This window comes from Nicotiana tabacum, chromosome 10, assembly GCF_000715075.1.
Source record: "Nicotiana tabacum cultivar K326 chromosome 10, ASM71507v2, whole genome shotgun sequence".
Taxonomy (NCBI): domain Eukaryota; kingdom Viridiplantae; phylum Streptophyta; class Magnoliopsida; order Solanales; family Solanaceae; genus Nicotiana; species Nicotiana tabacum.
Genome location: NC_134089.1, coordinates 158,024,573 through 158,096,661, shown reverse-complemented (window position 1 = coordinate 158,096,661; position 72,089 = coordinate 158,024,573).

Sequence of the window (72,089 nt, the reverse complement as noted above, 5' to 3'; positions counted from 1 at the left end):
GTAATTAATAAAGAATAGCTAATAATTAGATAAAATAAAATTAAAGCTAAATAGGTGAAACTAAGGTAATTAACTAATGTTAAAAAATGTAAAATGACTGATTATTGAATTAAAATAGCATAAAGTGTACAACTAGGCTATAATTGCAAAATTATTGTAATTATAGCCAAACAATGCCAAATTGGCTAATTTGTGAAATAATTGAATCCTATAGGATAAAATGATATATTGAGCTAAGAGATACTTTGAAATTACTTGTAATGTAATATATGAATAATTATTGTATATAAAATACTAAATAAATTAGAAAATAAATATGGAAAAATATCAATTATTATAAAAAGTGATTTTGAAGGTATTTATGAAAATTTGAAAATAGTTTGAGAAACAATTGGGCATCAACAGCTACCCCCCTTTTCATTATCCATCCCCAGTATCTGTTTACAATAAATTATTACAGACCAATATTGCATGAATTACATAAGTAGATAAAAAAATAAGAAATTACTTTATAGGGAGCCTGAAAGTAGGCCCAGATTTCCAGGGTTTCCACTGCCAGATTGCCTCACAGCCTTTCATATAATCCGGGTGTGTCAAGTTCCCTAAGGACCTCAAGAGATCCCGGGCAGTGCTCACACCCAGATTTCATAATCATAGTTGAGTAAGTGTAGTGTGGAAGGGCCAACTCTAATGTATCAGAGTTTAGAGGGATCTCATAGGGATCCCTAAGCAGTCATACATTAGAGGGGCAGAACTTAAATGTCTAAGAGTAGAGTAAGAGTGCTTGACATAGTTTTGAAAGGGTTTTAGTAAGAAAATAGTGTTAAAAGAGACTTGTTTGAAATAGTTTTGTAAGAACAACATAGGGAGTTATTCAATAAGACAGTTCTAAAAAGGGTAAGGTGATCAACAAACAACAAACCAAACACAGAACCAGAAGAGGTTCATCAGCCCCCAAGACATAGAATCAAACAGGTACAAACATTCGCTCAGGAGTAACGGGGGATTTTGGGCAAGTATAGAGCACAAATTAGGCGAAGATGCACATAGGTACAGAATCAGAGAAGTCCTAAAAGGGGTTCAAGGGATTAAGGTACAATATGAGCTTAAGAATTAATACAGAATCAGACAAACTTAGGATAGCCAACTACTTTGCACAGGAAGGTTCATGCCAGAAATCAGAGAAACATAAGTAATGAAGAGTCACATTGGGCTATACTAGAAAGGGGTTCATGAGCAGGCTAATCCTAAGGGGTTGGACATATTCAGAAGCATGCAATAAAGAGGACAGTGAAGTAGACATGTTATTTGCAGGTTGAATAACAAAACCATAGATAGAAACATATTAGAAACATGACAATATGAAGTAGTAGAAGAAGCATATTGTTTTTGAAACTTGAATCGAAATCAACACATACCGGTGAAGAAGACAGCAAGCACAAAGTGAAGGAAAACACAATAATTAGCATTAGCTTGCAGCCGACTAACTTAGAACAGTAGTAAGTAACACAGAAAGAGGGCAAAAAGTTTTGAGTATGAGAGAGAGCTTTGAACCAATGTGTTTGTTTGTTTTTGTGTGTTAATGAGAGAGCATATATATAGTTTGAAACTAGGTAGAATAATAAGATAAGAATAAAAGTCATGCAGTAATTATGGAACTATGTATCAATTAATATAAAATCAGTATAAGTACTCTCTTAATTAAGGGAGTTAATTTCAAACGGTGGAGACAAATAACAAATAAGGAAAGAATCAATGTGAGACTGAACATGACACATAAGGAAATAAGCATTGTACATAGCAGAGGCTAGGTTCGAAAAATTCTAATTAAGGAAAGTGTCTAAGAATCAATTTGACAGCATAATCAACCACAAAATAAGGCAAGAAAATATTTAGAGATTGAAATCAGTGGGGAATAGAGTATACCAATCACAGGGAATCAGGGATTCAATTAGAAGGTAACACTGACCAAAGGAAAGTATCACAACTGAATGAAGCAAACATAACACAAACAAGAATAGGGTAAAAGAATCACAAAAATCCGGGATTCAAAGTAAATGATGGTACTGATGAGAGTAAATAACCACAAATTTTCTGGGAATAAACACATAATAGGCAGGAATAGTCGAAATCAAAAACCTAACAAGCAAACATAGGGTAAAGATCACAGAATCACGGAATGTTCATGAGAAACATAAAGATTAGTTGAACTTATTATAAAAAACAAACTCAGAAACCCAGGATTAGAACTAGGAAATTAGGGTTTTCAACATAATGAATCAGATAAAAGGAAATAAATAAATAAAACATTTAAACATAGTAGAAATCATAGAATAATACTGAAAATCAGAGGAGAAGTCATTTTGAAAAGGGGTTAAGAAACTCTAGTTTTGAAGACGAAGAGGCGTTTTTGAAAAGTCGGAAAGATCATCAAGAAAATAGTGAAGATAACTCAAAATATACTCAGATCTATTATAGATCTAAGAAATCAAGAGCTAGTAGTTTCATAGAGACAACCCAGAGAGAAAGAGAACCGGCCTAGAAACCACAAGTTCTAACCGGAGATGGTAGAATCTTACTCGGATGGCCATGGACGGCCTGAGAATGACATAGAAACCATGGGAGGTGAGTGAACCGCCTTCTGGTTCCTTTTAGGACCTCAGGGCAGCAACAAACGGCATAGGAAGAGAGCCATGGGGTAGGGGATGTTGGTGAGACCACCATGGTTACCGGCGAACCAACGGCCGGTGAGAGGAGCCATGGTTTAGCAGAGAGAGCCTTGAGAGAGATGAGAGATGTAATGGCAGAGAGTGATGAGAGAATGAGGGTTTTGGGGGGGGGGAGGGGTAGACTATTAGGTTAATTATGGTAAGAGTGAATCTGGGTCGTTGATCAAAATTGATCGACGACCAAGATTAAATCAGGTCTGGGCCGGGTAGACTTAGGGATTGGGTCGGGTAATTTTGATGGATTGGGCCTGGAGTTTTGGCTATTTTAATTGGGTTGGGATCTTATTCAATTAGGCTAGAATTGAAATGGAATTGGCTATTTGTTAAGTACCTAATTAAATTAAATAAACAATTCATAAAAAATAGCTGATAATTGTACAAAAATGAATTTTATGCATGGAAATGGTTAAAAATGATTACTTAGTATTTTAAAATACAAATGATTAATTTCTGCTAAAAAATAATATAAAATCATGTGATTGGGCTATAATTGCAAAGTTATTGCAATTGTAGCCAACAATGCCAATTTGGCTAATTATGAAATAATTTGGTTTAAATAGGACCATAAATAATAAATTAAATCATGAAATGCTTTTGAAATCACTTGTGATGCAATTTTGTAATTATTTATTGAAAATTAAATGTTGGATAAATTAATAAAAATATAGGAAAATTGTGGAAAAATACCAATTGCTATTAGTGCATAATTTTAAAGGTATATATATATATATATAATTTTAAAATATTTTGGGAAAAAATCGGGCAACAACAGCTGCCCCTCTTTTTCCGGAAAGGATGAAAGAGTTTTCGGGTAAAGAAATGATGGCTAATTTTGACCGAGCAAAACAGTTCGAGAGATTAGGCCGCACCCTGGCTTCTGAGCTGCCTACATATCCCTGATTATACAAGAATCGGGCCGTATGTAGTTTCGGATTCGTCGGCGAAGTATACCGATGAAGTCATTCAATAATGGACGCAACATCTAGGGCTGGGTGAGTGAACGGTTTACGGGAATAGTTAGGTTTGATATGGCTGAGAGAACTGGAGCGGGATTGCTCCTGCTGGGATAACCATTGCTCGCCGGGTTACCTGCAAATAGAAGCAATACAAGTGTATAATGTGCATAAATATAAACATGATGCAGGTTCCCGTTGGACTATGAAAGTTTTTCTTCAGACGGTTAGGGATGACGTCCTCAGACCATGATGTCCTAGGCCATGAATTGTTTGATAAGAAATTCACAGGTCATGAAATGGTGTTCTCGGGCCATGACAAATGGTTCCTCCGAACCATGACGCCTTTGAATAATGATATGCAAATTTGAGGGATCCTCAGGCCATGACATGATGTCTTCCGGCTAAGAAGATGATGCCTTTTAGACTATGATTCCTTTGGATAGATTGGCGATATTTCAGCCCATGACATGCAATAATATGATGTTAACAAGACAAGGCTTAGTCTTGTGAAATGGAGGGCACAACTTAGCCCGATTGAAAAGCAAATAGATAATGCTAGAAATAGAGCAATATTTGTGCAAAAAGGGACAATGCTCAGTCCCATGCGAGTGTGGAGGCAAGGATTATGCTCATGCAGTTATGGAGGTAAGGATTAGCCTCATGAAAATAGGGAGGCAAAGATTAGCCTCATGTAGTTGTGGAGGCAAGGATTAGCCTCAGGCAAATAGGGAGGCACATATTAGCCTCATGCAGATATGGAGGTAGGGATTAGCCTCATGCAAATAGGGAGGCAGGGATTAGCCTCATGCAAACAGGGAGGAAAGGATTAGCCTCATGTAAATATGGAGGCAGGGATTAGCCTCATGCAAATAGGGAGGCAGGGATTAGCCTCATGCAAACAGGGAGGCAAGGATTAGCCTCATGCAAATAGGGAGGTAGAGATTAGCCTCATGCAAACAGGGAGGCAAGGATAGCCTCATGCAGTTATGGAGGCAGGGATTAACCTTATGCAGATAGGGAGGCATGGATTAGCCTAATGCAAATAGGGAGGCAAGGATTAGCCTCATGTAAATAGGGAGGCAGGGATTAGCCTCATGTAGTTATGAAGGCAAGGATTAGCCTCAGGCAGATAGGGAGGCATGGATTAGCTTCATGCAAACAGGGAGGCAAGGATTAGCCTTATGTAAATAGGGAGGCAGGGATTGGCCTCATGCATTTATGGAGGCATAGATTAGCCTCATGCAGATATGGAGGCAGGGATTAGCCTCATGCAGATATTTAGGCAGGGATTAGCCTCATGCAAATATGCGGGACAAAGCTTAGTCCCATGAAAAGAACGAGTAGCAAATAAGAGTAGTATATTTCTTAGATGGAGATATTTTCGGTGTCTGATGGCCTGATTGATAGTAATCTTGCTACGTGCATATATCTGCGGATGTTACCATTACGTCAGATGTGCCTGCGTTCAAAGAAAAATTGTAAGTTCTATGAGGGGGAGGTTGGTTCGTGCTTCGTCTGCTGGCCTCGCTATGCTCCATTCTGAAAGCCCTTTCGAGTTCCCCTAGGTAACACTTGACTATTATGGAAATAGAGTTTTCGAAAATATGCAATTATTGATAAAAATAGAGTCATTTCAGAAAATATTAATACATTTAGATGAACTAGTAATTGTAACGCATCTCAAAGGCATTGCATCTCTCTTATATTGGAATTTTGAGGGTCCTCCTCAAAATTCTGCCCTAGTTTGGTATATGATCTTTTGACTGTTTGCAGATAATAGGCCTTGCTGAATCTTCTTTGGAGTTTTGAGAATCCTTCTCAAAATTCTACCCCAGTTTCTTAACCAATTTCTGATTTTCTAGCATGCGCTGGCGTCAGCTAGACTTGCTCCGGAATTTTGAGGGTCCTCCTGAAAATTCTACCCTAGTTTCTGATCTTGGGGGGAAATGGAAATTTTATTATGATATGACCGAACCCATAAGGCTGCCTACTTATTCCCTCTTAAATGGGAATCAGGTCAAGCATAGTTCAATTACATCAGATAAGAAATGTAAAATAATCTAGGCATAGTATCTCTTGACTGCGTCTGAATTGATTAGTTTTGGCCAGACTTCTCCGTCCATTTCTGCAAGTATGAGTGCTCCTCCTGTCAGGACCCTGTGAACCATGTACAGACCTTGCCAGTTGGGATAGAATTTTCCTTTGTCTTCATCTTGATGTGGGAAGATTCTCTTTAATACCAGCTGCGGGTGCGAACTGTCTTGGTTTGACCCTTTTGTTGAAAGCTTTAGACATTCTGTTCTGGTAAAGTTGGCCGTGACATACTGCGTTCATCCTCTTTCCATCGATAAGAGCCAATTGTTCATAGCGACTCCTTATCCACTCCGCATCGCTGAGTTCAGCTTCCTGTATGATTCTTAAAGAAGGAATCTCCACCTCGGCTAGGATGACAGCCTCGGTACCATAAACCAGCATGTAGGGAGTTGCCCTAGTTGATGTGCAAACCATGGTGCGGTATCCCAATAAAGCAAAAGGTAACTTCTCATGCCATTGTTTGTGGTTCTCTACCATTTTCCTCAGTATCTTCTTGATGTTTTTGTTGGCGGCTTCTACGGCTCCATTCATCTGAGGTCTATAGGTTGTGGAATTCTTGTGTTTGATTTTGAAAATTTCACACATGGCCTTCATTAAATCACTATTGAGATTGGCAGCATTATAAGTAACAATGGAATCAGGAACTCCAAATCGGCAAACAATACGATCCTTGACAAAATCTGCAACGACCTTCTTGGTTACAACTCTGTAAGATGCAGCCTCTACCCATTTTGTGAAGTAATCAATGGCTACCAGAATAAACTTGTGTCCGTTTGAAGCAGTGCTCTCAATCGTACCAATAACATCCATTCCCCTGGCGGCGAATGGCCAAGGTGAGCTTGTTGCATTGAGCTCATTCGACGACACTTTTATCATATCGGCATGCACTTGACATTGAAAGCATTTACAGACATAGTGAATGCAATCCGTCTCCATGGTCATCCAAAAGTAACCTGCTCTGAGTATCTTCTTAGCCAAGATGAAACCATTCATCTGCGGGCCACAGGTCCCAGCATGCACATCCTTAAGTAGCTTAGAAGCTTCCTTTTCGTCGACACACCTTAGTAAACCCAAATCAGGAGTTCTTCTGTACAAGTTCCCTGCGCTGTGGAAGAAGTGATTGGACAATCTCCGGAGTGTGCGTTTCTGATGTGGTTTGCATGCTCCGGATATTCTCCCTTTGACAAATACTCCTTGATGTCATGGAACCAAGGCTTTCCATCTGTTTCTTCTTCAACATGAGCACAATATGCTGGCTAATTATGGATCTTCACTAGAATGGGATCAATGTAATTCTTATCTGAATGTTGTAGCATAGATGACAAAGTGGCCAATGCGTCGACAAACTCATTTTGAATTCTGAGCACATGTCGGAATTCTATCTTTGTAAACCTCTTTCTCAATTCCTACACATGGTGAAGATATGGTAATATCTTGGAATTCTTGGTAGCCCACTCTCCTTGTACCTGGTGCACGAGCAAATCTGAATCACAGATCACCAGTACCTCCTAAATGTTCATGTCGATTGCAATGTTGAGTCCTAGTATGCATGCCTCATACTCTGCCATATTGTTGGTGCAGGGAAATCTGAGTTTAGCAGATACTAGATCTGATACCAAAACTGCTCTAATGCCTACTCCTTTGAAATTTGCAGCTCCATCAAAGAACATCCTCCAACCATCATATGCTTCGGTAATGTCTTCCCCTACGAATGACACTTCTTCATCAGGAAAATATGTTTTCAAAGGATCGTATGCTCCTCCCACCGGATTTTTAGCAAGGTGATCTGCCAATGCTTGTCCTTTGACCGCCTTTTGAGTTACATAGACGATATCGAACCCACTTAATAATATATGCCATTTAGCCAACTTCCCAGTAGGCATGGGTTTCTGAAATATGTACTTTAGAGGGTCCATCCTGGATATGAGGTATGTAGTGTAGGCACAGAAGTAATGCCTCAATTTCTGAGTTGTCTAGGTCAAAGCACAACAAGTGCGTTCAAGCAGAGAATACCGTGCTTCATAAGGTGTGAACTTCTTACTCAAGTAATATATAGCTTGCTCCTTTCTTCCTGCCTCATCATGTTGTCCCAAAACACATCCAAAGGCTCCATCTAGTACAGATAGATAGAGTAGCAAAGGTCGTCCTGGTTCTGGTGGGACCAGAACTGGTGGTGTGGACAAATACTCCTTGATCTTGTCAAAAGCTTTCTGACAATCCTCTGTCCAGCTTGTTTCAGCATCTTTCCTCAGCATCTTGAAGATGGGTTCACATATGACTGTGGATTGTGCTATGAAGTGACTGATATAGTTGAGACGTCTTTGGAAACTCATCACGTCCTTTTTTCTCTTAGGTGGTGATAACTCCTGAATAGCCTTGACTTTAGACGAATCCAGCTCGATCTCTCGACGATTGATGATAAATCCCAATAATTTTCCTATGGGAACCCGAATGCACACTTTGCAGGGTTCAGTTTCAAATTGTACCTCCTTAGCCTATCAAAGAACTTTATCAGGTCCTCTATGTGATCTGCGACCTTCTTGGATTTGGTAATGACGTCGTCCACATACACGTCTATTTCTTTGTTTATCATATCATGGAATATGGTTGTCATGGCTCTCATGTAAGTGGCCCCAACATTCTTCAGACCGAATGGCATCATCTTGTAACAGTATACACCCGATGGTGTGATGAAAGCTGTCTTCTCTGCATCTTCTTCATCCATCCAAATCTGGTGATAACCCACGAAGCAATCTACAAAGGATTGGAGTTCATGCTTGGCGCAATTATCGATCAGGATGTGTATATTTGGCAGTGGAAAGTCATCCTTGGGACTTGCTATATTTAAATCCCGATAGTTAACATATACTCAGACCTTCCCATCCTTCTTCGGAACCGGCAAAATGTTAGCTAACCAAGGTGGGTACTCAACCACCCTGAGAACTTTAGATTTGATCTGCTTGGTAACTTCCTCCTTGATTTTTAGGTTCATGTCTGGTTTGAACTTTCAGAGTTTCTACTTGACTGGCAGGCACATGGGATTGGTAGGCAACTTGTGAGCCACTATATATGTGCTCAAGCCGGTCATATAATCATATGACCATGCAAATGAAGCGAATGTACTCTTCCTTTTCTGGTGGTGACAAGTGAATGCTGATGCAAGTCTCCTTGACGGTCTTGGCGTCTCCCAAATTTACTGCTTCGGTCTCGTCCAGATTGGACTTAGGCTTATTCTCAAAGTTTTTAACCTCCCAGACAATTTCCTCAGGTGTCTCATCTTCTTCATCTGAATCACTATTCTCATGTTGTGTTGCCTTATTACATGTCACAGTCACTGGTTCATCAGGAAAAGTAATAATAATGTTGTAGAAAGGAAAAGTGTAAAGATAGTAGTGAATAATAAAGAGCAAATGCATTTGATTAAAACTTAAAAAATCGTCCAGACAATGTACGGCTCGATGAATCGAGCATTTATTTTGAAATAAGTAAATCTTAAAACAAAATTACGGGAAATCTTAAATGTCTAGAATGGCTATAGAAGTAAATTCTGACAAGCTACGTAGGGACTCGGCGGGCTCGGGATGGTGTGGCGGTCCAGTTCTTGAGAACAACTCCCTTCTTCACAGTCTGCATAGTGAGGCCTTCTTCCTCCTCCTACTCAATTATGGCACAACAATCCATGTATTTATCCTCCAAGAACAAATTCTTCAACCCAGCTAGTGCTTCTTCTTCTGCAGTCCCTCATATTGTATCAGCCTGGTGAAAAGCTTGTTCGAAACGTGGCACTAGCTGCTCAAAAGGGTAATATGGTCTATGCCATGGAGGCGACCAATTCCTGTACTCTTGCCATATGTACTGTATCCGAGCCCAAAGGTGGTAGTTGGTACCATGATTTTTCACCTGTATTGGTTTAGTGATACCTTGAAGGTTCATTCCTAACCCTTTGACAGGTTCATATCCAGACCAGGCCAATATGCTTTCTATTTTACCACTCTACCATTTATCTTTCTCGATGGTGTTGACCCATTCAATATCCGGGATGTAGTGTGGGATGGTTTGACTAATGTAAATGGGGTTACTTCCATCCCCGTGAATGATTACCTTCTAACAGTTCCATTCAAACTTCACGGCTTGATGTAGTGTGGAAGGCACGGCTCCAACGACATGTATCCATGGTCGGCCCAACATAAGGTTATATGAGGCTGGTATGTCGAGTACCTGAAATTTGACGTCGAACCAAGTTGGCCCCATTTATAAGCAAAGGTTGATTTCCCTAATCGTGGCCCTCTGGGACCCATCAAAAGCTTTCACATTCATGCTTCCTACCCATATTTCATGGAAACCTTTGTCCAACCTTTTCAAAGTGCCCAATGGACAAATATTTAGGCTTGAACCTCCATTAACCAAGACCCTGACAATGAACTTGTCTTCAAATTGCACCGTAATATGCAATGCTCGATTGTGATTCAGCCCCTCAGGTGGTAGCTCATCTTCATGGAAGATGATCTTATGACTTTCTAGTACTTGCCCAACCATGTTGGCCATTTCTTCGCCAGTGATATTATTGGGTACACAAGCCTCGCTCAGCACTTTCATTAGAGCGTTCTTGTGTGCCTCTGAATTCTACAACAATGACAAGATAGATATCTGAGTAGGGATTTGGTTTAGATGGTCAATAACAAAATACTCCTTTGCATGTACTTTCCTCCACAGGTCATCTAGCCCGGTCTCAATGATACGTTGCCTAGTAGTGGCATCCTTACTTAATCCTCCCAAATGTTCCAGTATATAGACCCTTCCAGTTCTAGTCATTCCTTGTGCGGCGTTAGATTCCTCTACCTTGGCCTTCCCTTTTCGCCGAGCCTCAGCAACATAATCCTACAGTATTGCTTTTGAGTTTAATGGGGGTGTGGTTGATACTGTCACAGTGAAAGGTGTGACCACTTCTACTTCAAATGGAGTGGGGGTGGATGCAGACAGAGCCACCTCTACCTCGAATGGAACTGATGTAGTTACCCCAACCTCGATTGGTGACTGAGTCTGTACCATAATAGGAGTAAGTGTGACTGCAACTTTAAAGTCACCGCCCTCTCGAATAAGCCAAATCGACCCCCCAAGGTCCCATTCTTCATTTGTTTCTATCACATGTACACCATTACCTCTATGATCAGGGAGGGGATTGTTGCGTCCATTAGGTGCGACTTCCTTCTCCTGTATGACCTTGTTGTCAATTAGCGTCTGGATCTTATCCTTCATTGTTTGACACTCAGTAGTGGTGTGCCCCTTCATACCAGAATGGTACGCACAAGTTTTGTTCGGATTGACCCATTGGGATGAATTTTCTAATGCTACAGCGGGAATAAGAGTGATATAACCCGCGACTTTCAACCTTTCATACATCTGGTCGATGGGCTCAGCAATGGCAGTGTATTGTCTGGGTGGCTTGCGGTCAAAATTGGGTCTTGGTCTTGGATAATTTTGGCGAGCTGGTAGTGATTGGAAGTGGAATAGTTGGGAGTTATAGGTGTGACGGACAGTGGCTGATTGGGAATATATGGGAGATGAAGGTTGATTTGTAGGCGGTGATGCTTGGTATGTGGGTAGAGGTGTTTGATATATGGGTGGAGGTGTTTGATATGTGGGTGGAGAGGCTTGATAGATAAGTGGAGATTTTAGGCCCTGACCCACCATTACTGTTCCAACATCTTTCCTCTTTGATATGCCACCTGACTGTAATGCCTTATTTGTGGCTTGTAGTGCCTCGAAGTTAGTTACCATCCCACTCTTGATTCCTTCTTCGATTCTTTTTCCAAGTTTGATAATGTTATAGAATTTGTGATTTTCGATAACCATCAACCTTTCATAATATTGTGGATCATGTGCTCTGACGAAGAATTTATTAATCTGTTCTTCGTCCAAAGATGGCCTGATCTTGGCCGCTTCTGACCTCCAACGAGTAGCATACTCACTAGAAAGTATCAGTAGGTTTATTCTTAAGTTTCTGAATGTAGAAAACATCCGGTGCGTTCTCTGTGTTTAACCCGAACCGGTCCATGAAATCTGATGCCATACTTACCCATTGGACCATTTCTTGGGATCTTGGCTGATATACCAAGACAAAGCATCCCAGTAAGACTCCTTATTAAGAGCTTTATCCGGATCTTTTCATCTTTCCCGACCCCAACAAGCTTGTCACAATAGGTCCTTATATGAGCCCTGGGATCACTTGTGCCATCGAATATCTCGAACTTGGGAGGTTTGTACCCTTCAGGCAGTTCTACATCTGGCTTGTATGCACAAGTCTTCATAGTTTAAACCTTCTATTCCTCTGTCGCCTTTAACACCTTGATTTCGACTTGTTAACTTCTTGAGTTCTTCATCCATGTTTTTAATGAGCAGGTCCTTTTCGGAGGATTCCGGTGTTAGGAGATTAGTTGGGTAGAGTGAGAGTACAGTTTCCACATATATAGGGTTGCTTTGATGGGTGCTAGAGATTGGTTGTGTTTGGTAGTAGATTGAGATTTTGGGGTGGAGTTGTGTATTGATTTGGCGTGAGAGGATTTTGGTTTGTGTGTTCTGAGGAGGTGGTGGGTTCTTTGTGTTTGTTGGTGGATGTCGGGGACATTTAAGGTGAGTGACAGGTTTGCCAAGTTGCGAACCTGCTCAAGTTCTCCTTGCTGTTCCAATATCTTTTGTTCCAATCTCAAGACTAGATCATTTGGGGCCGGAGTACTATGGCCATCTGAGGTTTCTGCGTTCTCAATATTCTCCTTTCGGATACCACTTAAGTCGTCCATTTTTGTTTTGCCTCTGCCCTTGGTGTTTCTTGGAGGAGGAGGAGGTTGAGGGCCTCTAGATATGGTATGATATGCTGATGAGGCCAGTATGAGTGAACCTACCTAAGGGGATGAAAATAATAAAATAAGGAAAAACAAAAAAGTAACAAGTCAATGAGGATCTTGAAATGTTTGTGGTATTTAAACATATATTGCGAAAATTTAAATTCGTGTCCTACTTTGGGAACCTCATTGTGCTCGAGGTAGGCCTAGCGACAAATAAATTTGGATAACTTTTAATGCCAATAAATGCTTCATTTCGTAATATAAAAATAGACGAATCCCAAAACAACACTAAGACAATAAAAATAAGTCACTACTGGCACTTGACCTTATTACATTTTTAGGAAAAAGCAAATAAACCTAGCCTATTTGGTCCCAGAAGGACCTTCCCCAGATTCGATCTTCCGGACTCCATCATATAGATCCACCAGCTCGAGCAGACCAACAACAAGTAGGCTCTGTCCAGATGTCCTCCTTCAGCTCCTTCAGTGTTCTAGTAATTTTCAATCCTTTTTATGACTTTACCTTCCAGCTCCACTATTCCTCGCTCCAAATATTCCAATTTTCTATTGGAAGTGACTGTGATTTCTTTCCATTCCTCGATCAACCTCACATTCCTCTCATGTATTTCTCGGTGCTCATTCTCAGAGTCATGGACCCTCTTGCGCAACCTGTTGTATTTGACTTGAGCTTCAGCTTTTTCATCTATGATTCTATTCCCTCGATCGGCCCCTGGTGTCACCATTCCTTTCAGATTGTCCTCTAACCATGCCGGGTAGAGAGGCTCGCACCCTACATGATACCTATCTGGCTCAACGATGTTCTTCTCCACAATGATTTTACAGTGCCATATGTGCTGAGCTTGGCACTTGTAAGGGACATCGTCATCTTGAAAGTCTGCCTTGAAATGACTCATCTTGAGAACCCTTGGTACAACTTATTTCCTACCTGCTTGCCTCATAACTCAGATAGGAACATAGGGGTATATCCCTCTCAACCCGATCAGCACCAAGTGCGGAGCATCCCTGGATCTGATGATGAATTCGTATGTTGGGAACCATTCAAACATCCATTGCACTTGTTCCTCGGTCAGATTGTCGAAGAACCCTACACATTCTTTAGCAGTTTCCGGCTGAGCAAACCTATCTGGAATGTAAGTCATCCTCTTGGGGTGATGGAAGACAATATGGTCGTTCCAAGCCCGTCGTGGAAATTCTTGGCGATAGTGACCCTTTTGGAAATGCTCCAACAACCACAACTGCAACAACAAGTTACAACCCTCAAAATGCTTGACCCCTCTTTGACAGCGCTCCAGAGCCCTGTAGATGTCAGCTAAGATTATGGGAACTACTATTAATATTAATTACTTACTATTAGTGCATGATTTTGAAGGTATATATGCAATTCTAAAATAATTTGGGGAAAAATTGGGTATCAACATCCCCATGATCATAGCTGACATCTACAGGGCTCTGAAGTGCTATCAAAGAGGGGTCCAGCATTTCGAGGGTTGTTACCTGTTGCTGCATTTGTGGTTATTAGAACATCTTCAAAAGGGCCAGTATTACCAAGAATTTCCGCGAAGGGCTTGGAATGACCATATTGCCTTCTATCACCCCAAACAGATGACCTACATTCTAGACAGGTTTGCTCAGCCGGAAAATTCCAAAGAGTGGGTGGAGTTCTTCGACAATCTGACCGAGGAGCAAGTGCAATGGATGTTTGAATGGTTCTCGACAGACGAATTCATCATCAGATCCAGGGACACCCCACACCTGATGCTGATTGGGTTGAGAGATATATACCCTTATGTCCCTATCCGAGTTATGAGGCAAGCAGGAAGGACACAGGTTGTACCAAGGGTTGCCAAGATGAGTCATTTCAGAGCAGACTTTCAAGATGACGACGTCCCTTACAAGTGCCAAGATCAGCGCATGTGGCACTGCAAGATCATTGTTGAAAAGAACACCATCGAACACGACAGGAATCATGCAGGGTGCAAACCTCTCTACTCGGCGTGGTTAGAAGACAATCTAAAAGGAATGGTGATGCCAAGAGCCTGTCGAGGGAATAGAATCATAGACATAGAAACTGAAGCTCAATTCAAATACAACAGGCCGCGCAAGAGGGTCTATGACTTTGAGAATGAGCACCAGAAAATACATGAGAGGAATGCGAGGTTGATTGAATAATGGAAAGAAATGGAAGTCACTTCCAACAGGAAGTTGGAATATCTGGAGCGAGGAATAGTGGAGCTGGAAGGTAAAGTTATAAAGAGGATCGAGGATTGCCATAATGCTGAAGGAACTGAAGGAGGACATCTGGCTAGAGCATACTTGCTGTTGGGTCTGTGTGAGCTGGGGGACTTGTATGATGGAGTTAGGAAGATCGAATCTAGGGAAGGTCCTTCTGGGACCAAATAGGCTAGATTTATTTGCTTTCCTGAAATGTAATAAGGCCAAGTGTCAGTAGTGACTTATTTTTCTATTATCTTATTGTCATTTGGGATTCGTCTATTTTTCATGATTGAAATGAAACATTTATTGGCATCTAAGGTTCTCCAAATCTAATTTTTTCTAGTCCTTCCTCGGGCACAACGAGGCTCCCAAATTAGGAAGCAAATTTACATTCCCGCAATATGTGTTTAAATACTGCAAACATTTCGGAGTCCTCACTGACTTGTCTACCTTTTGTTTTTTCTTTATCCTTTATTCCCATCCCCCAAGGTTAGTTCGCTTATATTGGCCTCATCAGCATATCACACCAGATCTAGAGGCCCTCCACCTCCTCCTCCTCCAAGCAATACAAAAGGTAGAGGAAAAGAAAAAATGGATGACTGAAGTGGTATCAGAAAGGAGAATATTGAGAACGTAGAAACTTTAGATGGACGGATTACTCCGGCACCAAATGATCTAGTCTTGAGATTGGAACAAAAGATATTAGAATTACAAGGAGAACTTGAGCAGGTTCGCAACCTGGCAAACTTGTCACTCACCCTGAATATCCTCGATATCAACCAACAAAACACAAAGAACCCCACACCTCCCCAGAAAACACAAAACCAACATCCACAAAATCCTCCCGCACCAAATCAATATGCAACTCCACCCCAAAATCTCAATCCATTACCAATACCAACTCCGCCACAACATCACCACTAACCAATTCAATACCCACAACCCAATTACGATCCTCAAAACTCAACCAATGACCATCATTATATCCAAGTCCCTGGCACCCATCAAAGCAACCCTATATACGTAAAAATCGTACCTCACTCTACCCAACCAATCCCATATACACCGAAATCCTCTGAAAAGGACATGTTCATTAAAAACATGGCTGAAGAACTCAAGAAGTTGACGAGTCGAGTTCAGGGTGTCGAAGGCGACAAAGGAATAGAAGGGTTGAAATATGAAGACTTATGCATACAACCATATGTAAAACTGCCAGAGGGATACAAACCTCCCAAGTTTGAGATGTTTGACGGCACAAATGATCCCAGGGTTCACCTGAGGACATATTGCGACAAGCTTTTCGAGGTCGGGAAAGACGAAAAGATCCGAGTGAAACTCTTTATGAGAAGTCTTATTGGAGGTGCTTTGTCCTGGTACATCAGTTAGGATCCCAAGAAATGGTCTAATTGGGTAAGTTTGGCATCGGATTTCATGGACCAATTCAGGTTCAATCAGAGAATGCACCAGATGTTTTCTACATCCAGAATCTTAAGAAGAAACCTACCGAGACTTTCCGCGAGTATGCTACTCATTGGAGGTCGGAAGCGGCCAAGGTCAGGCCATCTTTGGATGAGGAACAGATGAATAAGTTCTTAGTCAGAGCACAGGATCCACAATATTATGAAAGGTTGATGGTTATCGAAAATCATAAATTCTCTGATATCATCAAACTTGTAGAAAGAATTGTAGAAGGAATCAGGAGCTGGATGGTAACGAATTTTGAGGCATTACAAGGCAAAATAAGGCATTACAATCAGGCGGCATATCAAAGAAGAGAGATGTTGGGGGTAGTAATGGTGGCTCAGGGCCCGAAATCTCCACTTACATATCAAACACCTCCACCCACATATCATACATCTCCACCCACATATCAAACACCTCCACCCACATACCAAGCACCACCACCTATATATCAACCCTCATCTCCTAGATATTCCCAACCAGCCACTGTCCATCACACCTACAACTCTCAACCGTCTCATTTCCAATCACCCCCAACTCGTCAAAATTATCCAAAACCACGACCCAATTTTGACCGCAAGCCACATAGACAATACACCGCCATTGCTGAACCCATCGACCAACTATATGAAAGGTTGAAAGCAGCTGGTTATGTCACCCCCATTCCTGCTGTGGCATTAGAGAATCCATCCCAATGCGTCAATCCAAACAAAACTTATGCGTACCACTCCGGTATGAAGGGGCATACCACTGATGAGTACCGAATATTGAAGGATAAGATCCAGACGTTAATTGACAACAAGGTCATATAGGCAAAGGAAGCCGCATCCAATGTCTGCAACAACCCCCTCTCTGATCATAGAGGTGGTGGGGTATATGTAATAGAGACGAACGAAGAATGGGACCCTGAGGGGTAGATTGGGCTTATTCGAGAAGACGATGACTTTAAAGTTACAGTCACACTTACTCCTATTGTGGTACAGACTCAGTCACCAATCGAGGTCGAGGTAGCCTCACCAGTCCCATTTGAGGTAGAGGTAGCTCCACCCCTGCTCCATTTGAAGTAGAAGTGGTCACACCTTTCATATTGACAGTATCAACCACACCCCCTTTAGACTCAAAAGCAATACCTTGGGATTACGTTGCCGAAGTTCGGCAAAAGGGAAAGGCAAAAATAGAGGAATTCGATGCTGCACAAGGAATGACTAGGCCTGGAAGAGTCTATACACCTGAACATTTGGGAGGACCAAGCAAGGATGCCACTACCAGGCAGCCTGTCATTGAAACAGGGCCAGATGACCTGTGGAGGAAAGTACAAGCAAAGGAATATTCCGTCGTTGACCATCTGAACAAAACCTCAGCTCAGATATCCATCCTGTCACTGTTACAAAACTCAGAGGCACATAAGAATGCATTAATGAAAGTACTGCGTGAAGCTTATGTACCCAATAACATCACCGGCGGAGAAATGACCAATATGGTAGGGCAAGTACTGGAAATCCATAAGATCATCTTCCACGAAAATGAGCTACTACCTGAGGGGTTGAATCACAATTGAGTATTTCATATCATAGTGCAATTTGAAGACAAATTCATTGACAGGGTCTTGGTTGAAGGAGGTTCAAGCCTCAATATTTTTCTGTTAGACACTCTGAAAAGGTTGGACAAAGCTTTTCATGAAATACGAGTAGGAAACATGAACGTGAAAGATTTTGATGGGTCTCAAAGGGCCGCGATCGAGGAAATTAATCTTTGCTTGCAGATGGGGCCAACTTGGTTTGACGTCGAGTTTCAGGTGCTCGACATACCGACCTCATATAATCTTCTATTAGGACAACCATGGATCCATGCGACTGGGGCCGTGCCTTCCACACTACATCAAACCGTGAAGTTTGAATGTAATCGTCAGGAGGTGATCATTCATGGAGATGGGAGTAACCTCATTTACACTAGTCAAACCATCCCGGCTATTGGACATAGACGAAGGCTAGGAGGGGAAACCTATCATCACATTGAACGTGTCAATGCCGTCGAGAAATACAAATGGTGGAGCAGTAAAATAGAAAGCATATTGGTATGGTCTCGATATGAGCCCAGCAAAGGGTAGGGAAGAATCTCCAAGGTATCACAAAATCAATACGGCTGAAGGGTCATGACACTACCTTTGGGCTCGGATATCAGTACACATGGCAAGAATACAATGATTGGTCACCTCCATAGCATGGACCGTATTACCCTCTCAAGCAACCCGTGCCACGTTTAGATCAAGCTTTTCACCAAACTGATACAATATGGGGGACTGCAGAAAAGGAAGCATTAGCTGGGTTGAAGAATCTGTTCTTGGAGGATGAAGACATGGACTGCAGTTCCATAATTGAGGAGGAGGAGGAGGAAGAAGGCCTCACTATTCAGACTATGAAGAAGGGAGTTGTTCTCAGGAACTGGACCGCCACACTATCCCGGGCCTGCCGAGTCCCTAGGTAGCTTGGCAGATTTTACTTCAATAGCCATTCTAGGCATTTAAGATTTCAAGTAATTTTGCTTTAAGATTTACTTGTTTCAAAATAAATGCTCAAGTCATCGAGCCATACTTGTCTGGGTTGTTTTTCAGTTTTAATCAAATGTATTTGCTCTTTATTATTCACTTTTTCTTTCTACAACATTATTATTACTTTTCCTGATGAACCGGTGATTGTGACATGTAATGAGGCAACAAAACATGAGAATAGCGATTTAGTTGAAGAGGATAAAATACCCAAGGAAATTGTTAGGGAGGTTGAAAACTTTGAGAATAAGCCTAAGTCTAATCTAGACGAAACAGAAGCAGTAAATTTGGGGGACACCGAGACCATCAAGGAGACTCGCATCGGCATTCACTTGTCACCAACAGAGAAAGAAGAATACATCCGTTTTCTAAAGGAATATGAGGACATTTTTGCATGGTTATATGATGACGTGACCAGCTTGAGCACGTCTATAGTGGCTCACAAGTTGCCTACTAATCCCATGTGTCCGCCAGTAAAGCAAAAACTCCAAAAGTTCAAACTAGATATGAGCCTGAAAATCAAGGAGGAAGTTACCAAGTAGATCAAAGCCAAAGTTCTCATGGTGGTTGAGTACCCAACTTAGTTAGCTAACATCATGCCGGTTCCGAAGAAAGATGTGAAAGTCAGAGTTTGTGTTGACTATCGGGACCTAAACAGAGCAAGTCCTAAGGATGACTTTCCACTACCAAACATACACATTTTGATAGACAACTGCGCCAAACATGAACTCCAATCCTTTGTAGATTGCTTCCAGGTTATCACCAAATCTGGATGGACGAAGAAGACGCGGAGAAAATAAACTTTATTACATCTTGGGGGGTATACTATTACAAGATAATGCCATTCGGTATGAAGAACGCTGGGGCTACTTACATGAGAGCCGTGACAACCATCTTTCATGATATGATACACAAGGAGATAGAGGTGTATGTGGACAACGTCATTATCAAATCCAAGAGGGTCGCAGATCATATAGCGGACTTGAGAAAGTTCTTTGACAGGCTAAGGAGGTACAACTTAAAGCTGAACCACGCAAAATATGCATTCAGGGTTCCTGCAGGAAAGTTATTGGGATTCATTGTTAGTCGTCAAGGGATCGAACTAGATCCGTCCAAAGTCAAGGCTATTCACGAGTTACCGCCACCTAGGAGCAAAAAGGATGTGATGAGCTTCCTAGGATATCTCAACTATATCAGTTGCTTCATAGCACAGTCCAAAGTCATATGTGAACCCATCTTCAAGATGCTGAAGAAAGATGCCGAGACAAGTTTGACCAAGGATTGTCAGAAAGCTTTTGACAAGATCAAGGAGTACCTGTCCACACCACTAGTTCTGATCCCGCCAGAACCAGGATGACCTTTGCTATTTTATCCATCCGTATTGGATGGAGCTTTCAGATGTGTTTTGGGACAACATTACGAGACAGGAAGAAAGGAGCAAGCCATATTTACTTGAGTAAGAAGTTCACACCTCACGAAGCACGGTACTCTCTGCTAGAACGCACTTGCTGTGCTTTGACCTGGACAACTCAGAAATTGAGGAATTACTTCTGTGCCTACACCACCTACCTTATATCTAGGATGGATCCTCTAAAGTACATATTCCAGAAGCCCGTGACGACTGGGATATTAGCCAAGTGGAAGATACTGTTGAGAGATATCAACATCGTCTATATAACTCAAAAGGCAGTCAAAGGAAAGGCATTGGCAGATCTTCTTGCTGAAAACCCGGTGGGAGGACAATACGAACCCTTGAAAACGTATTTTCCTGATGAAAAAGTATCATTCGTAGGAGAAGACATTATCGAAGCGTACGATGGTTGGAGGATGTTCTTTGACGGAGCTGCAAATTTCAAAGGAGTGGGCATTGGAGCAGTTTTGGTATCAGAAATGGGTCAGAATTATCCAGTATCTGCTAAAATCAGATTTCCCTACACCAACAACATGGCGGAGTATGAAGCCTGCATACTAGGGCATAACATGGCAATCAACATGAACATTCAGGAGCTGTTGGTGATTGGTGATTCAGACTTGTTGTACATTAGGTACACGGAGAGTGGGCTACCAAGAATTCCAAGATATTGCCATATCTGCACCATGTGCAGGAATTGAGAAAGAGGTTCACGAAGATAGAATTACGACATGTGCCCAGAATTCAGAATGCGTTTACCGATGTATTGGCCACAGTGTCATCTATGATACAACATCCAGATAAGAATTATATTGATCCCATTCTGGTGAGGATCCATAATCAGCCGACATATTGTGCTCATGTTGAAGAAGAAACTATCACGACCCAAAACCTAGACCCGATCGTGATGACGCCTCTCGTGAAGACAAGGCCAGTCGACACAACACCCAATTCATTTTAAACAATTAGAATAACACGATTTAAGTCATTGACATGCTAATAATCCCAAAATAAAAGTGAACTAGTACAATTTGCGGAAACCAACACAGCCCGACATTGGGGTGTCACCAGTCATGAGCATCTAAACATGTCTCTCAGAGTCAGAAAGAGTTCATACAGTCTGTTACAGAACTAGAAACAAAAAGTAAGATGGGAGGGAGAAATACTGGGCTGCGAACGCCGAGCAACTACCTAGTGGACACTGAATAGCCTGCTGGGAGCAATCAACCCTCACTAGCGGGACCTGAAGCTCTTGAATCTGCACACAGGATGTAGGGAGTAAAGTAAATACACCAACTCAGTGAGTAATAACAATAAATGAAGACTAAGTGATAAGAAATCACGTAAAACATAAGAACATGCTATAAAGAGGCAGAGTAAAAACAATAAAATGCAATAAAACAATGAAATCTTATAAAAACACCTTAGTTCAGTATAAGCTTCTTTAAAACACCTTTTTAACAGTTAAACAAGTAAATGAAAAGCAGCGAGAAAAGATAAACATATAAAATACAACCCTCGAGCACAATGTCAATAGAATCAGCCCCTCGGGCAATAACATGTAACAACACCAGCCCCTCGGGCTATATCACATATCACATTGGGTACCCGCGCTCACTAGGGGTGTACAAACTCTGGGATGGGCCCCTTACAGCCCAAGCGCAATACCAAGTCATCTTGTGGCATAATCAAATAGGCTCTCGGCCTCATATCAAGCCACCTTGTGGCATACAACTCAGGCCCTTGGCCTCATAATCATAATCAGTACAACATTGCTGCGGCGTGCGGCTCGATCCCATAATAACCTCACAACACAGGCCCTCGGCCCTACTCAGTCAGAAATCTCTAAAAGCCACTCGGGCACAGTAAAATATGATGCTCAGCCCAAATTATCATTTAAAGTGTTAAAACAGAGTAAACATGGCTGAGTTATGAAACAGTATAACATAGCATGACTGAGTATAGATATAAAATCAAAATAGTGAGAAAATAGTAGTAAAATTCCCCTAAAGGTCCAAATAGTTGGCACGAGGCCCAAATATGGCATTCAACCTAAAGTATGATGATAGCAAATAGTTTTCAATCAAATACATGGTAAAACAGTCATTCGGGATGGACTAAGTCACAATCCCCAACGGTACACGATCCTACGCTCGTCATCTAGCATATGCGTCACCTTAACATAGCACAACGATGTGAAATTCGGGGTTTCATACCCTCATGACAACATTTACAATCATTACACACCTCAATCCGGTCCAAACTCTAGCCCGCGATGCCTTTGCCTCTCAAATCGGCCTCTAGATGCTCCAAATCTAACCAAAATCAGTGCAAAACCATCAAAATATGCTAAGGGAACAAGGCCCACTCGAAAGAAATCATATTACAACACAAATCCCGAAATTGGCCAAACCCGACCCCCGTGCCCACATCTTGGATTATGATAAAAATTACATCAATAGACTCCTTATCACTTCCCAAGTGCATTCACATCAAAATAACCAAAATCCAACCACAAATGATCTCTCAAATCCCTAATTTTTCGTCTCCAATTACAAGTCCTAGCTCTTCAATATTTAGGCTTAAATTCAACAATTTCCATGATTAATTAGGTAGAAATCACATTAGGATCGAGTATTACGTCCATAAAATCTTACCTTAAAGTGTTCCCCCTTGATTCCCTCTTCAATCCCCTTCAAAAAGCTTTAAAATCACCCAAAAATGGAGGAACTTAGAACCAAAATCTCGGAAATGGGTCTTTTAAACATTCTGCCCAATCATTTCAGATCCTTCTTCGCGAACGCGGTCAACGCCTTGCATTCGCGAAGCACAAACTTGAGTTGACCAAAATCCCTCTTACGCGAACGCGAAGACCCTCTCACGTACGCGATGCCTCCCCAGCTCAAATCATCGCGAAAGCGTCTGCTCTCTTGCAAACGCGATGCTTCCTGACTCCAACCCTTCGCGAACGTGGGACCTCCCTCGCGAATGTGAATACCAAATCTCCAGCCTCACATCTCAACCCTTCGCGAATGCGAGGCCCACTCGCGAACGCGAAGGCCAACAGTCTACAACACTCACAGCAGATTTCTGCAAATTTTCCCAACTTGAAATGGTCCTTTCTCACCCGAGGCCCTCGAAACCTCAACCAAACATGCCAACATATCCCATAACATCATTCAAACTTTGTCCAACCTTTGGAACACTCAAAACGACATCAAAACACCAAATTTGCATCGGATTCAAGCCTAAGAATTCTAAAAACTTCCAAATTCCGCTTTCGATCAAAAAGTCTACCAAACCACGTCCGAATGACCTGAAATTTTGCACACACATCCCAAATGACACAACGGACCTACTTCAACTTCCGGAATTCCATTCCGACCCCTATATCAAAATCTCACCTATCACCCGGAAAACGCCAAAATTCCAATTTCGTCAATTCAAGCCTAAATCTTCTTCGTACCTCCAAAACACATTCCGATTACGCTACTAAGTCCCAAATCACCTCCCAAAGCTATCCGAACCATCAGAACTCACATTCGATCCCTTTGACACATAAGTCAACATCCAGTTGACTTTTCCAACTTAAGCTTACTCAAAAGAGACTAAGTGTCTCAAACCTTACCAAAACCTCTCCGAACCCGAGCTAACCAACCCGATAACACATAACACAGTTGAACAAAGCAATAATAAGCAGAAATGGGGGAAACAAAGCATTAACTCATGAAACAACCTGCCGGGTCGTTACATCCTCCCCCTCTAAAACAAACAGTCGTCCTCGAATGAGTCGAGAAACATACCTGAAGTCTCAAACAGGTGAGGATATCTGCTCCGCATCTCCTGCTCGGTCTCCTAGATAGCCTCCTATACGGGCCGACCTCTCCATTGCACCTTTACTGAAGCTATATCCTTTTACCTCAACTTTCGAACCTGACGCCCCAGAATAGCTATTGGCTCCACATCATAAGTCAAATCATCATCTAACTAAACCTTGTTGAAATCCAGAACATGAGACGGATCGCCAATATACTTCCGAAGCATAGAAACATGAAATATCGGATGCACACTCGACAAGCTGGGTGGCAAGGCAAGCTCATAAGCAACCTCCCCAATCCTCCGAAACACCTCAAAAGGCCCACTGAACCGAGGACTCAATTTACCCTTCTTCCCAAATCTCATAACACCCTTCATGGGTGAAACCTTGAATAGAACCTTCTTACCAACCATGTAGTATACATCCCGAACCTTCATGTCAACATAACTCTTTTACCTCGACTGCACTGTACGAAGCCTCTCCTGAATTACCTTCACCTTTTCTACAGCATCCTGCACCAAGTCTATCCCCAATAGCCTAGCCTCACCCAACTCAAACCAACGAACTGGAGATCTACAATGCCTCCCATACAAAGCCTCATATGGAGCCATCTGAATACTCAACTTGTAGCTGTTGTTATAAGCAAACTCTGTGAGCAGTAGAAATTGATCCCATGACCCTCCGAAGTCAATGACATAAGCACGCAACATGTCCTCCAATATCTGAATAGTGCGCTCAGACTGCCCGTACGTCTGAGGGTGAAAAGCTATGCTCAACGCAACCTGAGTACCCAACTCTCGTTGCACAGACCTCCAAAACTGTGAAGTAAACTGAGTGCCCCTATCTGATATGATGGAAACTGGGACACCATGCAAGCGAACAATCTCCTGAATATAGATCTCTGCCAACCGCTCTGAAGAATAGGTAGTACGCATAGGAATGAAGTGCGCAGACTTGGTTAGCCGCTCCATAATCAACCAAATAGCATCGAACTTCTTCAAAGTCCGTGGGAGCCCAAATACAAAGTCCATGGTGATCCGCTCCCACTTCCACTTTGGAATATCCAGTTGCTAAAACAAGCCACCCGGTCTCTGATGCTCATATTTCACCTGTTGACAATTGAGACACCGAGCCACAAATCCCACAATGTCCTTCTTCATTATCCTCCACCAATAATGTTTTCTCAGATCCTAATACATCTTTGTGGCACCCGGATGAATGGAATACCGCGAGCTATGGGCCTCCTCCAGAATCAACGCCCGAAGCCTATCTACATTGGGCACACATATCCGGCCATGCATCCTCAACATCCTATCATCACCAATAGTCACAACTCTGGCATCATCGTGCTGAACTCTGTCCTTAAGGACAAGCAAATGAGGATCATCATACTGGCGCTCTCTGATATGATTATATAAGGAAGACCGAAAAATCACACAAGCCAATACCCGACTAGGCTCCGAAATATCTAACCTCACGAACCGATTGGCCAAGGCCTGGACATCAACTGCAAGAGGTCTCTCCCCAACTGGAATATATGCCAAGCTCCCCATACTCACCGCCTTCCTACTCAAGGCATCGGCTACCACGTTGGCCTTTCCCGAATGGTTCAAATAGTAATGTCATAATCCTTTAGCAACTCCAACCATCTCCGCTGCCTCAAATTGAGATCCTTCTACTTGAACAAGTGTTGGAGGCTACGATGATCAGTAAACACCTCACAAGAAACACCATACAAGTAATACCTCCAAATCTTCAGTGTGTGAACAATGGCAGCCAACTACAAATCATGAACAAGGTAGTTCTTCTCATGGGGCTTCAACTAACGAGAAGCATAAGCGATAACTCTACCCTCCTACATCAATACACACCCAATACCAACTCTCGAAGCATCACAATACACGGTATATGAACCTGAAGCTAATGGAAAACTAACAATGGAGTTGTGGTCAAGTCAGTCTTGAGATTTTGAAAGCTCTTCTCACACTCATCCGACCACCTGAATAGAGCACCCTTTTGAGTCAACTTGGTCAAGGGTGATGCGATAGATAAGAATCCATGCACAAACCGGTGGTAATAACCCGCCAAACCAAGAAAGCTATGAATCTCTATGGCTGAGGACGGTCTGGTCCAACTCTGAACCGCCTCTATCTTCTTCGGATCAACCTGAATACCCTCACTGGACACCACGTGCCCCAAGAAAGCCACTAAAATGAGCCAAAGCTCACACTTGGAGAACTTTGCATAAAGCTTCTCCTCCCTTAATCTCTGCAACACAACTCTCAAATACTCTACGTTCTCCTCCTAACTACGCGAATACACCAGAATATGATCAATGAAAACTATGATAAACGAGTCGAGATAAGGCCGGAACACGCTGTTCATCAAATGCATGAACGCTGCTGGGGCATTGGTCAGCCTAAAAGACATCACCAAGAACTCGAATGACCATATCGGGTATTGAAAGCCATCTTAAGAATATCTGAGTTCCTAATCTTCAACTAGTGATAACCTGAATGAAGATCAATCTTGGATAACACCCTCGCTCCTTGAAGCTGGTCAAACTAATCATCGATGCGAGGCAAAGGATACTTGTTCTTAATTGTTACTTTGTTAAACTACCTATAATCAATGCACATCCTCATAGTGCCATCCTTCTTCTTCACAAATAGAACCGGCGCACCTCAAAGCGACACACTAGGCTGAATGAACCCCTTATCAAGGAGTTCCTGAAACTGCTTCTTTATCTCCTTCAACTCCGCTGGTGCCATACGATACGGTGGAATAGAGATGGGCTGAGTTCCCGGCACCAGGTCATACAAAAATCAATATCCCTATCCGGTGGCATGCCCGACAGGTTTGCAGGAAACACATCGGGAAAATCCCTCACAATAGGAACAGAATCAATGCTAGGAGTCTCTCCACCGACATCCCTTACAAAGGCTAAGTAAGAAAGACAACCCTTCCCAACCATACACTGGGCCTTCAAGAATGAAATCACCCTACTGGGAACATAATCAATTGAACCTCGCCACTCAATCCGTGGCACACCCAGCATAGCCAATGTCACTATCTTAGCATGACAGTCCAATATAGTACGATACGGAGATAGCCAATCCATGCCCAATATAATGTCAAAGTATACCATACATAACAACAACAGATCCACTCGGGTCTCCAGACCCCCAATAGTTACCACACATGATCGGTACACACGGTCTACAACAACAGTATCGCCCACTAGAGTAGATACATGAACATATGAAACAAGAAACTCACGGGGCGTATCCAAATAATGAGCAAAGTATGATGACACATAAGAATAAGTGGAATCGGGATCAAATAATACAAAGGCATCTCTGTGGCAGACTGAGACAATACCTGTGATCACAGCATCTGAAGCAATAGCATCGGGTCTAGCTGGAAGTGCATAGAAATGGGCCTGATCGCCACCTTATCGACCTTCCCCCCTCTAGGGCGACCCCTAGCTGACTAACCTCCACCCCTAGCTGGGTGGGTGGGTGGTGGTGAAGTAACTGGCACTGAAGCCTATGGCTGACTCCTCTGCTAAGATGAACCCCCAAGATGATGAGGGCACTACCTCCATATATGACCCATCTCTCCACATTCATAGCAGCTCTCGGGTGTTGGAGATAGGGACTGAAGGGAACCCATAGCATCAGAATAACTAGCAAATGCACCTTGCATAGAAGAGCCCTGAACCGATAGAGCACATGGCGAACTCTGAGCTGGAAGGGCACTGAGTGATGAATGGCCCTGATGAGAACTATGAGAACCTTGACCCGATGACGACCCACGATAACCTGGGCGAGCTGGCAGAGCATGCCTGAATGGACAGCCTCTGCCGTGCTGAAACTGACCTCTCGAAGGAGCACCACCATAACTACCAGATCCCCGAGGCCTCTTGGCCTCCCTCTCATCTCGCTCTGACTCAATCTCACGAGCAATGTCTATAACCTCCTCAAAAGTAGCACCAGACACCCTCTCCCTAGTCATGAGAATACGAAGCTGATATGTAAGGCCATCAACAAACCTCATAATCCTCTCTCTATCTATCGGAACCAACCAAATAGCATGATGAGCTAACTCTGAGAACCACATGTCATACTGCATCACAGTCATCTCTCCCTGACGCAACCACTCGAACTGCCTACGCAGCTCCTCTCTGCGAAACTGTAGCACATACTTCTCCAAAAAGAGAACGGAGAACTGCTGCCATGTAAAGGGTGCTGCACCAACAAACCTACGCCTCTCATAAGCCTCCCACCAAGTGAAGGCAGCTCCAAAAAACTGAAAAGTAGTGAAAGCAACCCCGCTGGTCTCCAGAATACCCGTTGTATGAAGAATCCTCTGACACTTGTCCAAGAAACCCTAGGCGTCCTTGCCCTCTGCACCACTGAAAGTCGGAGGCTGAAGTCTACCAAACCTCTCCAACCTACACTGCTCGTCCTCTAGCATGGTAGGAGCTATATAGTCCTGAGCAGTTGCAACCGGCTAGGCTGGATATGCCCCCGGTGTCTAAAGTCCCTGCACGACCTGCTCAGGTGTGCGAGCGGCGGGAGTCTGAGTGCCTCGCCCGGCCTGAGAAGTAGATACGGCTGTAATAACTGAAACCGCCTGAGCTAGGCTAGTGCATACTGATAGAATCTGAGTGAGGGCCTCCTGAAGACCCAGAATCACAATGGGCACAACTGGTGCCTGAGCTGGTACTACTAGAGCGTCCACAACTGGGACCTGATCCTAAACTGGCCGACTGGTGGATCTGCAGGTGATGCCCTAGCTACTGTGCACGCCACATCCCTGCCCCTACCGTGACCACGACCACGTCCTCGTCCTCTAGTGGCCACAACTGGTGATATTGGTGGTCGTCTATCCTGACTAATAGCACGTGTCCTCACCATCTGTAAGAGAATATCATAACAGAAGTTTTAGTAATTGGATGAATAGATTCGCATGATAAGAATTTCAAGTTTTTCCTAAAGGTTCTACAGCCTCTCGAGGATAAATACACTCGTCTCTGTACTGATCCGCGAGACTCTACTAAACTTGCACATGACTCGTGAGACCTATATAACCTAGGCTCTGATACCAACTTGTCACGGCACAAAACCCAGAACCGGTCATGATGGCGCCTCTCGTGAAGACAAGGCCAGTCGACACAACACCCAATTCATTTTAAACAATTAGAATAACACAATTTAAGTCATTAATATGCTAATAATCCCAAAATAAAAGTGAACAAGTACAATTTGTGGAAACCAACATAGCCCGACATCGGGGTATCACCAGTCATGAGCATCTAAACATGTGTCTAAGAGTCTGAAAGAGTTTATACATTCTATTACAGAACTAGAAATAAAAAGAAGGATGGGAGGGAGAAACACTGGCCGCAAACGCCGAGCAGCTACCTAGTGGACTCCGTATAGCCTGCTGGGAGCAATCAACCCTCACTGGCGGGACCTGAAGCTCCTGAATCTGCACACATGGTGCAGGGAGTAAAGTGAGTACTCCAACTCAGTGAGTAATAACAATAAATGAAGACCGAGCGATAAGAAATCACGTAAAACACAACAACATGCTATGAAGAGGCAGAGTAAAACCAATAAAATGCAATAAAATAGTGAAATCTTATAAAAACACCTTAGTTCAGTATAAACTTCTTTAAAACACCTTTTAAACAGTTAAACAAGTAAATAAAAAGCAGCGAGAAAAGATAAACACATAAAATTCACCCCTTGGGCACAATGTCAACAGAATCAACCCCTCGGGCAATAACATGGAAAAACACCAGCCCCTTGGGCTATATCACATATCACACTAGGTACTCGTACTCACTAGGGGTGTACAAACTCTAGGAGGGGCCCCTTACGGCCCAAGCGCAATATCAAGCCATCTCGTGGCATAATCAAATAGGCTCTTGGCCTCATATCAAGCCACCTTCTGGCGTACAACTCAGGCCCTCGGCCTCAGAACCATAATCACTAAAACACTGCTGTGCCATGCAGCCCGATCCCATAATGACCTCACAACATAGGTCCTCGGCCCTACTCAGTCAGAAATCTCTAAAAGCCACTCGGGTAGAGTAAAATATGATGCCCAACGGTGCACGACCCCACACTCGTCATCTAGCATGTGCGTCACCTCAACATAGCACAACGATGTGAAATTCGGGGTTTCATACCCTCAGACAACATTTACAATCATCACTCACCTCAATCCGGTCCAAACTCTAGCCCGCGATGCCTTTGCCTCTCGAATCGGCCTCCAGATGCTCCAAATCTAACAAAAATCAGTGCAAAACCATCAAAATATGCTAAGGGAACAAAGCCCACTCGAAATAAATCAAATTACAACACAAATCCTGAAATTAGCCAAACCCGACCCCCGAGCCCACGTCTCGGATTCCGATAAAAATTACATCAATAGACTCCTTATCACTCCCCCAGTTCATTCATATCAAAATTACCAAAATCCAACCACAAATGATCCTCAAATCCTTAATTTTATGTCTCCAATTACAAGCCCTAGTTCTTCTATATTTAAGCTTAAATTAAACAATTTCCATGATTAATTAGGTAGAAATTACATTAGGATCGAGTATTAAGTCCATAAATATTACCTCCAAGTGTTCCCCCTTGATTCCTTCTTCAATCCCCTTCAAAAACTTCAAAATTGCCCCAAATGGCGGAACTTAGACCCAAAATCGTGGAAATGGGTCTTTTAAACATTCTGCCCAGTCATTTCAGATCCTTCTTCGCAAAAGCGGTCAATGCCTCGCATTCGCAAAGCAAAAACTTAAGTCATTTCAGATCCTTCTTCTGCAGCTCAAACCATCGTCTGCTCTCTCGTAATTGCGATGCTTCCTGACTCCAACCCTTCGCGAACGCGAAGACCAAATCTCCAGCCTCACATCTCAACCCTTCGCGAACGCAAGGCTCACTCGCGAACGCGAAGGCCAACAGTCTGCAACACTCACAACCGATTTCTGCAACTTTTCCCAACTTGAAATGGTCTGTTTAACCGCCCGAAACTCACCCGAGGCCCTCGGGACCACAACCAAACATGCCAACATATCCCATAACATCATACAAACTTGTTCCAACCTTCAGAACGCTCAAAAGAACATCAAATTTGCATCGGATTCAAACCTAAGAATTCTAAAAACTTCCAAATTCCTCTTTCGATCAAAAAGTCTACCAAACCACGTCCGAATGACCTGAAATTTTGCACACACATCCCAAATGACACAAATGACCTACTGCAACTTTCGAAATTCCATTCCGACCCCTATTCAAAATCTCACCTATCAACCAGAAAATTCCAAAATTCCAATTTCGCCAATTCAAGCCTAGATCTACTCCGTACCTCCAAAATACATTCCAATCATGCTCCTAAATCCCAAATCATCTCCCGAAGCTATCCGAACCATCGGAACTCACATACGAGACCTTTAACACATAAGTCAACATCCAATTGACTTTTCCAACTTAAGCTTACTCAAAAGAGACTATGTGTCTCAAACCTTACCAAAACCTCTCCGAACCCAAGCCAACCAACCCGATAACACATAACACAGTTGAATAAGGCAATAATAAGAAGAAATGGGAGAAACGGAGTGGTAACTCATGAAACAACCGGCCAGGTCATTACAGAAACAAATGGAAAGCCTTGGTTCAATGATATCAAGGAGTATTTGTCGAAGGGAGAATACCCGGAGCATGCAAATAACGCTCAGAAATACACACTCCGTAGATTGTCCAATCACTTCTTCCACAGTGGAGGAAATCTGTATAGAAGAACTCTCGATTTGGGATTTCTAAGATGTGTCGACGTAAAAGAAGCTTCTAAACTGCCGGAGGATGTGCATGTCGGAACCTGTGGCCCGCACATGAATGGTTTTGTCTTGGCTAAAAAGATACTTAAGGCTGGTTACTTTTGGATGATTATGGAGACAGATTGCATCCAGTATGTCCGCAAATGCTTTCAATCTAGGTGCATGGCGATATGATAAAAGTGACACCAAACGAGCTCAATGCAACAAGCTCACCTTGGCCATTCGCCCCCTGGGGAATGGATGGTATTGGTCCGATTGAGCCCATTGCTTCAAACAAACACATGTTTATTCTGGTAGCCATTGATTACTTCACAAAATGGGCAGAGGTTGCATCTTATAAAGCTGTGACCAAGAAAGTCGTCGCAGATTTTGTCAAAGATCGTATGTTTGCCGATTCAGAGTTCCCAAGTTCATTGTTACTGATAACATTGCCAATCTCAACCGTGATCTGATGAAAGCTATGTGTGAAACTTTCAAAATCAAGCACAAGAATTCTACAGCCTACAACCTCAGATGAATGGAGCCGTAGAAGCCTCCAACAAAAACATTAAGAAGATACTAAGGAAGATGATAGAAAACTACAAACAATGGCATGAGAAGCTACCTTTCGCTTTATTGGGATACCGGGCCACATTTCGCACATCAACCGGGGCAACTCCCTACATGCTGGTTTATGGTACTGAGGCTGTCATCCCAACCGAGGTAGAGATTCCATCTTTAAGAATCATACAAGAAGCTAAACTCAGTGATGTGGAATGTATAAGGAGCCGCTATGAACAATTGGCCCTTATAGATGGAAAAAGGATGAACGTAGTGTGTCACGTACAACTTTATTAGAGCAGAATGCCTAGAGCTTTAAAAAAAGGGTCAAACCAAGGCAATTTGCACCAGGACAGTTGGTGCTGAAGAAGATCTTCCCACATCAAGATGAAGCCAAAGGAAAATTCTCTCCCAACTGGCAAGGACCGTACATGGTTCACAAGGTACTAACAGGAGGAGCACTCATACTTGCTGTTGATACCTAATTTTTTCTCATATATTTTTACACACACACACACACACACACACACACATATATATATATACTTTCAAATAGCACATATGTAGTTATAAGAATGCATAAGCATTTTTATAATTTTTCTATAATTTTCAAAAGCTCCAAATTGATTTATTTCTCCCCTTTTTATTTATAAAATTTCCAATAATTATCCTTCAAATTATTTTGTTGGTGATTTAGTCATCTAAATTCTTTATTTATTCCAAAATATTGTTTAAATATTTTAGGGTAAATCTTTATAATTGCATTTACATTTTTAGGCTAAATTGCATATCTTTGCAATAATAGCCCTACTAATGCATAATTACATTATTGATGCATAAAATGACCTTTTATATTTTTAAAATGTTAAAAAATTATTTAAAATCATTTTAGTACATGAAAATATTTTTGGAAATTAATTATTATTTTTTTATAAATTATATAACTATTAAAAGTCCTATTTTTATTTTTAATTTCAGCCCCAATCTAACCCAATTACCAGCCCAATTTCAATTAAATTAACCAGCTCAAACCTCAGCTACCTGATCCGGCCCCCCAAAACGGCCATTCCTAAATTCCTAAAATAAACCCAAAAGACCCCCAAACCCTATTATTTCATACAACCCACCGCCTTGAAACCCCTCTCTACTCTTAAATTCTCTCAAAACCTTACCCTAATAATCCCACTGACCCTCGTCCATGTCCATCTCCGATGATTTCTCACCACCTCTCAGGCCTCCAATGGCCTCCCTCACGTTAATCTTGCCATCTCCGGGGCCCTCAATTGACCAGGGCTAGTTGGCTTGCATCTATGGTTTCTCTCTCGCTTGTTTCAGGCCATTCCAGTGTGATTCCGAGTAAGATCGTCCTATATTGACTATGATCTATGGTTTTCTAAGCAGGTTTCTTCACCTCTGTATGGTTCTCTTTGAAACCCTAATTTCTTTTCTAAACCTCTTAGATTTGTATAGATCTAAGATGACTTGGGTTTGTTTCATGTGAGTTTTATAATAATCTTAAGATTCTTTACAAGAATCGTATGATTTTCAAGCGATTTTCATTTTTTCCTAAACTAGGGTTTCTGGAATTTCTTTTACAAATTGGTTGATGACCTTTTGTGTTAAATAATCTGCTTCTCATATATTTTGACTGATTTTGTAAGTCTGCTACAACCTTAGCCCGTTTGTACTGAAAGCCCTAATTCTTTTTTATGTTCTTTGTCTAGTTTCTGAGTACTAGTATATCGACTGGTCTTTACTTTGGGTTCTTGTGATTTCTCATGACTTTCTTGCCCTAATATGCTTCTATTGAATTTCTTAGTTTGACCTTTCACTGATTCTATGTGCTTCTGTTCGTCCTGACTACATATGTTAGGACCTGTAACATTCTCATTGAATCAGTTATGTGGAATCCTGACTATTTATGTTTTACCTTCTTTTATATTTTAAACATGCTAACTCTTTCATGACTTTCTCCTTGATTATTCTGAATTCCTTATTTCTTGGTTTGATTTGAAAACTTTCCCTTAAACTTTCGATTCTTACCTCTCTACTCGATTTGATTGAATTGCTTGCCTTAATAAATTTTCCTTTGCCTTGTTTATATTTTGCTGATTCTTACTGATTTGTTTCCTTAATTAAACTTCTGTTCATTTATCCCTAATTACTTACTCTATATAAAACCTTACTTGATTTTTTTCCTTAAATACTTAGCATGCTTTTACCGTTGATTTAAATTGTCCCTTGATTAAGGGAAAGACTTGTTGATTTACATGTGACTTCCCTGATTTGCTACTTAATTAATCTCTTACCTTATTTGTTAAACTTTTGATTACTATATAAACCCCATGTTATTTTAATTTCTAAACAACGAACACTAGTTCATCTACACTATTATACTCTCAAAAGATTTCTACTCTCTCATGTTCCTTGCAATTCTTATTAGTCCAGCCGGCTGTAAGCCAAGGCTGGTATTGGCATTATCTCTGCTTTGTATTCTGTATACTCTCCTTAACTGGTATGTTTTGATTCAATTCACATTCCACACTATGTGTTTCCTTTGTTGTTGCACTTTATCAATTTGTGATTTCCAGTTTTATGTGCTATTCTACTTAATATGCAATCAGCATGCGTAGATTACTGTATCACAAAGCATGTTTAAGCTCATATCTATTATACTATTTGGTGTGCCAATCCTGCTTTAAATAATTGGTTCACTAGCATGTCCCAAGCTGCATTGTGCGCTAATGATTTCACCCAGCATAACCAAATCCTGCATGTTCTGTATATGATTAGTATTTCTAAAAACTTGAATGTTTCATGAAGTGTTTGTCTAGTCCAGTTTGTTCTATTTCACTAATGAGATCTTATTTGTGTCTTAAACCTATATGTTCTTCACTTAACTTTGCAACTACAATCTGTGTATTTGATTGCCATCACTAAGGTGCATTCTAGGTGTTCCCCCTAGATACCCTTAGGCTCTTACCATAACGAACTTATCTTTTGTGAATTAGTCCAAGCATGCTCCATCCCACGTACCCCTTTCCCCTTATTTGAATTTAACTCTTTATTTTCAAGCATTTATGATTTCTTTATTCCTGAAACTGACTTGTCTCCTTGTTTTCTTTTTCTGTAACTATCTTTCAATTATTTAAGTACCGCATTTATTATTTTCTTACGTGCAAATACTTGACTACATGCTATTTATTGCTGCATAAATTATGCTCCACGTCATATTCCACTCGTGCGTATCAAATCTTATAGCAACGCTTGATGAGTGGTTGCACTCTTCTTATTTATTAACCTTAAATTCGGAAAGGCTTATTTGCGGTAAAACTAGTCGATCATCGGTACAGTTAAGGAAATACATGAGAGGAATGTGAGGTTGATTGAAGAACGGAAAGAAATGACAGTCACTTCTAACAGGAAGTTGGAATATCTGGAGTGAGGAATAGTGAAGCTGGAAGGTAAAGTCATAAAGAGGATCGAGGATTGCCAAAATGCTGAAGGAACTGAAGGAGAACATCTAGCCAGAGCCTACATGATGTTGGGTCTGCACGAGGTGGGGGACCTGTATGATGAAGTTAGGAAGATCGAATCTGGGGAAGGTCTTTCTAGGACCAAATAGGCTAGATTTATTTGCTTTCCTAAATGTAATAAGGCCAAGTGCCAGTAGTGGCTTACTTTTCTATTATCTTAGTGTTGTTTTGGGATTCGCCTATTTTTACATTATGAAATAAAGTATTTATTGGCATCCAAAGTTCTCCAAATCTATTTGTCGCTAGGCCTACGTCGGGCACAACGAGGCTCCCAAATTAGGACACGAATTTATATTTTCGCAATATATTTTAAATACTGCAAATATTTCAGAATCCTCACTGACTTGTTACCTTTTGTTTTTCCTTATTTTGATTATTCCCATTCCCTTAGGTTGGTTCACTCATACTAGCCTTATCAGCGTATCATACTAGATCTAGAGGCCCTCCACCTTGTGACGACCCGGCCCATCGTCACGTGAGTTACTGCCCCGTTTCCCCCATTTTGTGCTTCTTCATGTTTCGTTATCGGTATTCGGTATGTAGAGTTAAATCAGATTGGTTTTGATAGGAAATGAGACACTTAGTCTCTTTAAGGAAGACATTTTTTTGAAAAGTCAACCGGATGTTGACTATTGAGTTAGAGGGCTCGGATGTGATTTCCGGTGATTCGATTAGTTTCGGGGGTTGATATGTGGCTTAGGAGTGTGATCAAAATTGATTTTGGAGGTCTGGAGTGGAATTAGGCTTGAATTGGCGAAGTTAGTATTTTGGCGAATTCCGTTTGGTAGGTGAGATTTTGATACGGGGGTCGGAATGGAATTCCAAGAGTTGCAGTAGCTTCGTTAGGTGATTTGGATGTGTGTGAAAATTGTTAGATCATTCGGAGGTGTTTTGGTCGGGTTTTTGATCAAATGCGTATTTCGGAAGTTTTTAAGAAATTTAGGCTTGAATCCGATGTAATTTGATGGTTTTGGTGTTGTTGTGGTGTTTGATGATTGGAACAAGTTTGAATGATGTTTTAGGACGGTTTGGCACTTTTGGTGTCGCAGGAGTGCAATTGCGATCGCATAGAAGGTTTGGGGAAGGCCGTTTTGATTGCTCAATGCGATCGTGGAATAGGATATGCGATCACATAGGTTGAGGAGGTTGTTCATTGCGATCGCATGAGGAGTAATGCGATAACGTAGCGTTAAATGGACCTGAGGTTCTGAGGGTACTTTATTCAATGCGATCGCAGAGTAGTGTATGCGATCGCATATGTTTGATTGGTGAAGCACTGCGATCGCAGTTAAGGGTTCACGTTCGCATAGGACATTTTGGAGGCCTGGGAAAGTTGAGCTATGCGATCGCAGAGGCTTGGATGCGATCGCATAGAGTAAAATCAGGGCTGACAGAAGGGTTTTATAAACATTTCACCCGCGAACCAAGTCCCATTTCCTCCATTGTTGAGTAACCTTGGGAGCTTTTGACGAGTATTAAAGAGGGTTTTGACTAGGAATCGATTGGAGGTGAGTCCTATGGCCTAGAAACGTCATTTAATTGTAGATTCAACATCTAAATTCATGGAAATTTGATTAAAAAGGGAAGGATTAGGGCTTGACTTTTGAAATAGAAATTTGGGGGTTTGAGGGAGCATTTGAGCTCGGATTTCGGTAAATTTGATATCTATAGACTCGTGGTGAGATAAGGAATCCGGCGATGTCAATTTTCTGATTTTTTGAGAAGTGGGCCCGGGGCTCGGGTTTTGCCAACTTCTTGATTTTCGATATTTTCTGAGTCTTTTCGATTGGGTTGTATTCCCTAAGCCTATTGTAACGTATTACTTGTGGTTTTGATCAGATTCGACGCTCGAGGAAGTTGATTTGTGAGGCAAGGGAGTAGCGAGCTAGGATTTCGGCCTGCTTGAGGTGAGTAATGAATGTAAATGATGTCCTGAGTATTTGAAACCCCGGATTTGCACATTGTAGTGCTATATTGAGGTGAGACACGCGCTTGATGATGAGCGCGTGTCGTTTACTATTGGAGATTGTGACTTGGTCCGTCCCGAGTGAAGCTTCTACTGCGTATTTGATTAAAGCTTATTTGTTATCATCATTATTTGGACTGATTGTCATATTTGGGCTTCTTGCCAATTCTTTGAACCCTCCGGGGAGTTTATTTACTATTTCCTCACTGTTTGACTTACTACTTGAACTCAGTCGTACCGTTTTCTACTGTCTTACAACTCAGACACTTTTGCTCGATTTATGAAACTAAAAGATATATTAAATGATGTTTTGGGCTGAGAACTACTATTTTACTATTGCCCGAAGAGCTTAAATGATTTCTGGACTGAGTACGGCCAAGGGCCAGATATGAGGATACTATGGGATCAGGCTGCGCGCCGCAGCAGTGTTATACTGATATTGATATGAGGCTGAGGGCCTAGATTTGATGCCACGAGATGGCTTGATATTGCGCTTGGGCCGCAAGGGGCCCCTCCCGGAGTCTGCACACCCCCAGTGAGCGTCATCGACAATAAATAAATGGAGCGGGCTGCACGCCGCAGCAGGTACTATAGGGTACCGTTCTATGTGTTGATTTCTCTTTATATGTTTGTCACTTAACTGCTTATTTGTTGTAGTATTTCTACATTTCGCTTCCATTGGTTTATTACTCTCATATTACTTGTTTTTAAACTGCCGCAGTGTAGATTACTCTGTGTTTTCCGTGATTTCTTATTCTCAGTCATTATTTATGCTTATTACTCACTGGGTCGGAGTACTCACATTACTCCCTGCACCTTGCATGCAGATCCAGGTGCATCTGGGGCTGAGTGAGGATTATTTCAGTTGAGCAGTGCATATCCGGGAGCATCGAGGTAGCTGCATGGCGTCCGCAGCCCTGATCTCTCCCTTCTATCCTTGTTATTAATTAGTGTTCCCTAGATGGACATGTATTAGGTTGTTAAACTTGTACTAGAGACTCGAGACTTGTGACACCAGATTTGTATGGGCTATGTAGTGGTATTATCATCTGACTTTCCGCATATTTAACTCGTGGTCTTAAACTCTTATTGGAGTAATTTAGCAATTTAACTGTGTTAACTGATAATTATTTTCATAAGAAAACAAAAAGGGTTGTTAGTTGATCAGGCTTGCCTAGCAGTGTGTTGGGCGCCATCACGACCGGGGTTGGGATCGTGACCACCTCCTCCTCCTCCAAGCAATACAAAAGGCAGAGGAAAAGCAAAAATGGACGATTTAAGTGGTATCTGAAAGGAGAATGTTGAGAATGCAAAAACTTCAGATGGACGGAGTACTCCGGCACCAAACGACCTAGTCTTGAGATTGGGACAAAAAATACTGGAACTGCAAGGAGAAATTGAGCCGGTTCGCAACTTAGAAAACTTGTCGCTCACCTTGAATGTCCCTGACATCAACCAACAAAACACAAAGAACACAGCACTTCCCCAAAACACACAAAACCATCATCCACAAAATCCTCCCGTACCAAATCAATATGCAACTCCACCCCAAAATCTCAATCCATTACCAATACCAACTCCGCCACAACATCACCACCAACCAATTCAATACCCACAACCCATTTTCGATCCTCAAAACTCAACCAATGACCATCATTACACCCAAGTCCCTGACACCCATCAAAACAACCCTATATACGTAGAAACCGTACCTCACTCTATCCAACCAATATCCTATACACCAGAATCCTCCGAGAAGGACCTGCTCATTAAAAACATGGCTGAAGAACTCAAGAAATCGACGAGTCAACTTTAGGGTGTCGAAGGCGGCAAAGGAATAGAAGGGTTGAACTATGAAGACCTATGCATACTGTTGATATCCAATTTTTCCATGTATATTTTTTATATGCAAAATACTTTCAAAATAGTATATATATATATGCATATATAAGTATGTCCCAATGTTTTATTAATTTTCTTAATTTTAAAGATTTTTTAACCAATTTATTCCTCTATTTTATTCATAAAAAACCCCCAATAATAATTCCTAAAGTTATTAGTCTTGGTGATTCATTTATTGGATTCTCATATTTATACTAAAATATAGTCAAGATTATTTTTGCACATTTTTACAAATTTATTTAGTATTTTTAAAGCTAAATTGCATATAATTGCAATATTAGTCTCTTTTAGATTTAATTGCATTTATATTTATAAAACATTAAGTCCAGTATTTTTAAATTGATAATTATGTATTACAAATCATTTTAGTACCTTCAATTTATTTCCAAGAATTAATTTACTACTTTTTATAAAATTTAAAAAGAAAAGCGGCTATTGCAATTATAGCCCAAATTGAGTTTCAATTATAACCCAAAACAGGCCCCCAATTTCCCAACTCAATTTCAATTTCAACCTGACCCCCGACCCAATCTAAATAACCCAACCCGGATCACCTACCTAACCCTTTCAATCCTGGCCGTTGATCTAAATATCGGCCCTTTCCATTTTTAACCTCAAACGACCCCTTACCCCACCTTATTTCACACCAAATGCCGCCCTTGAATCCCTTTCCCTCTCAACTCTCTCTGCCATCCCTCATGAACCCTAGCCGCCGCCACCTAACCCAACCATAATACCTCCTAAATCTATGGCTTCCAAGGTCATCGGAGACCTGTATCAACCCCCCACGGCTTCTATGTGTTCGATTCTTATGGTCTCAAGGCTAGATCTTGAAAGAGCTTGGTCCATACCCTGTTCGATTTCAGTTTATGACTGTTCTCAGGTCAACCATGGCTATTCGAGTTAGACTCTTGACTCTCCTACTTAGTCAATGGTTTTCAAAGTCTTTCTCATCACTTGAGGTTCTTCTGAAACCCTAACCTCTAAGGTTCTTTCGATTTCTTTTAGATCTGTTTTAGATCTATGTTTGCTCTTAACGGCTAAGCATTTTTCTCGATGTTTCTTTTAAAACTCTGCCTTCAAAATCCCTTATCTTTTCCGATTAGGGTTCTTATTAGTTTATTTCAAAACTTTTCTCTGATTTTTGACATGTTCTGCCGTGTTTCTCTATATCTTGCTTCTACTTGAGTTTGCATGTTAAAAGCCCTAATTTCTTATGACTTTTTATCAGACGAATGTTTGTTTGCCTGAGTTTCTGTCTGATTTGTTTGTTTATCCTCTTTTAAAAAATCTTCTATTGATGAAAATCCTATGGTTTTGGGTCTGAGGCTGTTCGTTTAAGTGCATAACTCGATTTTGAAGTTCTTTATCTCAAAATCTCTTATTTCTCTATGTGATTCTTCTGCCTCTAGTTTTCTATCATCTCTAACAATTGATTATGCTCGAAACCCTAATTTTCAAGAGGGGTTTTCTTCACCTGCTACTCTGAGATCTTCACAGGCTTTGATATTCTATGTTTTCTTTACTACTTGACCTACTTGGCTATCATGTTTTGAATGTTGCTATCCACTGAATTTTGTGCTACTATTGTAAGCTATTTCCTTACTCGTTTTCAAAAAGCTATAAATACCATGTACTTCTTTTCTTTCAGAAAACACGAACACAAGGCATAAACACTTGAGTTCAAACACACACTCCACCAAATCTCTCTTTTCTCTGTTACTACTATATTGTTGCCTTACCTAGCCGGCTAAAAACCAAGGCTAGGTTGTGGGGAAACTTGCTTATTTTCTGCATTTGCATTTCTTATTGGTATGTTCTAATTAAGTTTTCTGCACTAACAACAATATGCTTATTTACTGTTTCTTGCATTCTTGTCTGCCTACTATTTGTATTTAGCCCAGTACCATTGTTTAGCATGCTGTAATTTCCTTTCTCCTGTTCTGAATCAATGTATCATGACTTGTGAATTCTAAATCCCTACCCCACTGTGTTTAATATTTGTGGTTGGTTTGGGGCATGACAACATTGGTAATTGTTGTGCATGACCCAAACTTGATCCTCTTAGGACCATAACCTCTATGTTTCTCTTATATGTTGTGTGTTCTGGTTGATTTACAAGCATGTCAGCACTTCCTATTGCTGTACATGCCCAAAGTTAACCCATGACTAAATGTATAAGCTCCTTGCAATGGATTCCCAATCCCCTGCCCCATTTGTGTGAAGTTATTGACTACCTGAAATGTTAATGGTTGTCTCCCATCACCCTTTCCCTCTCCTTTATTCCCTCAGCTCTTAGAACTCTGTTTCTACACTTTCACTCTCTTCTTAGACTTAAGTTCTGCCCCCCTCATGTGAGCCTTGCCTTGGGACCCATGAGCTCCCTCTGAACTTGGACACATGAGAGCTGGCATTTCCGTATTGCACTCATATCCATTTTGGTTATATAACTTGGGTGTGAGCATTGCCCGGGGTCCTATTGAGGCCCTTAGGGAGGTCTGACACACTCAAGTCTGAGAACGCTTTGTATCAATGGCATTTTGTGGTGGTTTACTCCATAACTCAGAGAGGAAGTCAAGAATTAGGCTTCCTCAGGTTGTAACTTTTCTTTGTACTTTTCTGCTGTGATTCAGTATTCCTGGTTAGTAATAATTTGTAATATGAACATTTGAGGCTAGCTAGTGAAAAAGTTTGGGTAATTATGCATGCTCAAGGGTAGAAAACATGCCTATAGGACTGCTTTTTCACATGTTCAATTCGCATTTAGAAAACATGCTTATAGGACTGCTTTTAATTCTGCATATTCACATCATATTTAGAAACCATGTCTATAGGACCTACTTGTTCAACTTCACATCTAGATAACCTGCCTATAGGAATTATCTAAAATTCTGCATGTTTGTCACCGTTTAGATATCATGTTTTTTTAGGGCCCAATTGGCTATAACCCAGTCGCTTGTTAAAATCAGCATAGTGAATGGAAATCATGCTTATAGGAATTCCCAAGTGAAAACCCGCTTGTTTCCATTGTCTACTAGATATTATGCCTATAGGGGTTTGACATTATTCAGATACTATGTACGCAAAGGTTTAAAATCGGCAATTATGTCTACAAGGGACTAAAATCAGTAATCCTAGATACCATATTCATAGGAGTAAAAATTAGCGATAGTGGATACTGTCATCTGCAAAAACTGAAGCTAGTCTAATTTAAAATTCGTCCATTCTGAATCTTTTTTTAATAATCTGATTCCCTTATTTTAACTAGGTTTAGCAAGCATACCTATAGGATTTCAAACAATTCGCTTTGAGTTATCACTATTTCACCACCTTCTGAATTAAGTAGATATCATGCATATAGGACCTCGTCTAAATACATAGGCAAGCCTTAGAGTAATGACTGTAAAATTGAGTCTGCCTTTGTTAATTGTTACAACCAGCAAGCAAGCCTAATTCAGACTTCTTATCTGAGTTATGTAATAAACAAATCTTCTTCAATAATCAAACTCCCCTCGTCTTTAGTATTTTAATAAGACCTAAAAAGTATGTGCAAGTCATGCTAGTTATGTGCTTTTACTCAATGAGGTATATTTGAGACTTTATCTGTTTATATGCTTCCCCAACATGCAGTATGTGTTTTTGTATGTCGCCTTAGATTTTTATCCTTTGAAACCAATCAGCCTAATATCCCACCCTTTAGGACTAGTAGTCCTAAGTGTCTCCGGGACTGATAGGAATGAGACGGGTAATAGCATGCAATAGTAATCGAGACCAATCCGCGCTTTAATACCGTAACGGGGCGGGAAGGGTAGATATGGATACGATGACCGGTGCGCTAATGCCATGTGTAACCCCTCTTTTGAGGAGTGATTACCGGGTATTGCATTGACATGATTCATATTAAATATAAACCTAGGATCCCCTTTCCTTTTATTTGCAAACTCTTTTTTAACTCTTCTTTTAATTGTTTTTTTTATGTGTTTAAATCCCCTAATATTTGAGCCCGTACTTGTATATTTGCTAAATTCATAATAACTGTCTTGCCGGGAACCACACTAGTGGATCCTGAGGGGTGCCTAACACCTTCCCCTTGGGATAACTTCAAGCCCTTACCCTATCTCTGGTTATTCAAATGACTTAGAATTGAACCCCATTGGTGTCCTAATGCACCTTAAATCATTAGGTAACGACTCTTCAAAAATGCAAAACCCAGTTCTTGAAAGGAATGATTTGTCCCATACCAAATGTCATAAACCCGATTTCGCGAGAAAAAAGGGGCGCGACACATACATCCAGACGTAAAACTACCAAAAGGGTATAAACCTCTCATGTTTGAGATGTTTGATGGTACCGGTGATCCTAGGATTCATTTGAGGACATATTGTGACAAGCTCGTCGAGGTCAGAAATGATGAAAAAATCCGGATGAAACTCTTTATGAGGAGTCTTACTGGAGATGCTTTGTCCTGGTACATCAGCCATCGTCCCAAGAAATGGTCTAATTGGGTGAACATGCCATCGAATTTCATGGACCGGTTCAGGTTCAATACAGAGAATGCACCTGATGTTTTCTACATCTAGAATCTTAAGAAGAAACCCACTAATACTTTCCGTGAGTATGCTACTCATTGGAGGTCGAAAGCGGCCAAAGTCAGGCCATCTTTGGACGAGGAACAAATGAACAAGTTCTTCGTTAGAGCGCAAGATCCGCAATATTATGAAAGGTTGATGGTTATCGAAAATATTAAATTTTCTGATATCATCAAACTTGTAGAAAGAATTGTAGAAGGAATCAAGAGCTGGATAGTAACAATTTTGAGGCACTACAAGCCACAAAAAAAGCATTACAATCAAACGACATATCAAAGAAGAGAGATGTTTGGGCGGTAATGGTGGCCCATGGCCCGAAATCCCCACTTACATATCAAACACCTCCACCCACATATCAAACATCTCCACCCATATACCAAGCACCACCGCCTATATATCAACCCTCATCTCCCAGATATTCCCAACCAACCATTGTTCATCACACCTATAACTCCCAACCATCCCATTTCTAATCACCTCCAACTCGCCAAAACTTTACAAGACCAAGACCCAATTTCGACCGCAAGCCACCCAGACAATACACTGCCATTGCTGAACCCATCGACCAACTGTATGAAAGGTTGAAAGTCGTTGGTTATGTCACCCCCATTCCCGTCGTGGCATTAGAGAATCTATCCCAATGGGTCAATCCGAATAAAACTTGTGCGTATCACTTTGGTATGAAGGGGCACACCACTGATGAGTGCCGAACATTGAAATATAAGATCCAGATGCTAATTGACAACAAGGTCATACAGGTAAAAGAGGTCGCACCCAATGTCCGCAATAACCCCTCCCTGCTTATAGAGGTGGTGGGGTACATATGATAGAAACGAACGTAGAATAGGACCCTGAGGGGTCGATTGGGCTTATTCAAAAAGGCGATGACTTTAAGGTTGCAGTCATGCTTACTCCTATTATGGTACAAACCCAGTCACCAATTGAGGTCGAGGTAGCTACAACGATTCCATTTGATGTAGAGGTATCTCCACCTGCATCCACCCCCGCTCCATTTGAAGTAGAAGTGGCCACACCTTTCACAGTGACAGTGTCAACCACACCTCCTTTCGACTCAAAAGTAATACCATGGGATTACGTTGCCGAAGCTCGGCAAAAAGGGAAGGCGAAGGTAGAGGATTATGATGTTGCACAAGGAATGACTAGAATTGGGATAGTCTATACGCCTAAACATTTGGGAGGACCAAGCAAGGATGCCACTACCAGGCAGCATGTCATTGAGATAGGGCAAGATGACCCATGGAGGAAAGAACAAGCAAAGGAGTATTCTGTCGTTGATCATTTGAATAAAACCCCTGCTTAGATTTCTATCCTATCACTGTTGCAAAACTCAGAGGCACATAAGAACGCTTTAATGAAGGTGTTGAGCGAGGCTTATGTATCTAATAACATCACTGGCGGAGAGATGGCCAATATGGTAGGGCAGGTACTGGAAAGTCATAAGATCATCTTCCATGAAGATGAGCTACCGCCTGAAGGGTTGAATCACAATCGAGCATTGCATATCACAGTGCAATTTGAAGACAAATTCATTGCCAAGGTCTTGGTTGACGGGGGTTCAAGCCTCAATATTTTTCCATTGGACACTCTGAAAAGGTTGGACAAAGTTTTTCATGAAATACGGGTAGGAATAATGAACATGAAAGCTTTTGATGGGTGTCAAAAGGCCACAATCAGGGAAATCAACCTTTGCTTGCAGATAGGGCCAACTTGGTTCGACGTCGAGTTTCAGATGCTCGATATACTAGCCTCATAATCTTCTGTTAGGCCGACCATGGATCCATGCCACTGGATCTGTGCCTTCCACACTACATCAAGCTGTGAAATTTGAATGGAATCATCAGGAGGTAATCATTCACGGAGATGGGAGTAACCCCATTTACCCTAGTCAAACCATCCCAGCTATTGGACATAGAAGAAGGCTAGGAAGGGAAACCTATCATCATATTGAATGGGTCAATGCCGTCGAGAAGGATAAATGGTGGAGTATTAAAATATAAAGCATATTTTCCTAGTCTAGATATGAACCCGGGAAAGGGTTGGGGAAGAACCTCCAAGGTATCACTAAACCAATATGGCAGAAAGGTCATGGTACCACCTGTGGGATCGGATATCAATACACATGGAAAGAATACAATGTTTGGTCGCCTCCATGGCACGGACCATATTACTCTCTCGAGCAACCAATGCCACGCTTAGAACAAGCTTTTCACCAAGCTGATACGATATGCAGGACTGAAGAAGAGGAAGCATTAGCTGGGTTGAAGAATTTGTTCTTAGAGGATGAGGACATGAACTGTAGTGCCATAATTAAGGAGGAGGAGGAAGAAGGCCTCACTATTCAGACTGTAAAGAAGAGAGTTGTTCTCAGGAACTGGACCGGCACACCATCCCGAGCCAAGCGAGTCCCTAGGTAGCTTTGTAGATTTTTACTTCTATAGCCTTCCTAGGCATTTAAGATTTCCAGTAATTTTGTTTTAAGATTTACTTGTTTCAAAATAAATGCTGGATTCATCGAGCTTTACTTGTCTGGATGATTTTTCGGTTTTAATCAAATGCATTTGCTCTTTATTATTCATTACTATTTTTTACACTTTTCTTTTCTACAATATTATTATTACTTTTCCTGATGAACTGATGACTTTGACATGTAATGAGGAAACGCAACATGAGAATAGTGATTCAGATGAAGAAGATAAGATACCCGAGGAAGTCAGCAGGGTAGTTGAAAATTTTGAGAATAAGCCCAAGTCCAATCTGGTCGAAACCGAAGCAGTAAATTTAGGGGATGCCTAGACCGCCAAGAAGACTCCATCAGCATTCACTTGTCACCAACAAAGAAGGAAGAGTACATCCATTTCCTAAAAGAGTATGAGGACATTTTCGCATGGTCATATGATGACATGACTGGTTTGAGCACGTCTATAGTGGCTCACAAGTTTCCTACTAATCCCATGTGTCTGCTAGTAAAGCAGAAACTCAGAAAATTCAAACCAGACATGAGCTTGAAAATCAAGGAGGAGGTTACCAAGTAGATCAAAGCTAAAGTTCTCAGGGTGGTCGAGTACCTAACCTGGTTAGCTAACATTGTGCCAGTTTCAAAGAAGGATGGGAAAGTCAGAGTATGTGTTGACTATCGAGATTTAAACAAAGCAAGTCCCAAGGACGACTTTCCACTACCGAACATACACATCTTGATCGATAATTGCGCCAAGCATGAACTCCAATTCTTTGTAGATTTCTTCGCAGGTTATCGCCAGATCTGGACGGACGAAGAAGATGCAGAGAAAATAGCTTTCATTACACCTTGGGGGGTATATTGCTACAAGATGATGCCATTTGGTCTAAAGAATGTTGGAGCTACTTACATGAGAGCCATGACAACCATATTCTATGATATGATACACAAGGAGATAGAGGTATATGTAGACGACGTCATTATTAAATCCAAGAGGGCCACAGATCACATAACGAACTTGAGAAAGTTCTTTGATAGGTTAAGGAGGTACAACTTGAAGCTGAACCCCGCAAAATGTGCATTCGGGGTTCCTACAAGAAAGTTACTGGGATTCATTGTCAGTCGTCGAGGGATCGACCTGGATCCGTCAATGTCAAGGCTATTCAGGAGTTACCACCACCTAGGAGCAAAAAGGATGTGATGAGCTTCCTAGGGTGTCTCAACTATATCAGTCGCTTCATAGAACAGTCCACAGTCATATGTGAACCTATCTTCAAGATGCTAAGGAAAGATGTCGAAACAAGCTAGATAGAGGATTGTCAGAGGGCCTTCGACAAAATCAAAGAGTACTTGTCCACACCACCAGTTCTGGTCCCACCGGAACCAAGACGGCCTTTGTTACTCTATCTATCTATTTTGGATGGAGCCTTCGGATGCGTTCTGGGGCAACATGACGAGGCAGGGAAGAAGGAGCAAGCCATATATTACTTGAGTAATAAGTTCACACCTTATAAAGCACGGTACTCTCTGCTGGAACGCACTTGTTATGCTTTGACCTGGACGGCTCAGAAATTGAGGCATTACTTCTATGCCTACAATAGATACCTTATATCCAGGATGGATCATCTGAAGTACATATTTCAGAAACTCATGTCGACTAGGAAATTAGCCAAGTGGTAGATACTGTTAAGTGAGTTCGACATCGTCTATGTAACTTAAAAGGCGGTCAAAGGACAAGTGTTGGCAGATCATCTTGCTGAAAATTCGGTAGGAGGAGAATACAAACCCTTGAAAACATATTTTCCTAATGAAGAATTATAGTTTGTAGGAGAAGACATTACCAAAGCATACGATGGTTGGAGGATGTTCTTTGATGGAGCAGCAAATTTCAAAGGAGTGGGTATTGGAGGAGTTTTGGTGTCAGAAATAGGTCAACATTATCCGGTATCTACTAAAATCAGATTTCCCTGCACCAACAACATGGCGGAGTACGAAGCCTACGTAGTAGGGCTCAACATGGCAATCGACATGAACATTCAAGAGCTACTGGTGATCGGTGATTCAGATTTGCTTGTGCACTAGGTACAAAAAGAGTGGGCCCCTAAGAATTCCAAGATATTGCCATATCTGCACCATGTGCAGGAATTAAGAAAGAGGTTCACAAAGATAGAGTTCTGACATGTGCCCAGAATTCAGAACGAGTTCGCTGATGCATTGGCCACTTTATCATCCTTGATACATCATCCAAATAAGAATTACATTGATCCTATCCCGATGAGGATTCATAATCAGTTGGCATATTGTGCCTATGTTGAAGAAAAAATAGATGGAAAACCTTGGTTCCATGACATCAAGGAGTATTTGGCGAAATAAGAATATCCAAAGCATGCAAACCACACTCAGAAATACATACTCCGGAGATTATCCAATCACTTCTTCCACAACGGAGGAAACTTGTACAGAAGGACTCCTGATTTGGGATTGATAAGATGTGTCAACGTAAAGGAAGCTTCTAAGCTACTTGAGGATATACATGCTGGGACCTGTGGCCCACATATGAATGGTTTTGTCTTAGCGAAGAAGATACTCAGGGCCGGTTACTTTTGGATGACCATGGAAATAGATTGCATCCAATATGTCCACAAATGCTTTCAATGCCAGGTGCATACCGATATGATAAAAGTGCCACCAAACGAGCTCAATGCAACAAGCTAACCTTGGCTATTCGCCGCCTGGGGAATGGATGTTATCGATCCGATTAAGCCCACTGCTTCAAATGGGCACAGATTTATTCTGGTAGCCATTGATTACTTCACAAAATGGGTAGAGGTTGCATCTTACAAAGCTGTAACCAAAAAAGTCGTCGCAGATTTAGTCAAAGATCGTATCGTTTGCCAATTCGAAGTTCCCGAGTCTATTATTACTGATAATGCCGCAAATCTCAACAGTGATTTGATGAAAGCTATGTGTGAAACATTTAAAATCAAGCACAAGAATTCCACAGCCTACAGACCTCAGATGAACGGAGCCGTAGAAGTCGCCAACAAAAACATCAAGAAGATACTAAGGAAGATGGTAGAAAACCACAAACATTGCACGAGAAGCTACCTTTTGCTTTATTGGGATACCGCACTACAGTTCGCACATCAACCGGAGCAACTCCCTACATGTTGGTTTATGGTACCGAGGCTTTCATTCCAGCCGAGGTAGAGATTCCTTCTTTAAGAATCATACAGGAAGTTGAACTCAGTGATGCAGAGTGAATAAGGAGTCGCTATGAACAATTGGCCCTTATCGTTGGAAAGAGGATGAACGTAGTATGTCATGGTCAACTTTATCAGAACAGAATGTCCAGAGCTTTCAACAAAAGGGTCAAACCAACGCAATTTGCACTAGGACAACTGGTGCTGAAGAATATCTTCCCCCATCAAGATAAAGCCAAAGGAAAATTCTCTACCAACTGGAAAGGTCCTTACATGGTTCACAGGGTGCTGATAGGAAGAACACTCATACTTGCAGAAATGGATGGAGAAATCTAGCCAAAACCAATCAATTCAGACGTAGTCAAGAGATACTATGCTTGGCTTATTTACATTTCCTCATCTGATGTAATTGAACTACGCTTGACCTGATTCCCATTTAAGAGGGGATACGTTGACAGCCTTATGGGTTCGGTCATATCATAATAAAATTTCCATTTCTCCCAAGATAAGAAACTGGGGAAAAATTTTGAGGAGGACCTTCAAAATTCTTGAGCAAGTCCAGCCAACGCCAACATGTGTCAGACGGTCAAAATCGATTAAGGAATTAGAGCAGAATTTTGAGAAGGATTCACAAAATTCTGAAGAATGTGCAACAAGGCCAATTATCCGCAAACGGTCAAAAGATCATCACCAAACTGGGGCAGAATTTTGAGAAGGATTCTCAAAATTCCGAAGAAGGTGCAGTAAGGCCTATTATCCGCAAACGGTCAAAAGATCATCTACCAAACTGGGGCAGAATTTTGAGGAGGACCCTCAAAATTCTTACATAAGAAAGCTGCAGTGTCTCTGAAATATGTTACAATCACTAGTTCATCTAAAAATCACTTGATATATAACAACATTTCTAAAAAGGCCTCTAGAACGGAACAAAGCAAGGCCAACAGACGAAGGTACGAACCAACCTCCCCTCACAAAACTTACAATTTTTCTTTGAACGCAGGCACATCTGACGTAGTGATAGCATTCGCAAATATATACACGTAACAAATTCGCTATCAATCATGACATCAGACACATAATATATCTCCAACTAAGACATATACTACTCTTATTTGCTACTTGTTCTTTGTATGAGGCTAATCCTTGCCTCCATACTTGCATGAGGCTAATCCTGGCCTCCGTATTTGCATGAGGCTAATCCTGGCCTCCGTACTTGCATGAGGCTAATCCTTACCTTCGTACTTGCATGAGGCTAATGTATTTGCATGAGGCTAATCCTTGCCTCCATATTTACATGAGGCTAATCCTTGCCTCCCTATTTGCATGAGGCTAATCATACCTCCATATTTGCATGAGGCTAATCCCTGCCTCCATATCTGCATGAGGCTAATCTCTGCCTCCCTATTTGCATGAGGCTAATCCCTACCACCATATTTGCACGAGGCTAATCCCTGCCTCCATACCTGCATGAGGCTAATCCTTGCCTCCCTATTTGCATAAGGTTAATCCTTGCCTCCCTATTTGCATGAGGATAATCTTTGCCACCATATTTGCATGAGGCTAATCCTTGCCTCCATACCTGCATGAGGCTAATCCTTGCCTCCCTATTTGCATGAAGCTAATCCTTGCCTCCCCATCTACATGAGGATAATCCTTGCCTCCATATTTGCATGAGGCTAATCCTTGCCTCCCCATCTGCATGGGACTAAGCACTGTCCCTCTTTGCACAAATATTGCTCTATTTCTAGTACTATATATTTGCTTTCCAATCGGGCTAAGCTCTACCCTCCATTTCACAAGACTAAGCCTTGTCTTGTTAACATCATATTATTGCATATGATTGGCTGAAATATCACCAATCTATTCAAAGGCGTCATAGTCTAAAGGGCATCACCCTGATAGCCGGAAGACACCATGACATGGCCTGAGGATCCCTCAAATTTGCATATCATTATTCAAAGGCGTCATGGTTCGGAGGCACCATCTGCATGGCCCGAGAACATTTCATGGCCTGCGAATCCCTCACTAAAAAATTCATGGCCCAGGACATCATGGTCCAAGGACGTCATCCTTAATCGTTCGAAGACAACCTTAATGGTCCAAATGGAATCCGCATCATGTTTAAATTTTTGCGCAAATACATATTGGCAACATCTTTTCATCTGTAGGTGACAAACAAGAAACCGTTATCCTAGAAAGAGCGACCTCGCTCCAGTTCCTTCAACTATCTCAAACCCTAACCGCGCACCATATCCACTTTTGCATCTCGTGTCCGTTCTTGCAATGACTTCATCGGTAAATTTCGCCAATGAATCCAGAACTACACATGACCTGATTCCTGTAAGACCAGGGATATGTAGGCAACTCAAGGCCAGAGTCCGGCCTCTATCTTTCAAAACATCCCGTCTGGTCAAAATTGGCCATCATTTCTTTACCCGAAAACTCTTGCATCGTTCTCGGGTAAAGAGGGGTAGTTGTTGATACCCAATTTTTTCTCATATTTTTTCCTCACATATTTCCAACATATATATACTTTCAAAATAGCACATATGCATTTATAAGCATGCATAAGTATTTTTATAATTTTTCTTTAATTTTTAAAAGCTCCAAATTGATTTATTTCTCCCCTTTTTATTTATAAAATTTCCAATAATTATCCTTCAAATTATTTTTGTGGTGATTTAGTCATATAAATTCTTTATTTATTCCAAAATATTATTTAAATATTTTAGTGCATTTTTTATAATTGTATTTACATTTTAGGCTAAATTGCATATCTTTGCAATAATAGCCCTACTAATGCATAATTACATTATTGATACATAAAATTATCTTTTATATTTTTAAAATGTTAAAAAACTATTTTAAATTATTTTAGTACACGAAAATATTTTTGGAAATTATTTATTATTTTTATAAATTATAAAACTATTAAAAGTGGCTATTTAAAATCTAGCCTATTTTTATTTTCAATTTCATCCCCAACCTAACCCAATTACCAGCCCAATTTCAATTAAATTACCCAACCCGAACCCCAGCTACCCGATCTGGCCCCCAAAACCTTTTAATCTCGACCGTTGATCATAAAGATCAACGGCAACAAACGACCATTCTTAAAATAAACCCAAAAGACCCCCCAAATCCTATCATTTCATACTACCCGCCGCCTTGAAACCCCTCTCTTCTCTCAAACTCTCTCAAAACCTAACCCTAATAATCTTACTGACCCTCGTCCATGGCCATCTCCGATGATTTTTCACCACCTCTCAGGCCTCTAGTGGCCTCCCTCACGTTAATCTTGCCATCTCCAGGGCCCTCAAGGGACCACGGCTAGTTAGCTTGCATCTATGGTTCCTCTCTCACCTGTTTCAGGCCATTCCAGTGTGATTTCGAGTAAGATCATCCTATATTGACTACGATCTATGGTTTTCTAAGCAGGTTTCTTCACCTCTGTATGGTTCTCTTCGAAACCCTAATTTCTTTTCCAAACCTTTTAGATCTGTACAGATTTAAAATTATTTGGGTTTGTTTCATATGAGTTTTACAATAACCTTAAGATTCTTTACAAGAATCGTATGATTTTCAAGCAATTTTCATTTTTTCCTAAATAGGGTTTCCAAAATTTCTTTTTACAAATTGTTTGATAACTTTTTGTGTTTAATCGTCTGCTTATCATATATTTTGACTGATTGTGTAAGTCTACTACAACCTTAGCCTGTTTGTACTGAAAGCCCTAGTTCTTTTTTATGTTCTTCGTCTGGTTTCTGAGTACTAGTATATCGACTAGTTCTTACTTTGGGTTCTTATGATTTCTCGTGACTTTCTTGCCCTAATATGCTTCTACTGAATTTTTTAGTTTGACCTTTCACTAATTCTATGAGCTTGTGTTCGTCCTGACTATGCATGTTAGGACCTGTAACATTCTCCTTGAATCAGTTAAGTGGAATCCTGACTATTCATGTTCTACCTTATTTTATATGTTAAACATGATGACTCTTTCATGACTTTCTCCTAGATTATTCTGAATTCCTTATTTCTTGGTTTGATTTGAACACTTCCCCTTAAACTTTCAATTCTTACCTCTCTATTCGATTTGATTGAATTGCTTGCCTTAATTAATTTTCCTTTGCCTTGTTTGTATTTTGCTGATTCTTACTGATTTGTTTCCTTAATTAAAACTTCTGTTCATTTACCCCTAATTACCTACTCTATACTAAACCTTATTTGATTCTTTTTCTTAAATACATAGCATGCTTTTACCGTTGATTTAAATTGTACCTTGATTAAGGGGAATACTTGCTGATTTACATGTGACTTCCCTGATTTGCTACTTAATTGATCACTTACCTTATTTGTTAAGCTTTTGATTATTATATAAACCCCCTGTTATTTTAATTTTTGAACAACGAACACTAGTTCATATACACTATTATACTCTCAAAAGCTCTCTACTCTCTCATGTTCCTTGCAATTCTTATTAGTCCAGCCGGCTGTAAGCCAAGGCTGGCTACTAGCATCATCTCTACTCTGTATTCTGTATATTCTCCTTGACTGGTATGTTCTGATTCAATTCACATTCCACACTATGTGTTTCCTTTATTGTTGTAGTTCATCAATTTGTGATTTCCAGTTCTATGTGCTATTCTACTTAATATGCAATTAGTATGCCTAGATTACTATATCACAAAGCATGTTTAAGCTCATAGCTATTATACTGTTTGGCGGGCCAATCTTGCTTTAAATAATTGTTTCACTAGCATGTCCTAAGATGCATTGTGTGCTTATGATTTCACCCAGCATGACCAAATCCTGCCTGTTCTGTATATGATTAGTATTTCTAAAAACTTGAATGTTTCATGAAGTGTTAGTCTAGTCGAGTTTGTTCTATTTCACTAATGAGATCTTATTTGTGTCTTAAACCTATGTGTTCTCAACTTAACTTTACAACTTCAATCTTTGTATTTGATTGCCATCACTAAGGTGAATTCTAGGTGTTCCCCCTACCTCTTTCCCTTGTGTGAGGTCTGTTCTGAAACTGTGCGTTCTCTGACTTAGTTTCTGTTTGTTTTAAAAATGTTCTTCATGTTTTCTCAAACTATTCCTACTTTAACTATGTTTTGATTTTCATAAAATTCTTTCTATTACTAAGACCTTCTTTCTCTGTTTACCAAACATTTTCAAAGTCATTATGCACTCTCACATCACTCTTAGAATACTAGGTTCTGCCCCTATGATATGTGTACTGCCTTGAGAACCTTTGAGGTCTCCCTGAACTCTGGCATGTCAGAGCTTCCTTTCCACACTACACCTAAATCAGTTATTGTTTGAGAAAAGGTCTAGGTGTGAGCACTGCCCAGGATCCTTGAGGTCCTTAGGGAACTCTAACACACCTAGACATGATATTGTCTATGGAACTTTGGCATTTGAGGCTATTGGAGGCTTGGAAGTCATTTGGGCCTATTGCAGGCCCCCTATAGATTAACTTCTGTTCATTTATGTATTTTAATTCATTGGTCTGTAATAACTATTGTAAACAACATTGGGGTGATTAGTGAAAAAAGGGTGGGTAGTTATATATATGTTGGGTAAATTGGGTAGATACCATGCCTATAAGGTTGTGTTAATTCAAATGTACTTGCTATGTTTGCTTTACTTCCGCAATATTAGAGACCATGCCTATGAGATCTAAATGGCCTTATAATTAGATATAATGCCTATAGAGATAAAGTAATTGAAGTTCAGCTCTTGTTACAACATGTATTCACATTCGTCTTCTTAGATATCATGCCTATAAGTTCAAGAGTCATCTTTTAATAATTATATACCATGCCTATAGGAATTAAAATCAGCTCTAACAGAAATCATGCCTATAGAACTCAAAATCAGTTTAATTCATGTTTGTTCATTCTGAATTGGTTAATTAATCTGTTTGTTTCTTAATAAGTTTTCAAATGCTACCTTAAATTAATACCGCTAGAAAACATGTCTATAGGATCTCAAGTTATTCGTTTTAAAAACTGTCCACTATTTTACTGCTTCCTTAATCACTGTAGATATCATGTTCTTAGGTCCACCACTGTTATGCACTTAGGCAAGCCTATAGGGCGATTAAAATTCCGCAGCTATAAAACTACGCTTTGTTATTTAAGACTGCTCGCATTCAACAGGTATAAAATTAGTAGGCAAGCTAATAGGTCTTTGACACTTGGTCCGAATTCATGTCGTATAATCCCTGCTCACCTAGATATCATGTTCTAGGATTTTCTCTTAAATATCTGACTGTTGTTTGAAGACGTGCATTTATATGTTATATTTGTGGAGGTGACTGTGAGCCTGTAATTTGTTCTCTTTAAATGCAGTCCTAATTGTTCTTGATTGATGCCTAGACTTTTATCCTTTGAAACCTTAGGAAGGCTAGAACTGTCAAAAAGTAGAGGTCCTAAATACCTCCAGAGCCACGAGGAAGGGACGGGTAGTCCACGCATAGGACATTTTCAAGGTTGCTAGAGCACTTTAGGCTATGACCACTGGGAGAGAATTGGGTAGCAAGGATATGATGACTACGCGCTAATGTCACGTGTAGCCCCTTATTGAGGAGTGTTTATCGGGCATTGTGTGGGTTGATCCTATAGGATAACCAACCTAGGACCCCTCTTTCCCAATTCCTGACGTTTAAACTTTACTTTTCTCTATGCATGCAACTTGTTCAAGCCTTTTCCTTTGTCTTATTACTTGAGTCATACAACGTCCAAAACATGCCTTTGTTTGCAAGTATGTGTTTAAACTATTTATTTGTTAAAGGACTAATTCATAAGTATAAGTTCGGTCGGGACCTACTATTGTGGACCGAGAGGGGTGCCTAACACCTTCCCCTCAAGGTTATTTCGAGTCCTTACCCTAAATCTATGATAATGCAAACTAGTCTAAGAGTTCATCGCTCTAGGTGCCGTAACGCACCATAATCCATTAGGTAGAGACTCTTCAAAATACCTAAATTCCCAAAAGGAAATGAGTTATCACCCCCCATGAATGTCGAAACCCAGAATTCTCTCTCTCCGCGGAGGGAAAAAAGGGGGCGTGACACTTGCAGAAATGGATGGAGAAATCTAGCCAAAACAAATCAATTCACACGCAGTCAAGAGATACTGTGCTTAGATTATTTACCTTTCTCATCTGATGTAATTGAACTACGCTTGACCTCATTCCCGTTTATGAGGGGATACATAGGCAACCTTATGGGTTTGATCATATCATAATAAAATTTTCATTTTTTCCCCAAAATCAGAAATTGAGGCAGAATTTTGAAGAGGATCCTCAAAATTCCGAAGCAAGTCTAGCCAGTGCCAACATATACCAGACGGTCAGAAATTAGTTAAGAAACTGGGGCAAAATTTTGAGAAGGATTCTCAAAATTCCGAAGAAGATTCAACAAGGCTCATTATCCGCAAACGATCAAAAGGTCATCTACCAAACTGGGGCAAAATTTTGAGGAGGACCTTCAAAATTCTTACATAAGAAAGCTGCAGTGTCTTTGAAATGCGTTACAGTCACTAGTTCATCTAAAATTACTTGATATATCAATATACTTCTAAAATAACTCTATTTTTATCAATAATTGCATATTTTCGAAGAAAAAAACTTTATTTCTATACACAGTTAGGTGTTACCCAAGGGAACTCGAAAAGGCCTCTAGAACGAAGCAAAGCAAGGCCAACAGACAGAAGCACGAACCAACCTCCCCTCCCAAAATTTACAGTTTTTCTTTGAACGCAGGCATGTTTGATGTAATGATAGCATTCGAAAATATGTATACACAAAGCAAATTCGCTATCAATCAGGACATCAGACACCGAATATATCTCCAGCTAAGACATATACTACTCTTATTTGCTTCTTGCTCTCTGCATGAGGCTAATCCCTGCCTCAACATTTGCATGAGGTTAATCCCTACTTTCCTGTTTACATGAGGCTAATCCCTGCCTCCCTATCTGCATGAGGCTAATCCTTGACTCCATATTTGCATGAGGCTAATCGCTGCCTCCATATTATCATGAGGCTAATCCCTATATCCATATTTGCATGAGGCTAATCCCTGCCTCCACATTTGCATGAGGATAATACCTGTCTCCTTATATGCATGAGGCTAATCCCTGCCTCTATATTTGCATGAGGCTAATCCCTGCCTCCACATTTGCATGAGGCTAATCCCTGCCTCCCTATCAGCATGAGGCTAATCCCTGCCTCCACATTTCCATGAGTCTAATCCCAGCCTCCATATCTGCATGAAGCTAATCCCTACCCCCACATTTGCATGGGACTAAGCATTGTCCCTCCTTACATAAATATTGCTCTTTTCTAGTATTATCTATTTGCTTTTCTATCGGGCTAAGCTCTGCCCTCCATTTCACAAGACTAAGACATATCTTGTTAGCATCATAGTATTGCATATCATGGGCTAAAATATCGCCAAATCTATCCAAAGGCATCATAGCCTAAAAGGCATCATCCTCACAGCCGGAAGACACCATGCCATGGCCTGAAGATCCCTCAAATTTGCATGTCATTATTCAAAGGCGTCATGGTTCGGAGGCACCATCTGCATGGCCCGAGAACTACATTTCATGGCCTGCGAATCCCTCACTAAACAATTCATGGCCCAGGATGTCATGGTCCAAGGATGTCATCTTTAATCGTCCAAAGACAACCTTCATAGTCCAAAGGGAATCTGCATCATGCTTAAACTTTCGCACAAATGCATGTAGGCAGCATCTTTTCATCTGCAGGTAACCAGCAAGTGCCCGCTAGTCTAGCAGGAACGACCTCGCTCCAGTTCCTTCAACTATCTCAAACCTTAACCGTTCACCATAGCTGCTCTTGCATCCCGTGCCCTTTCTTGCAATGACTTAATTGGTATATTCCACCAATGAATCCAGAACTACACATGGTTTGATTCCTATAAAACCAGGATATGTAGGCAACTCAAGACCGGAGTTCGGCCTCTGTCTTTCAAAACATCCCGTCCGAACAAAATTGGTCATCATTTCTTTACCCAAAAACTCTTTCATCTTTCCCGGGTAAAGAGGGGCAGCTTTTGATACCCAATTTTTCCCTCATATGTTTATATATATATATATATATATATATATATATATACTTTTAAAATAGCGAATATGGAGTAATAAACATGCATAAGTATTTTTATTATTTTTCTATAATTTTTAAAAGCTCCAAATTGATTTATTTCTTCTCTTTCTTATTTATAAGATTTCCAATAATTATCTTTCAAACTATTTTTGTGGTGATTTAGTCATCTAAATTCTTTATTTATGGAAAAATAGGGATTAAACATTTTTAGTGCATTTTTTATAATTGCATTTACATTTTTTAGCTAAATTGCATATCTTTGCAATAATAGCCCTACTAATGCATAATTACATTATTGATGCATAAAATGATCTTTTATATTTTTAAAATGTTAAAAAACTATTTAAAATTATTTTTAGTACACGAAAATATTTTTGGAAATCATTTATTATTTTTATAAATTGTATAACTATTAAAAGTGGCTATTTAAAATCTAGCCTATTTAATTTCCAATTTCAGCCCCAATTCCACCCAATTACCAGTCCAATCCCCAATTAAATTACCCAGCCCTAACCCTGAAAACCCGATCCGGCCCCCAATACCCTTTAATCTCGGCCATTGATCATAAAGATCAACGGCCACAAACGACCCTTACTAAAATAAACCCAAAAGACCCCCCCCCCCAAAACCCTACCATTCTACACTACCCGCCGCCCTGAAACCCCTCTCTGATCTAAAATGCTCCCAAACCTAACCCTAATCAAACCTCACTGACCCTCGTCCATGGTTGTCTACGATGATCTCTCACTACCCCCAGGCCTCTAATGGCCTCCCTCACGTTAATTTTGCCATCTCCAGGGCCCTCAAGGGACCAGGGCTAGTTGACTTGCATCTATGGTTACTCTCTCGCCTGTTTCAGGCCATTCTAGTGTGATTTCGAGTAAGATTGTCCTATATTGACTACGATCTATGGGTTTCTAAGCATGTTTCTTCATCTCTGTATGGTTCTCTTCGAAACCCTAATTTCTTTTTCTGAACCTCTTAGATTTGTGCAGATCTGAGATGATTTGAACTTGTTTCATGTGAGTTTTACAACAACCTTGAGGTTCTTTACAAGAATTTTATGATTTTCAATTGATTTTTCATCTTTTTCTAAACTAGGGTTTCCGAAATTTCTTTTTACAAAATGTTTGATGACCTTTTGTGTTTAATCTTCTGCTTCTCATATGTTTCGACTGATTTTGTAAGTCTGCTACAACACTAGCTCGCTCATACTAAAAGCCCTAATTTTTTAGGGTTCTTCGTTTGGTTTCTAAGTACTAGGACATCTGATTGTGTTCTTGCTTTGGGTTCTTGTGATTTCTCGTGATTTTCTTGTCCTAATATGCTTCTACTGAATTTCTTAGTTCAACCCGTTCACTGATTCTGTATGCTTGTATTCATCCTGACTATTCATATCAAGACCTGTACCTTTCTCCTTGAATCAGTGTCGTTTAACTTTTTGTTTTGTTAAAGTTATGTGTCGATTTCTAACTATTCATGTCTTGCCTTATTTTATATGATAAAATTGATGACTCTTTCATGACTTTCTCTTTGATTGAACCCTTGATTATTCTGAATTCCTTATTTCCTGGTTTAATTTGAATATTTCCCCTTAAACTTTCAATTTATACCTCTTTACTCGATTTGATTGAATTGCCTGCCTTAATTAATTTTCCCTTGCCTTTTTTATGTTTCGCTGATTCTTACTGATTTGTTTCCTTAATTGAAACTTCTATTTATTTACCCCTAATTACCTATTCTATACCCAAACCTTACTTGATTCTTTTCCTTAAATACCTAGCATGATTTTACCGTTGATTTTATTGTCCCTTGATTAAGGGAAGGACTTGCTGATTTATATGTGACTTCCCTAATTTGCTACTTAATTGATCTTTTACCTCATTTGTTAAGCTTTTGATTACTATATAAACCCCCTCTTATTTTTAGTTCTGGACAACGAACACTAGTTCATCTACACTCTCACACTCTCAAAAGTCCTCTATTCTCTTCTGTTCCTTGTAATTTTTTTTAGTCTAGCTGGCTGTAAGCCAAGTCTGGCCATTTGCACCATCTCTGCTCTATACTCTGTATTCTATCCTTAACTGGTATGTTCTGATTCAATTCACATTCCAAACTATGTGTTTTCTTGTTGCTGCAGTTTATCAGTTTATGATTTCCAATTTTATGTGGTATTCTACTTAATATGCAATCAACATGCCTAGATTACTGTATCACAAAAGCAAGTTTAAGTTTATTCTATTAAAAGATATAGCTATTATACTGTTTAACATTGTCAATCCTGCTTTAAATAATTGGTTCACTAACATGTCCCAAGCTGCATTATGTGTTTATGATTTCACCTAGCATGACCAAATCCTGCCTGTTCTGTATATGACCAATATTTCTAAAACCTTGAATATTTCATGAAGTGTTTGTCTAGTTTGTTCATTTAAGTCCAGTTTGTTCTATTTCACTAATGAGATCCTATTTGTGTATAAAATCTATGTGTTCTCAACTTAACTTTGCAACTACAATCTGTGTATTTGAATGCCATCACTAAGGTGCATTCTAGGTGTCCTCCCTACCCCTTTCCCTTGTGTGAGGTCTGTGCTGAAACTGTGTGCTCTTTGACTTGCTTTCTGATTTTTTTTAAAATGTTCTTCATGTTTTCTCAAAATATTTCTACACTAACCATGTTCTGATTTTCATAAAATTCTTTCTATTACTAAGACCTTCTTACCAAACTCTTTCAAAGTCATCATGCACTCTCACTTCACTCTTAGAATATTAGGTTTTGCCCCTCTGATATATGTACTGCCTTGAGATCCTTGAGATCTCTCTGAACTCTGGCATGTCAGAGCTGGCCTTTCCACACTGCACCTAAATCAGTTATCATTTGAGAAAAGGTCTAGGTGTGAGCATTGCCCGGGATCCTTGAGAACCTTAGGAACTCTGACACACCTGGACATGATATTGTCTATGAAACTTTCGCATTTGAGGCTATTGGAGGCTTGGGAAGTTATTTGGGCCTACTGCAGTCTTCCTATAGATAACTCGTGTTTATTTATGTAATTTTATTTAATTCATTGGTCTGTAATAATTATTGTAAACAATATTGGGGTGATTAGTGAAAAGGAGTGGGTAGTTATATATATGTTGGGTAAATTGGGTATATATCATGCCTATAGGGTTGTGTTAATTCAAATGTGTTTGCCATGTTTGCTTTACTGCCACAATATTAGAAACCATGCCTATAGGATCTAAATGGCTTTTAATAATAGAAATCACGCCTAACGGTTAAAATTAGCTCTAATAGAAATCATGCCTATAGATGTAACGACCCGACCGGTCACTTTGAGCTCTAGCATACCATTCAGTAGTTTGGGGCAAAAAACAACTTCATTTCAGGTATTATGACTTGCAAGCGTGGTCGGAATTGAACTTCGGGAAGTTTGGAATTGATTTAGAAAGAGAATTCTCATTTCAGAAGCTTTAAGTTGAAAGAATTACCTAAGATCGGAATTTTTAGTATACGACCTTGGAATTGGGATTCGAGGGTTTCAGCGGGTTCGTATGATGATTTCGGACTTGGGCGTATGCCCGAATCGGGTTTCGGATGACCCGGAAAAGTTTTGGTGCCTATTATGGAAGTTAGCATTTTGGAAGAAATTTCATAAGTTTGGTTTGAAATGCATTTCATAATTATCGATGTCCATTTGGGATTCCAAGTCTGGGAGTAGCTCCGTATGGTGATTCTGGTTTTGGGAGCGCGATCAGAAGTGAATTCGGAGGTCCGTGGGTTATTTTGGAGTCATTTGACTAAAAATAAAAATTTGAAGGTTTTTGAGAAGTTTTACGAGGGTTGTCTTTTTGATATAGGGGTCGGAATCTGATTCCGAAAGTTTTAGTAGGTACGTAATGTCGTATATGACTTGTGTGCAAAATTTGAAGTCAATCGGGCGTGAATTGATAGGGTTAAACATCGAAAGTAGAAGTTTGAAATTTTGAAGTTCATAAATCTTGGGATTGGAGGTCGATTCTTGATTATAGCATTGTTTGATGTGATTTGAGGCCTTGAGCAAGTCCGTAATGTGTTTTGGGACTGGTTGGTATGATTGGTTGGGGTCCCGGGGGCCTTGGGTGGATTCCGGATGGTTAATAGATTGAATTTGGAGTTTGAAGAAGAGCTGAAGCTGTTGGTTGCTGGTGTAACCGCACCTGCGAGTCTAGGGCCAAAGGTGCGGAGCCGTAGAAGCGGCCCTATGGTCGCAGATGCGGTATTGGAGGAAGAGAGCTGGGACCGCAGATGCGGTCGTTTGGCCGCATATGCCGAACCGCATCTACAGTAGAGAGGGCGCAGAAGCGGAATGGGTTGGGGAGCCTCGAACCGCAGAAGCGGTAATTGGTCTCGCACCTGCAGAACCGCAGAAGTGGTTAGGAAACCGCAGGTGCGGAAAGTGCTGGAGGCAGTGGGTGTTTTAAAAAAAGGGGTCTTGGCCATTTTCTCTCATATTTTCTTAGCTTGGGAGATTCTTGGAGGGTTTCAAGAGGGGATTTTTTTCATCAACGATAAGGTAAGCTATCACCCACCTATCTTGAGGTAAATACATTGATTATGTACGGATTTGAGCGTGGAAATTGGTAGAAACTTGAGGTTTGAGGGAAAACCTAGAAAATTGATATTCTTGGAATTTGACCACAATTTTGGGTATGAAACTGAGAGTAAATTATATATTTGAGTTTGTGAGGTTATGGATAAAGTTTATCTTTGAAAATTTTTGGAATCCGGGCACGTGGGCCCGAGGGCGTATTTGTCAACTTTTCGATCGGGGTGAGGAATTGTTATAAATTGGATCGTTAGGGGTAATTGAGTATATATTAATGGATTGGTATTATTATTGGCTAGATTTGGAGCTTTGTGAATCAATTTGAGTCTTCGGAAGGACGTGGGATGCCGATTATGGATCTTCGGAGCGAGGTGAGTCTCCTTTCTAACCTTGTAAGAGGGAATTGTCCCCATATGTGAGTTAATTGGTTATGTGATCCTATTTGTGGGGGCTACGTATGCACGAGGTGATGAGAGTCCGTGCATAGCTACTATTATGTTATTGTCTTGGTAGTCTAGGACCCAAAAGCATGCTGTACTTGGAAATATTTGTAATCCTATCGACAGTTTGAATAGCTTAAATCACGTCGGATTAGTAAGTGAATTTCTAAAAGATTGAGCTTCATTTTCTTGAATTGAAAAAAAAGAATTGGATTTTCCTGGGATAGTCATTCCCTAATAAAGTCTTGATTAACTGTTTGAATATGTGTACTTGCGTCGCATGTATGATTCGCGAGCAGGGTGTTTGTTCATTTTATGTTGACTGCGTCGCATGGATGATTCACGAGCGGGGTAATAGATGCATCTATGGTTCACGTCATTCGACCCTCGACAGTGCATATTTTACATTTATGTTGGATCGGGTCGTACGACCTCGGCATGATATGCGCATGCTTGCATTGTTACTTGGGATTTATAAATGTTCTCATTTGCCTTTCCTGGCCGGAGATAAATTGATAAAGATAATAAAAAGTAAATTCTTTGGAAATTCATTATTATTTGGGAAGTTGTTTACCTGCTATCTGGCTTTATGAATTATAATTGTTGTTTTAATAAAATTTCATGATCTCCTCACATTTTTACTATATTATCGTTGGACCACTAGTAAGTGTCGAAGTCGACCTCTCGTCTCTACTTCTTCGAGATTAGACGAGATACTCATTGGGTACACGTTGTTTTCGTACTCATACTACACTTGTTGTGCATTTTTGTTGCACAGGTTCATATATGGCTAGTGGCTTAGTGGCATAGCGGCATGGTTAATACAGAGACTTAGGTGAGTTGTATTTATCGAGACGTCCATAGCCAGCAGAGTCTCCTTCAGAGTATTGTACTATATTTTCATTTCTGTCCACTTGTATTTTGGACAGTTACTGTATTTTATTTTATTTCCTAGAAATTGCTCATGTATTTGTGACACCGGGTTCTGGGATGATCACAGGATTTTTCGGTAGTTAAATTTTGTAAAGACACCCTCTTTTATCCAGCGGAGTTTATTATTTATTATTTATTTGTTTAAAGGAAATGATTTCAGAATAATTTAAAATGAGAGATTGCTAGTAAATTTGTAGTTGGCTTGCCTAATAGAGGTGTCCGGCGTCATCACGACCCTTAGTGGAATTTGGGTCGTGACAATATGGTATCAGAGCACTAGGTTCCCTTAGGTCTCACGAGTCATGAGCAAGCTTTTGGCTAAAATCATCCCTCAACTATGGCCCAAAACTAGGGTACATCCTTGTGTAATAATAGTGAACAAAAAACATCCTTTACTATCCAAAAAATGGCAAGAATCATCCTTCTGTTATTTTTTTGTTAATAAACTAACAGCTGCAACTAAAATATCTGCCAAGCAAATGACTTCCCCCAAATCCCCCTATACTCAGTGATTTTTTCCCTCTCAAAGCCATCACGCTCTTCCATATTTAGCGAAACTAAAGCTTCAAATACTTTCTATGTAAAAAAAATACTTTCTATGTAAAAAAAATACTTTCTATGTGAAGTTCAGAGAATAACTAGAGGAACATGACAAGTTTTTTTCCTGAACAAGAATTGAATCTAGGGCTATTATCTGTTACTTATCTTCTCATGCTTCACAAACAAGGTAAAAGCAACAATAGCCATTGAAAAAGTTTTGGCTTTTCCCATTCTATGGAGTAGTAATTTTGCTATTTCTTAAACTAAACATCTTCCTCATTCTTAAAAGACCCAGATATTGTGTGTTGATATTATTGAATTTCCTCATAGCTTTCACATCAACTTATACTGCTATTACTGAATTTACAAAGTTCTAGTTTGTTTTTTATTTAATATAAAAGTTTATTTTTTAATATTCATTATATTGAAAGAAAAATCAAGTTTTTGAAGCCCAAGCTTCGTTGAAGGACGAAGACGATCGGGAACGACAGAATTTGGGGGAGAAGTCACGTGCTTGGCACATGTTTTGGAGTGCAGCTGTTAGTTTCTTAACGGAAGGAGTTGCCATTTTTTAGATAGTTAAAGGATGTTTTTTGTTCATTATTATTACATAAGGATGTGCCCTAGTTTTGGGTCATATTTGAAGAATGATTTTAGCCAAAAAGTCTCTAATAGAGTTTCGCAGATCGGTACGGAGACATTTGTACTTATCTTCGGGAGGCTACAGGGATGTTAGGAGTACTTCCCTTCTTGATTTCTCATCGTGCGATTTGATTCCTTGAGGCTTATGCCCTTGTTTCCTTCCTACTCAATCTTACATGACACGAACCAGTTGTTATAAATCGCGAATTGAAGAATTGTAATGGTACTACAGATGTGGTGCAGAATGTTTCTCCCGGTATAGTTGGTTGGGCTATCGTCCTCGCCTTGCGGAAGGATTTTTCTATCATTCGGCTTGGTAGTGGTGCTTCTAAGTGCTTGGAGTCTATGCACAGATTGCTATGATACTCACAATTTGTTATCACACAGTAACTACTTGATAGTAGGATACTTGCCTATGTGTTGGGCGGTGAATGATGTGAAAAGAAGTCTACTCAATGCACGATTCAGAGATCTGATATTTCATTTCCGAGGTAGGAAGAGAAATTGGCCTATGAATGTCCAGATTTTGGGTGATGGAGTAACGAGACTTGGTATTTTTGGGTGTGGTGGAATTTTTATCTATGATGCAGTATCGTCGTCCTTGATTGTATGTGTTAAGTTCGTCGGTGTTTTGGTCTTTTGCAATTCGCGGGGTAAGATATTATGAAATAATATGGGAGAAACGACTGTCAAAGATCGCGGGGTACGGTGGTTCAGGATTGAATCGATGTTTCTAATATTGACGGCTCGAGAAAGATTTTCTTCGGAAAAGTTTAAGGTTAGTAGCGATTGGGGGTTCAAGTGCTACGAAGGTAGATTTTATTAAGGCAACAACTGAGCAGCAAAGGATGAAGAATGACATGTGGGAAGTGTCAGGCGGTGGTTAAAATTTTCTAGAAGGCCAGGTATAAGAAGTAAAGGTTGAGTGGTTGATTAGAGGGGTGAGTTCCGCCAAAGTGGGAGAATGGCGGAGTTGCATATGGGCTTTGTGTTAGGATGACTACGCACCTTAAGGAGAGTTTGGAATGACTTGGGAATTTTAGTAATTGATAGTTTGGGTCTACGGATCTAATTTGAATTATGGGCTATTATGCAGTAGGAGATTTGATATAAAGGAAATAAGCTACTTGAAATGAAGAAGGATACAACGTAACCTTGAATTGGAAGGATGTTTTCGCACATTTAATTAATGTCCACGAGGGGTGAATGGACTTGTGCAGCCAGAGAGTAAGCCCGGACTCAGAATAGGTTATTGATGTCATAGTGATTGTACCCCGTGTAGCAGCGTTAGAAGATGTTGGCACGTAAATTCCACAAGTGGGTTATCTCCAGTGAGCAGATCGGCGGTCGCATGGTTGGCGAAACTTCTGCGAAGAATTTTATTGGTTATACAGCTAGGAGATCAGTTGTGCGAATGTGGTTGATGATTCTGCGTATAAAAAGGGGTTTTACATAAAGCTTCCGAGAATTTTGATGGTTGATTGCGCAAGGTTATGTCAATAAGAGATAAGGAATCCTGGTGAATTTCAGAGTTGTGTAATAGTGGCTTCAAGCTAAGTGGGAGAGTCCCACCGCCTACGATTAGGTTGTATGGTTATCTTTTTGTGAGGTTTCGGGTTGTCAGCGTATTGGTAAGTTATTTCAGCACAGAGAAAGGAGCATAAGTGATAATTTGAGCAAAGGAATTGTTAAAGGTGTGCTATGATTGGCCTTATTGGCTCATGCTCAGACTTGGGGAAGGATTCAGATTTATGCCTTGTATAAGTGCGGGTTTCAAGGGAAGTGATTCTGTCGTGTGCTTCGCCGAGAGGGTATGCATGTGCTAGAAGAATCATGGAGTTGATTATATTCGGGGCCCAGTCAGAGTGGGTAGCTCTCAACAACGGTCCTAGTGAATTCAAAAGTTAAAGTGTGGTGCCTAATGATTTCGAGCCTATAAGTACAGTTAAGAATCAAGCATTTGTAGTAGATTATGAGAAGAGGCCCATAATGTTCTATGATGTTTTGACTCGCAATGTAGCATTTGGGAGGAAAATGGGAAAAGACTTCGGATTCGTAGAGGGATTTTCATAATGGGCATACTAGTTGAGGATGCGAATGTACGCACAAGGGAGGTATTAAACGGTTCGTGGGATTGGAGACAACGTAGTCTCGCGATTCAAGGTCACTTAGGATGAGTGCAGATGGGGTGTGTGTGTTGAATGGAGTTATTATTATTTCTAAGGCAATCAAGGATAAATTGGAAGAAGATAGATTGATTAGCCATAGTTGAATTGGCATATTGGTGGTAGTGATCAGTTTCTGCAGCGGGACCAAGTTATGCAAGTGATTTGTAACGGTACGTATGAGGCCGGTCGGCCGCCGTAATTGATGTTATTTAGAAGTATTCTACGGTTATGGCCTGTTATGTGTAGGCGGATCCCATAAGAGCTATGGTGGCTTAGACCATAACTTAGAGATTTGCATATTCTACGGTTATGAGAATTCGCCTATGTGTTGCTATGGTTCTCCTGAAGTGACTTAAGTGAAAAGTTTTTATATGATAAAGTGTTAATCTATTAGTGGGTCCGAAGTTATGATAAAAAACGTGGTCTATCATATATTGGCATGTTGGGTGCAGTGAGTGGTATGGGATTTGAAGTGAGGATCAAGGTTACAGTTCGGTGTTGACAAGAATGTCACGAACTCGGATGAGCAGGAAAGGAGTTTCGATGTTTAAGGTAAGTTGGTATTGTCTTCAGCGTCACTTGAGATCGGTGTTTTGTAATAGAGGCCTTGCATCTTGGTTAAGGATTCTTGATCGTTTTTCAGCGTTAGTGCGGCTGGTGGTTTGGATATACGGTCCTGTTATTGGTTATGGAAGGTTGTGGGAGCATGTCCCACGGGAAGGTTGTATAAGTGTGGCGTATAGTCACTTGATTGATTGAAGAGTTAAACCAAGTATGAAGATTTTGGTGATGATGTTAAATTGAGTATTGATGCCAGAGGGCACTCGGTCTATTGGGTTATGGACCGTGGAGGATTACTCAGGTTATGATGGTTGTTCCTGTGTGTTATGAGAGAAGGGGAGTTATTATGGACCTTTGAAAGGTTATTGGCTTAGTTCAGTGCAATCAGAATCAGCTTAAGGTCTGTGGATGGATCTAAATGTGAATGTGGGCTCTATATCAGGCCAGATGTGTTCATTTCAGCAATTTGCTCCTTATGGAAGAGTAGTCGGGGTGTTATTTCATCGTCAGCTATTTCATGTAATGATGTATTGCATCGTGTGAGTCGTGAGACGGCTTGGTGAATTTCTTATGTGTTGAGGTTCTGCATAGAGATGATGTTATATGAGAAGAATGGCTCTTGAGGTTCAGACCATATATCGCACCTCAGTTGTGCTTGAGTTTGTAGCTTATAGCCCTATATGTCTCCCCAGGGATAGTATTATGCACTTGACGTGCTGGTTACTGACATTAGGTATTTTGATATGATGAGCAATCTAGCTCAGTGTGTATCTCCTTATGTGAATTTTATGTGTGGATCGGGTGGCACGCCACCATGGGTATGTTGTTTGGATCGGATTGCGCACCGCAACAGTGTGATGTTGAGTACAGTTCCACGTAACTATTTTTATGTGTTTTGTTTCCTATTTTTCTGAGGAAAGCTCATATTAGCTGTGTGCTCGCGTCGCATGTATGATTCGCGAGCAGGGTGTCTGTTCAATTATGTTGACCGCATCGCATGTATGATTCGCGAGCGGGGTAATTGGATTTCCTTTTTAGAGTTTGTTTCCCTTATGCATCATGTTCGAGTTGGTAGCCTATTGGCACATGGTGGCATCATATGAGACTTTTGATCATGTCCAGGGTGGCTTATTGCTTGAGCAGTTCGTGTTGGGTGAGACGAGATCATTGGTTAGGATCATTGCAATCTAATTATATGAATTATATTAAGGAGCAAAGACCATTATTTGGTTCAGGATGAGGTGATGGTTCCTGTTAGGAGTATATACCCAATGAATTGTTGATTCGGCAGTCGGTTATAAATTTCTACACATCTCTTCCGCCGTGGCGGTACTGTAAGAGTTAGAGCAAGACTTATATTTATCATGAGGTGCATTGGGAGCATCAGATTCGTGGAATTTTGAATAATTTGATCAGAGAATGTTATTGTGGTCCTGTGAGTAAAGTGGTGCAAGGTGCAAATCCGACTAAGGTATGCAGTCATGTCTTGGTGCTGCGTGTAGTTATTGATATGGTGGGCGTATGTTGGAAACAGACCTGGCATAGAATTCCGGATGTTGGAATTGGGCTCTAAGGCTTATTTGCTAGAATAAAAGGGAATATCTTCAAAATAGATCGAGCTAATGTGCTCAACTGAGTTGTGCTAGCACGGGAAGGTGCATGAGATGTTAAATAGTGATTTCAGACTACTTCAGTGTAGTTCTCAGCATGTTCGAGGACGAACGTATGTTTAAGTGGGAGAGAATGTAACGACCCGACCGGTCGTTTTGATCTCTAGCACATCGTTCAGCAGTTTGGGGCCATGAACAACTTCATTTTAGGTATTATGACTTGCAAGCATGGTCGGAATTGAACTTCGGGAAGTTCGGAATTGATTTAGAAAGAGAATCTCATTTCGGAAGCTTTAAGTTGAAAGAATTAGCTAAGATTGGAATTTTTAGTATACGACCTTGGAATCAGGATTCGAGGGTTCCAGCAGGTTTGTATGATGATTTCGGACTTGGGCGTATGCCAGAATTGGGTTTCGGATGACCCGGGAGCATTTTGGCGCCTATTGTGGAAGTTAGCATTTTGTAAGTTTGGGTTGAAGTGCATTTCGGTGTTATCAATGTCCGTTTGGTATTCCAAGTCTGGGAGTAGCTCTGTATGGTGATTCTGGTGTTGGGAGCGCGATCAGAAGTGAATTCGGAGGTTCGTGGGTCATTATGGAGTTATTTGCCTAAAGATAGAAATTTGAAGGTTTTTGAGAAGTTTGACCGAGAGATGATTTTTTGATATAGGGGTCGGAATCCGATTCCGGAAGTTGTAGTAGGTTTGTAATGTTGAATATGACTTGTGTGCGAAATTTGAAGTCAATCGGGCGTGAATTGATAGCATTAAACATCGAAAGTAGAAGTTTTAAATTTTGAAGTTCATAAAGCTTGGATTGGAGGTTGATTCTTGATTGTTGCGTTGTTTGATGTGATTTGAGGCCTCGAGCAAGTCCGTAATGTGTTTTGGGACTGGTTGGTATGATTGGTTGGGGTCCCGAGGGCCTCGGATGGATTCCAGATGGTTAACGGATCGAATTTGGAGTTTGAAGAAGAGCTGAAGATGCTGGTTGCTGGTGTAACCGCACCTGCAAGTTTAGGGCCGCAGGTGCGGAGCCGCAGAAGCGGAACCACATTTGCGGTAGAGAGGGCGCAGAAGCGGAATGGGCTGGGGAGCCCCGGACCGCAGAAGCGGTAATTGGTCTCGCACCTGCGGAACCGCAGAAGCGGTCAGGAGATTGCAGGTGCGGAAAGTGCTGGATGCAGTGGGTGTTTTAAAAATCGAGGTCTTGGCCATTTTCTCTCATATTTTCTTGGCTTGGATGATTCTTGGAGGGTTTCAAGAGAGGATTTTCTTCATCAATGATAAGGTAAGCTATCCCCCACC